Below are 72,089 nucleotides of genomic sequence, written 5' to 3' on the forward strand. Positions count from 1 at the left end.
ACTTAACATTAATTTGATTAAATTAATAAAAATAATAATAAGAACTTAACATTAATTTGATTAAATTAATAAAAATAATAATAAGAAGGTAACATTATTTTGGTTTGAAGGCATTATATGTGTAGCTAGTTATATTTTGGTTTAAAGGTGTCACAGGTTATATTGTTCTTTGTAGCTTAACATTATTTTGGTTAAATTCATCAAAATAGTAATAATAGTAATATTATTTTGGTTTGAAGCTATTATATTGTTCTTTATTTTTATTTTCAATTAGTTTTGAAGCTATTATATTGTTCTTTATTTTTATTTTCAATTAGTTTTGAAATTTTTAAAAACATTTTATAAAGTTTTGAAAAAAATATTAAATTAAATATTTATAATATATATATATATATATATATATATATATATATGTCGTTTTTTTAATTGGTTGATAATTTTTTTTATGTGGTTTTAAATTGAATTTTCAAATATAGAACTATATTAAAAAATAAAAAATCTAAAAAAAAGTCTATTAGATAACCCAATAATTTAGGCCAACTCATTTCAAAATCAAAATATTTTATAAAAATATTATTTAAATTTAATTTTATAACATCTTTTAAATTAAAACTTAATACCCAAAATAATTTATTTAAATTTTATATAGCTCGTAAAATAAGTGTTTTAATACCTATTGGTGTTTTTTGACCATTTAATTTATATGGGCGTTTTCTGACCATTTAATTTATATAATTTTGAATAATAGAGATTTGACTTTTATAAAATATTTAATTAAAACAATTGTCATACAAATAAGTATAATTAAATTTTTATTCCTTATAATTAAATTTTTATTCCTTATTATAATACTAATTTATTATAATACTAATTTACTGAAAAAGAAAAGTTCAATTAACAATTATCCTATTCTGTAAATCATAAAATTTAAAGTTCAAATACACTAGATCAAACTAACCATAAGTATCATGAAAATAATAATATAAAAAAATATCATAAAATAAGTATCTTAATATTTATTATAGATAAGTAAATTTACATTATGATTTATTTACTTTTAAATTTTGAATCTAATTTATCGATAATCATGATAATTTATCATTATAGCTCAAAAATAAATCCAATAGGATAAATATATTAATATTTTTTTGCATGCAATTTGCAGAATTCCAGAGAGGAAAGCAAAATCAAGCCTGAAATTCCGATGAAATAATAAAACAATGTGAATAAACTGTCATGTGAATCCACTAGGGGATAGAGATCCCCAATATTGACCCCGTCAGGGGATCAAATAATGTTTGAAATATTGACCCCATTCGTGACCAGAGACGATCACAATTGTTGTTAACACTTGCGTGGATATTGCATACTCATCAACCATATGACCAAAGGTTAAGTTTGGCAACTATTGACATTCGGATGAGAAAATGCAGTGCTTGAGATTCACATACGATGGGGACTTGAAAATAGTGATATCGATCACGTGATACTTTCAAACTCGGTAGCAATTTCCAAAGTTACCAGTCTATCCGAACACTGTCCCCGTCGCAGAATTGCCCAAACCTTTTGAAGGAGCCGATATGAACCTGTCACACAGAAAATCTGTTCCGGTACACCAACAAAATCCCAGATACCTACACAGCAAAAAAAATTCAACGTACGCTTTATCAACAGAGATTGGGACGGGTTTAAATGGACGAATTAAATCCAGGGTAGGAAGAAAGAGTGTATATATCATGACTGTATATATCACTGGCGTGATAGATGCAACCACTGTATATATGTTGGACTGGACTTATCGTTGCTATCCCATTACCATCTCAATGATTTTTTTCATTGTATGTGGACTTTGGAAAAAGAGAATCAAGATGCGACGTCGGCCGCATCGCTGAAGATAAGGCTACTGAAACCGCTTTACACATCAGAAAAAGGTCATCAATTTTCTGCTGTCTAACTCCAAAACCTGATTCCTTCCATATAAAGAATGCCATCACTCCTTTTTCTTCTTTGTTTTACCTTTAAATGGCAGCGCACAGGAAGAACGAGGGAGGTGCAGCAAGAAGGAATCTGTAATCTGTTCCACGATTTCAAGGTGATCTTCATAATTTCAAAAATCAGGTTCAAAATTTTTTCAAGGAATGCATTATAAAAAAGCGGAGGAAGGAAGACCTAAGCAGCAAGTAAGGTATAAATTTTTTATTCATCATGAAGATGTGAATAACTTGCTAAATTTGTGGATATTTTAAAACATTATCAAACATATAAATGTAAGTTTACTGTAAATGGAAACATTGTTAAACTTTTGCAATTGTGCAATACAATGGACGTTAAATTGAGATTTCTCTTGTGGACATCGTGAATCATTCAAGTATTGGAAAAGTAAAATGAAAATAAAAAAATCTTAAATCCACTGAAGGAGATTTTTTTGCTTATATAAATTAATTATTTTGGTTTTAATGGTTCTATTATTTACATCATAATTTTAATAATAGCAAAGATTTATTTTATCAAGTCTTATAAAACCCTTGAAGAAGAAAAATAAGCTGATGATGGAATTTTTTTGAAAAAAATAATTAACTCACTTTATTCATTTTTTAAACATAAAACAATGTACACATTTTTTATTTCTAATTTGTTTGCGCAGCCTAAAATAATGAACTTCATTTTTTGATTTCATGTTCCCTTAAAGAAAGTAACTGTAAAAATATGCTCAGATTTTGTGTCTCAAACTTTTTGAGGTAAACTAATTGTAATGGTTTGCGGAAATATTTTGTATGAAATTTTTTAGATATGTGTTTTTTCTAAGAGATTACATGTTCAAGATTAGAGATATAATATGTATATTTTTGTAGATTTAATTGGGCAAGGTGAATTCCTTGTCCCACAAACAAAAAAATCTTATATACTAATTTGATATCTGACTTGGTCATTACTTTAAAATAAATAATAATAATAATAAAATAAGACTCCTTATTCTAAAAAAAATTAAAAAAATATTACAAAATCTCCCTCAGTATAAAAAGTAATCCAAATTTGATAAAGCATTCATATCAATTGGAAAAGGAAAAGAAAAATTGCAGTCACAAATACCATGATTTGCCCCCACAAAAAAAATATCGAGGTGTAACCCTAACATTATGATAATTTAAATCAAATTACAATGAAAATGTTATTTATTGTGTTTAATAATGAATGGTTCGTTGGCTTTTAGCTTTCCCATGCATTCGGTGGATGAGCACCTAGGGTTTACCAGGTACCAGGGAAGAAAAGAGGAAAGAGATTCCCGGGTCATGATAAAACCATTTTAAAAAGCTAAACCTCTGAACATCAGAAATGCGTGAAAACACAAACAACGTACACGTAATAAATGCTTCTTCCAACGAGAGGCGTGCAGCGAGCTAGATTTATGTCAAAGGAGTGCACAGTCTTTGGATGATGAGCTATAATATATTTATATATTATTATTATTGAAATTCGGAGACCCTAGCATTGCAAAGTCCACAGCCCAGTTGTTTATATTCTGCTATTTTTAAAGTGTGAGTTAATAATAACTCATAGCTATTCAGATGAATCTGCTCTATTTTTATAATACAACTTTTCATATGAATCTAATGTTTTCAGAGGGAAATTTTTGGCTTTGAATTTGTTATGTGCTCTGGATTTTGAAAAATTGATTATTCTAACGTCGATATATATTTTGTTATTTTTTCGAAATATTCGAAATTTGATTATTCGGAAGTGTAAACCAAATTTTGATGTCAGAGTTTTCATGGATAAAGTAATAGTAATAGGTTTTCTTGTAACTGCACAAATATACCTTATTAATTCCCAAAGGTTTTCTTGTAACTGCACAAGATGCAAAAAAAAAAAAAAAAAAAATTGTTTAAATGTGTACTTACAGCATAAAAAATTGCAAAATCTCATATCGCCTTTCTCGTAAAAAAAAATGTTTTATTTATTTATTTTAATAATTTTAAAACTTGTAGTTTAAGTAATTGAGTTGAGAGACTTATTGAGTGCAAAAGCACATTTTGCAAACCAGTAGCAGGAGATGTGTAAGTTTGTCACTCTGTTCGTGCCGGTTTAAAATAAAAATAAAAAATAAAAAAAATATGTTTTAAATAGAAAATAATGTTAGCTATAATTTAAAAAAAATGAATATGCTGTAAAATAATTATTAGTAAGAAAATGTGTGAATCAGATGTTCAAATCTTATACTTTTCAAAAATATTTCAACAAGATATCTAAATAAACTATTTGAAGATCTATATTAATTAATTTATGTTGATATCAACTTCCTATATATCTAAATATAGAAAAAAAGAATTATGGTTAAAATTTTTATTTGGACCTATATAGATGATGTTGAATCCATTTCCACCATCAAAAACATGATTCAAACACTGCTTTTACAAAAAAACTTGAAAACATTTTACTTAGATTCCCACCACTTTTGGCCGTCCGGGCAATTCCTCCCCCTAAGTAGATGACTCCATATATGATATATCATTTTTTCTAACATTTTTTTTAATATTTATTTTTACAAAATTTGATGAATTTTTTAAGATATTAAATTTAGAAATTTTAAGTAGGCAAAAAATTTTAGAATGATAAATCTATTTATGCATTATAAAATACATTTTAAACCAAAAAAATCACAATAATTATAAAAATGAAATTAATTAGAATGCACCATTTTTAATATTCTTTATTAAATTTGGAAATAGTAACTGGTTTTTCAAACGTAATGGTTTATCCCATTCACATTAGCACTTCCTCATCCACATGACGTGTTCCTCCCAGAGAAAATTAATTAATTAATTAATTAGACTACTGCCATGAGGTTAGGTTCTTGAGAGTCAACTGTCTCATTTCTGTACAGTCTAGATTTCCATAATTTAGTAATAAGATTCGTTTGAAAATGGGTATATTTCCTTTCTTAATTGCTCACCATTACTCGATTTCTGTGTGCTCTCCTGTCCAGGTTTATGGAACTGGTGGGCAATTAGCACCTCACGAGTCTCGATCCCTATCTCCATTTTTCAATATAAATATTAGACTTTCCAACTTCCAGGGCAAGTGCCCAGTGGGACCCTTTGAAAAAACAATGTCACAAACACGTCATATACAAACTTTTATTTATTATGCTCAACTCACACATATGCACAGTCCGGAACCAACCTGGATTCCTATTCTCTTTTCTTGAAAATCAAGAACTTCAAACCGTTTCTCCACGGGGCGTTGACGCATTCATCGGCTATCTCCCCCAAAGTTTCTCAATTACGAAGGTTTTGTTCAATTCCCAAAGCTTTTTTATTTGTTTTTTTTTGTTTTTGAAGGCCTGAGATTTAGGCGCGGTTGCAGCAGCGTGTAGCCCAGCACAATCCCAGAGTAGGTTTGCACAAATAAATCAGGACTAGAATAGCACCTAACACGTCTTATTAAGAGTCAAATCTCACTACAGACGTGGGCAGATAGGAAAGAGCACTCACCAGATCTCACCAAAACCGAGAAAATTGTGGAACAGATGCGCTAAGCAAGCTTGTCCGATGCAGGAGCAGGCGTCCATCGAGGTGCATGCCTTCCCTTCTTTTCTCCATTTTTATCGGTGGAACCAAAAAAAGCCCCCCTGATCTTCACAGTCTTAAAAGGACCTTCCGATTTATACACAGGCTTAATGAAAATCACAGTTCAAGAATTAGTATGCTTGGTTTTGCCAGAGCTCTGAACATCTTGAAATTGCTTCTATATTATAAAATCTTCTCAATTCGCAATCTGATAATACAGAAATGCGATCTCGCCCTTTTTACAGATCAGTCGTATTGGTTTAATCCGAAAAAGAAGCTACCAGTACCCGGCAGAACTTTAATCCCATTTAGAAAGATAAATAAATTTATATGATGATTATTGTAGAAATCTGTTTTAATGAGTTGAATATCTTTATGCAGATTCCACAAATATCCCAAAATTATTTCTCAAAATCCTATGGCGGGTTAGCCATATTATCTAGCAAACCCTAAAATCGAATAGCATTCACTGATTAATGCTGCTGGGCTTCTCATAAATCTGTTTTCACTCCTTTTACTGATTACTTGCTATTCTCTAGGATGACTGTGATCATCAGGAATTAGTTTCACTTCTGCCCCTTTTGAGAAAGGGTTTCTATTTTGTCCCTTTTAAGAAAGTGTTTCAGAGACTGAATTTGATGGATTCAGAGACTGAATTTGATGGATATTGTGGTTGTCATAGAGTTTTGAATTGATGATGAATGAGTGCACTGTTAAAATTATTTTTATAATAAATTATTAATTTAAATTTCATGATTCAAACCAATAATAAAAATAATTTAAGTATCTTATTTATTTTATGACAAAAAAGATGAATGTCAATAGGGTACACAGAATTTATGGTGGTAGTTACAGGTTGCCATGAAAGAACAACATCAAGGCTTAACACAGTTCTTTGGGGTCCTAGACTTTCAGTACTAATGAAGCATTGGTGCATACAACATGCTCGAACAACATCAAGGCTTAACACAGTTCTTTGGGGTCCTAGACTTTCTGTACTAATGAAGGACTGGTGCATACAACATGCTCAAACGCGGGTACCATTAAGGAAACTCGCTTGCCTGTGGACGGAAGTTAATGTAGCATTTAGTTTAGGGTTGAGAGATTAATGATCCATAAGTCGGCTACAAGCCCCTCTGAAATGCCTTCATTTTCAAGAAGATTAATCATTCTTTGCATATTTTTAGATTGTAATAGCTCAATTCATGATCAATCGTACTGATTATCGAAACGGTGGTAACATGTTTGTGCTGACAGGATCAGGGAAAATTTCCTTCAGGGCTCTTTCAGGAGTGACCCGAATGTCCAAAGAAAGGTATGCCTTTGTAGGAGATTTCACCTAATAATAATATTTTCATGTGAAGATATTCAATAGTTTTGGCCAATAGTATTGGGTATTTGGCCAGAGTTCTTACTAATCCACGGAGGGTTTTTTTTTTTTAATCCAAACATAAGTTTTCATAGCTAGCAATTTCGAGATGAATCAATAGATTGTTTGTTATGCTTCAGGAAATGAATCAATAGATTGTTTGTTATGCTTCATAAAATGAATCAATAGATTTTTTTGTTTGTTATGCTTCAATATGATTTTTTGCAATGAATTTCAGGGAGAAAGGTGAAGGGTTCAATTCCGTTAACAGGAAATTGAAACGGAGCGAGAGCGAGAGAGTCCGGCGAACCATGATGGGAGCGCAAAGCTCTTCCAATACATCAACGCCATGTGCTGCTTGTAAGCTGCTTCGTCGCCGGTGCGCTCAGGAGTGCCCGTTCTCGCCGTATTTCTCACCCCACGAACCTCAGAAGTTTGCTTCCGTCCACAAGGTTTTCGGGGCCAGTAACGTCTCCAAAATGCTTCTGGTGCGTTTTATGTTCTGAACTCAAATCTATCATTCACATTCAGCAGAAACATATGCAAGGAAGATGACCAATGTTTCTGAAAATATGTTAATATGGCTGCCATTTTGTACTAGTACGAACATATCAATGTGTTAATGTTAATATGGTTACGAGCCTGTAACTGAAATCAATATGACTGCTAACCTGTAATACACCTACCTTATAATCTGCAATCAACATAAAGATGCTCTGTTAATATTACCGCCCTCATATATCTAGTAAATAGCTGGAAACAAATACACATGTAACTAGTAAATAGTTTGAAACAAATACACATACAAATAGATGAAACAAATACACATGTAACTAGTAAATAGTTTGAAACAAATACACATACAAATAGATGTGAAGAAAAAAAATAAGAAATATAGAAACTATAAATTCAGGAGATTCATTAGAACCATATAAGGGGAATTTTTTTAAATTATACTATTTCTTATTTTATAGTTAGTGTATAATTATTATTTTATATAATGAAAGTATTTTTATGTTAATTACATATTCTAAAAATATCTCAAAATCTGATGATTTTTCTTTTCATTTCATCCCATTCCAAAAATATCTCTGATAACTTTTCTTTTCATCTCATCGTCGGAATCTCAAAATCTGCTATCAACTTAGCAATATGACCATAAATAATAGTAACAATTATGCCAACCCTAATTATTCTATTTTAACCCAATGCAACTGTTAAAAAGCAACTATAAACTATGGTAACAATTATATCAAACTCAGTTATTCTGTTTTAACGAAATAGATAATAGTTCATCCCAACCATTCATCTCTAACTTGCTTTCTCGCATGACAAGTAAGAGTTAATCCAACAACTAACACCAACATCTGAATATGTTCTATATATCTATCCAAACATATAAATATGTCCTATATATCTACCCAAATATATGAATATTAAAGCCAAAAATGCGCCTGATATAAACCCATATAGACCTATCCAGCTACATGGATACATTAATATGTTTTTGATAATAATACAACCTCTTGTCACAAACGAACATTATGCCAAAGAAAACCCAGAGAAATATCTGCCCACAGTATTCATGGCAGGCCTGCTATGCTGATCTCAAGTATGTCACTCTCTACCTTATCATCTATCCAAAACTATAATATGGGTTAAGGTTTATAAGTAATTGTTCATGAGATTAAATATAATATGGATTAAGCTTTACAAGAAATTGTTCATGAGATTAAAGCCACTTCAGACTGCCTAACATTTTTACAGTGAGTGAAATCCTTGTTCATGAAGTCATGAATTAGGTTTAAATGTTCCACAGTCTCAGATATCTCACAGGGATTTTGATTTTATTTATTTATTATTATTTATATGTTCTAATCTTTGCTGTCTTTTTTAACATTAGAGAAGGGCAGGGTAAAATCAATAAGAGTCCAGCTACATTTGTGATTTAATCCCAATAGAGATACTTCAGATTTACCCTTAAGCCCATGGCTGCTGTTAGGTTCTGAAACTATTGGAAGATGTACCCTTAAGCCGATGCCTGCTGTTGGTTTCTGAAACTATTTCCAAAATCTCTAATGATACAGATTCTCTTTTGATCTCCGAGTCATCAACTTCTTCGTATAGAATCTTGTCACTTCCAAGTTAACACGGCTCGAACTCTCCGAATCTTGAACTTTAAGCTCCACCTCATGTCAAAAAACCGGTTCTGTTAAATCTTCGGTCAGAAAAACAGCCCGGCCCAAATTTGATTTAGGTAGTTCCGTAATTTTGAATAATGAAACTAAACCAAACTTCGGTAACTTTTTAAGAGAATCATGCATTTGTCAAATCTAGTCTTTTTTTAAATAGTAATTTCATAAAAACCCAACCAATAAAATCATCCTTGGAATTTTATAATGTTGTGGAGGTAGACGGAATCAAGTTTCAAATTATTCGGTACTTTATTTGTTTTCTTCTCTTCATTTCTCATAACAAAATATAATATATTTTTATTATTTAAAACCGTAAATTTATCCAATAATGTATTAATTATTTTAAATAATTATATATATTGTAATTAGAGGAATTGGTAATTGCACTGAATCGTATTTACATGATAAGGATTGATTCCAATCACTACCACTATTACTTCTAGGTCAAGCTTGTACTCTTGTAACATGAGGTTGATTTTGACTGCTACCACTATAACCTCTAAGCCGGGCCAATACTCACGTGACATGGGGTTGAGTTCAACTGCTACCACTATAACCTCTAGGCCAAGTAGTACTCGCATGACATGCTGTCGATTTTGACAGTTACCGCTATAACTTCTAGGTTGTGTTCATCCCTGCATGACAAAAAGTCGATTCTGACCGCTACCACTGTAACCTCTAGGTGAACCCATGCACACTCCGGCTGCAAATCACAGGGGATTTGAACCTTCTTAGAGACTTTATATCATGCTACCACTATAACCCTTTAACCTCTAGGTTGGGTTCATCCTTGCATGACAGAAAGTCGATTCCGACCTCTACCACTGTAACCTCTAGGTGAACCCATGCACACTCCGGCTGCAAATCACAGGGGATTTGAACCTTCTCAGAGACTTTATATCATGCTACCACTTAACCCTTTAACCTCTACGTTGGGTTCATCCTTGCATGACAGAAGGTCGATTCCGACCTCTACCACTGTAACCTCTAGGTGAACCCATGCACACTCCGGCTGCAAATCACATGGGATTTGAACCTTCTCAGAGACTTTATATCATGCTACCACTATAACCCTTAGGATGAGCTCGTACTCATATGACACAGGGCCGATTTTGATCACTACCATTATAACCTCTAAGTTGGGCTCATACTCGCATGAGATAAGGTCGATTCCAACTACTACCAGTATAAACTCATTGCGAACTCATATATGCTCCCATGGTAAATAATGGGGGATTTGAACCTTCACAAAGACTTCATATCTCTTCGGATGCAAACACACATTGACCACTATCTCAAGGTGCCACCATGACTTCAAATTAACCCCTCATGGGAATTGAACCTTGCCCAACAGTGAAAAAACTCCTTTCTTTCCATCATTGGATCCAATCCCTTTGGGCTATAATTATTTTATATTATTTTAGTAAAAGAAATTTGTTAATTATATATATAATTTGTTATATATACTTTAAAGTCATTGTTAAGGAAAATACCAAATTGATGTAAGGGACCCCCTTGTTTATTGGATAAGGGTCCATCTTCACAACAATTTGACTTTTAATATTAAGGAGGTGTACGTACTCTACCACTTTAGATTTCAAATTGTAACCTCTTACTCTTACAAGGAAAAGGTATTCTTCACCATTAAATCCACTTAAACATATAAAATTATTAAATATTTATGTTTAAATTAAATTTATCAAGAAAAATACAAATTTGTAATGTATCAACTTTCAATGCCATGTATTAATTCATTAAAATTTAAAACAAAAATCATACATTAACAAATTTGATAGCTCCCAATACTTATAACTCCAAATTTAAAATGGATTTATTTTGATTTAATTCTTGATTATGTGGAAGTGTACATCTAGCTAAATTTGGAGTTTGAGTGCATCTTCTTTTATGTCTTCATTTATGGGTTCTCGAATACATAAACTGTTACCATATTTCAAACTTTTGTGGGAATTTTAGCATGTTATCATAGTCATGATATGTTTTTAAAGGATACATTTTGTCCACATACTATTGTATTTTTTTTAATTTTTTTGTGCAATGGAGAGTTTAAGTTAGAGGAAATAATTCCTTGTAACTTGGTAATTATTGTGATGGTTACTATGGAGATCATAGCAAATATTTTTTTAAAGCAATACGTATCTTTAGTGGATAAAGGTTTTCCATGTGGAGAAGGAAAATGAACATGGTATTGAAAGGGGAAGTAGTATTCAATCTAGTTGAAGTTCATTTAGTAAAACATCTACAAAATATCCCTTACTTTTATAATTTATAGCATCATCCTCTTATTCTCTAATCCTAATAATATATTTATAGTTATCTTAAAAGATAACTTCTTGACTATTAATGAAATCAATATGTATAAAGAAAAATAAAAATAAAAATAAAATAGTGGGCTACATGAGCGACCTCTAGTGAAGCAAAATATGTCATGAATGTGGATTAGAAAGAGCAAAGACACAAGTTTTAGAGTTAAAAAAAGAGTTAGCTTGTGTGAAAACACCTATAGAGTGAAAAGGTACTCAACCTCTACAAGAAAAAAAGCATAGTATCATAAGATAACAACATTAAGCATAACCCTAGCCACTTATCGTGGGAGGGGAAGGTAGATAGTCCATGACTAGTCATGATCATCCAAGTTGGGCCCATCTAGTAATTAACATACTAACCTCCATGGGTTATAAAATGTCCCACCATTTAGTAACTTTTATAGGTTTATGCCCCTCTAAAACTGAAAAATCCATGGTTGGAAAGGCTTTTTCATAGGTTGAGATAAGCTAATGGAAAGGAAATGCATGCACTCATAATCTCTTATACCTACCTAGTAGACCAATGCTAAGGTTTTCCCTTTGAATAACATAAAGAGGTAGGTTGGGAAAGGGCATGATCAGGTGTAAGCTTTAGGCTAGGATGCACATGGCTCATGATGTGAAGGGACCCGTGCCAATAGTCCAAAAGATGTAGTTTCTCCATTTCCAAGTGCATTATGTGATTACACCATAATATGAAAGGTTAAGTTGAAATTGTTTAAACTATCATAAAACCAAAGAAGTATAATGTGATAGAACATTTAAATATATCAGCATTCCTCCTTTTCCACAACTAAAATAAAACTCCAACTGTAACAAGGCACTAAAAAGAATGGAAATCTAGAGCCCAAGTTAGTTGGTGACAAGGTAGCCCATTAAGATAAAGAGGTAGGTGGGTATTGTTCATAAAGGCACTCTACATATACCCATGTAATTTTTACTCGTGGGCGGAACCAAAACAAATGTGTCAAGATTAAATAATATATAATGAAGTAGTAAGACATGAGGTAGGTAAGGAATTATTTTTAGGTTATAACATAGGCTTCTAGACACTGTAAAGGATATAAACCTAGGTTTCTTTATTTATACTTAAATATCAAAATCATATTTATTCAACCCTTTGGGAATGGAATTGAATAGAGTCACTTGTAAGTGTGTGGATGATTTATATTCCATTAAAGGCATGCCCCTGCCCCAATTCCAATCTCACCACCAAGATCTTAGCATAGGGAATCCAAGCTTTAAATCCTAATGGTTAGTATTCAAACATTGCATGTGATGCACATCAATATTATATGAGTTGGATAGGTGGAACAGGAGTTCCAATCTTATCTAGGGAATTGAAATTTGAGCATGAACAACCACTATCATTCACTACCATATACATTAGAATTTTCATGAAAGGCCCATTTTAATATGGATTCCTTCCAAGTTAGTAAGGACTTGATGGCCTCTTTAAATTTTGACTAGTAAGTTAGTAAGAACCACAAAAGTACCTTAAATTTTGACTAAAGTAAGAGTGACTAGTAACGTTTCCAAAGGAATTTCCTACAAGGAAACTTTACCATAGGAGCACCATTGGCTATCTTGAAATCTAAGAAGAACCTTACAAGCCACTTTACCATCAATATATATAATGATCCATTTGGCACATAAGGATTAATAGGATTGAAACCAAGTTTTAATAATGTCTAGGATACCATACTCACTTAGACTATAATACAACTCCCAAGTAATGCAATGAAAATCCTTACTTTGATCTATCTAAACCCAAAGAAATAAGTGAATGGATTTTTCCAAATTGGAATAATTTTCAATGAAAGGTACCTAATAATAGGAGTAATATACATGGGTGGCACTTAGGATTTTGGTGTAGCTTTGGAATTTGGAAATCAATTCCAATTGCCTTGTAATATTTCTCAATTTTTTTCAACTTGTTGGACTTCAAGTTCCCACAAATCCTTAAGACGGGCTTTAAAGGAAAAGAAGGCTCCTAAGGACTTGGGTATTTTCCCCTATTCAATGTAGTTTCAAGTTTAATCAAAGAGAAAATAGGTAATGATCTCTAATTTTTCATTGATACTAGAATTATGTCCAACCCATTGAATATTCAACCTTGAAGGTAAGAAAAAGGTGCATGGAGAATCCACATTGTTGACCTAGGAGGTTTGATATTTTAGGCATGGTCACAAATAAATCATTAATAGAGTGTTGATTAACTAGCTAGTGAATGTTAGGCTCTTAGCGAGGAATCCCATAAATGATCTCCATACTAAATTTATGCTTTATTAGATAATATATAGATTCAACAAATAACACAGAGGATTGGAGACAAATGAACACCGTGCTTAATACAACAAAATAGGCTAGTTTCTTTAGATTTTCCATGACTCATAAAGAGACAAGTTGAAGCATCGGAAAAAAAGAGTTTCCAATTTGCACATAAATTAAGGTTGAAAGCCAAGTTGTTTCAATATGGGAATAATAAAATTCCACTCCAACCCATCACATTTTTTCTTATAGTCAAATTTGATAAATAGTCTATCAAGGATAAACGATGTATCCCAACTCCATAGCCTCCCACTCAACAATGATGTTTTCTAGGATGTAACGTCCTTTAATAAATCCCATTTGTTCCAACTAAATGATATTTGATACCTATGCTTGACCCTCAAAGCCAATGCCTTGGCTAGAATTTTGTCTTACTTGTCAAACAAGATTTAGATAATGTGTCTCCCACTAGTAATGAGCTCTATGTCACTGTTTTGGAGATGAATTTGATGAGATATTAATATAAAGTGGTTCACAAGGACTGTAATATAGAAACTTCCTAGTATACTTTTAATTAGTCTATCCCCACAAATGCCTAAGCAACTTTGTAACATTCACATAGAAACTTATCTAATCTTAAGGCCTTGTCATATACTATTTCATGTAGGGTGGATTTAAGCTCATTAGCGACAATGCCACATCACAATATTGTTTTTAACCTTCTCATACTTTGTAGGGCATAAGTTATAGGCACTTATATATTGATATCCATCTCTCTTTAGTAGGGTTTTGACACAGTTTTAGCTTGAAATACCATTCTATAATGCTCAACAAACTTGGATTCACTGAACTTAGTGTTGGTGATATTACCATGGGTCATTTTGAGTGTTAAAATGTGTTTAGTCACCTGTTTGAAGGATAAATCTTTGAATAATTCATTAATGGGCAATGCAATTGTGTTGATCCAATAGATCCATACATAAAAATGAGTACCTTTAGCTTGGTGGAAATCATCCAAAAAATAAATAAAATTCATCAACAGATTCATTATATTCATCAAAAGGGGACCAAAGAAGCTCATTTTATATCCCTTCTAGTTCCTCTCAAATGGTCTTGTAACATTGCCTTTAAAATCTAGATATTTAACAATGTAAGCCTTAAGATAGGGAAACAAACATGAAATGGAATATTCTCGCCAAGGATCTAATGTTTGTCTCCACATGTTTGAGGGACCAAGTTATGTGCAATAAAAATATGTGCAAGGAAGTCGAGACCATGGAAAAATTTTTGGTTAATAGTTGTAGGTGGGCTAATTTTCCATAATTTTTCCAAAAAAAAGGTTTGCCGATTCCCATTTTTTATAAAAATGATTCACCCAAATTTTACAATATAAAATTATTTTACCTTAAAAATCGCCAGCATTATATAGATAGTATCTATAAAATCATCATAAATTTGAATAATTTTATAAATACATCAATAAACATTTTATAGTTTACATATTAGGGGCTACTGATATTCGCCAATGTTTTTAAACTTGAATCTAATTTTCCATCCTTAAAATGTTCCCTATTCGAGACTTAGATACGAGATATGTTAATCATATAACGAATTCTTGGTAGTTACACTTTTTATATATCCAATAAGGAAAGAACCAAAATGGTGGATGGTTAGAAAGCATAGGCATGGAAACTATGTGCTTCAATAATCCAACATTTGCAAAAAAATATAAATAATTATGCTTAAATAAAAGGGTTCTATGCTGACAATAATAATGCATTTGCAAAAGTTGGTCCAAGTAAGCCAAGTTTCCTCAAATTCATATCAACTATTGAAATTGTGATCATATGACCTCAGATGAGATTTGAAACCCATCTAGAATTATTTCACACTAGAAGGAAGAAGAAACATCAAAACTCCCTCTTTATATTCAAATTATTCCACCATATTAAAACCTACGCATAGAATTCATAATAGGTCAAGAAGATCCTTGGCTAATGAGAGGTAGAATTTTTCACTTTATTTATAGTTATTTAAGGCATATGGATTGGGAAACCTATGGAGATGGCCATCCAAATTAGACATAATCTAGACAAGATGTTGGGAAGGATCAACACCCTAGTCACAATCACATCAACAAATTTAGGAGAGACCAAAATAGAAACCCACATTTTCCATTATGATTAGAAGAAAATACTTAGCTCATAGTTAGACAAGGCCATATGCAAGATAAATCCTATGAATTTGATTTCTTACAAATATAGTACATCTATCCCATTGAAGGAAGTCAACAATTGGTGGATAGTGTATGCTCTTCAATGGTTGTTTAAGCCCCAAATATTCCATGAAGTCACTTGTATCTAAACCTAGCCCATCCTCCATCTCCACCTCACTACCTCATCGAGCACACTCAAATATATAACACCATTAAATAAGTTACCAATAATTATTTTCTTTTGACTTTTCACACCATTTACACTAATGAAGAAATGTTAGTATGGAGATTTAGAGGGGAAAATGTGAAAGCACCTAACCCTACTATTCAACTAAGATGAAATAAGTCAGTTATTCCTAAGGCTAGGCACCATAAGCTATGACAAGATAGGTGTTGTGGATTGTGATAAGCCACTTGGTTTAAGACCTTGAGGATTGGATTTTATGAAGTCGAGGCCTACTAGTTCGAGGTTGTGGCCACCAACAAAGATTTACATAATGGAGAATTATTAGATATTTTTTTTGTTTACACTTATGTCCATGCACTTTTGTCTGCATTGTCTTTTAGAGGCCCTTGGGAGTAAAGTGATTAGTGAGCAAGTTGGGTAGTGGCATGAGCAAAAAGTCATTAATGTAATTGTTAGGGATTTGATAGCTAATGTAGGTATTGGGTAGGTCGACATAATGGACATCGTGTTGAAATAATATGAATACAACCCAAGGAAAAATTGAGGCCTTAGGATATGTTAACCTTAACACAAACTTGGGGTTATGGCCTAGGGATGAAAAACCTCTTTAATTCTAGGTAGATAATATTACCTAAAAAAGTAGGAATATGTTGAAACTTGGGCTAGAAATATGTATAGAGTCTACAAATTTAATTCATATAGAATAAGTTATTCTAGCATCTTTATCAATTGAGAAATATAGAGTCCAAACTTCTATAAACACAAGGGTATTACAGAACTAGAGCCCATTATGTAACTCACTTCTATCATTAAATAGAAAATAAGTATCAAAATCTTAATAAATTCTGAAATCACTTTTTCTACTCATTTACATTAATATTATTTATTCTCCCTCTTGAAAAATATTTCATTTATATAAAAATAAATAAATATATATATATATATATATATATATAATTTTAAATTACCTACCTCTATTTATTTGTACATATATCAATATAAATATTAAAATAACAAATATATATTTTTCATGGTCAATTTCATCATACTCACATACTAACCATGATTAAAAATGATAAAACAATGTTCATTTAAAGTTAACATTTTTGGAACGTATTTTAGTGAACATTATCAATCATAAGAGAAAGGCACAAAAGTGAAAATATAGAGATCAAAATCGTAGAAAGTAAATAAAGTGGGGGAATACAGCTCGATCCCAAAAAAGCTTTGTGAATAAGATATGTGTTGGGAACTAATATAAATGATCTAAGTATTTCATTTTTAATTTAATTTTAGTATAAAGTTCAAATTCTAAATGGATTGTAGGATAATTTTATATTATAAAAATAATTATGTAAGATAAATTTTTAATTGGTTATAAATATGGTATATTATAAAATATTTTAAATTTAATACAAAATTTAAAAATGTGAATAATATTATAATGTTATATTTTAAAAATAATTATATTAAGTAATAAAATAAATTTTAAATTAATTATATATAAGTTTGGTTGGACTATATTTTTATTATGTCTAATATGTTAATTTGATTAGATTGAGGAATTGATTTGGTAATGTTACATCAAGGAAGGGAATTAAACTAATAACGTACATTAAGGAAAGAGTATCTACTAGATAGGAAAGAGTGTCTTAACAAGGCACTGAGAGGATTGAACCAATAACATATATATAAAAAATATACCTACCAGATAATCGTCTATCCAAAATCCCATAGAAATTAAAAATATTTATATTATAAATCTAAATTAAATAATATATTATTTTTATATATAATATATATATAGATATATATTTTGTTTTAAAAATAAATTATACATAAATTTTTAAAATGTTTAATATTTTTCAAGATTAAGATAATCTTAAAAAGACAAACTTTTATATTGAAATTTAAAAAATAAAATTAACAAGTTTTATTTATGAATAATAAAAACTGATTAAAAATAAATAAAAATTAAACTTAACAAATAAACATATACAATAACAAAACTATTTTAAAAATATAAAATACAATAACTACCATGTGATAGAGCATATCGGTGTCTTCAAAGAGATTATTGAATGTTGAAAAATTATAAAATACAATCACTTCATTAGGGCACATTGAAAGCCATCGTTGAGAGTGGGAGGTTGCGTGTTTGGATTTCGACACTAATGTTGAGATTAAAGAGTAATAATTGGAATATAAATTTTTAATGTTGCAATATTATAAGAGTTGAGTTGGGTATATTAATTTAAAATTGGAAATAAAAAATATTATAAACAAATATTAGTTCGAAAAATATAATAAATTATAATAGAAAAATAATTGAGTTATAATAAGTTTTTACATCATTAAAAAAATTCAAAATAAACCATAAAAATGTAAATAAAAAGAATATAAATAGATAATGGAAAGATTTTTTTTTTTTTTTTTAATACATTGCGATGGACTGAAACTTTGTAACTTAGAATACAATCCCATTTTAAAAAGAATATAGTGTGACTCATCCTCTCCCTCCGTGGCTAGGGTTCCTAGTCCTATCCCACGCCATGCCTGTAATTTGAACCAACGAGCATGGTGATTGAGAAGTGCAACTCCTTGCCAGCGTGAGCATGGTGATTGGGAAGTGCAGTTCCTTATCAACATATTTCTAAGTTCTTCCCAATGGATTTTGTGAACCACCTTGCATGCAAGAATTTTGAGCACCAATGACTAAACGCTATTGATCAGATTTTGACCCTGCTTGAAAGTTTGACCACCGACCTGATAGCTACTCAAATGACATGTGGTTCAAGCTTAGAAACTGAAAAGGCCACCTTTCTAGAACCAGTAGTTTCCTTTGTAAAAGGGTCAATATCACCAATCACTTTATCCAAATTTATAGAGAAATTGGAGAGATTCTCTAAGGTCAACATCTATTAGGCAGTACCGAAGCGATAACCCCTCAGATTTGTGGATCAAATATTGATAGGGAAGTTTATGAGTATCAATTATTAACAGGGAAGTTTATGGGAGCTTTGAGTTTTGTGAATTTGCTAGAATCATGGTTTAAAGTCAATGGGTTTCCAGAATAAAGGTTGGCATCCACTCTTACTTTTATGGTGAGGGTTTCTATTTTCATTTCGAGGAAGATCAGAGATCTATTTTTCCATGGTGGATTATAGTCTAAACATTTTAAAAGAAATTATATTAATCATTGGTCTCTTGATAAAAAAGATTTGATTCTTATCTGTTGGTCCAGGTTGGGTGAGATTACCCTTTCCCACTCAACCTATGGAATACAGAAATCATTGAAGCGATAGATAATAAAATTGGGTAATATGTAGACAATTTGGTTAATATGTAGACAAATCGGATTCAAAGGATAACCTATACTTGCGTGCACGTATCTACCTAAATATAAATACTGAGGGACATTTCAAAGAAATTGAGATCATTTTGGACAAATGTTCTTTTGTGCAATAATGCTGTCATCTCAGGTGCAATCACCTTCTATTACTTCAAATTTGTATATAAAAGAATCTTCAAACCCTCGTACAACTAAAAAGAGACACTTTCAAAATCGGAGGAAAAAGCATTTCAAAAGAGTGTTTCCATCCTTATCATACTTACTTATTTTACAAAAGCACTTTAAAGTTCTATGTTTGTTGATTATAGAAGCCAAACCATAACCAATGGGAATATATCTGTTCTAAGCATGGTGATGGAATATTTTTCAAATTTTTAAAGTTCTATGTTTGTTGATTATAGAAGCCAACCATAACCAATGGGAATATATCTGTTCTAAGCATGGTGATGGAATATTTTTCAACTTTTTTTTTCTTTTTCTTTTTATTGGGCCTCTTTTGAATGTACAAATTGAATTGGTTAATGAGTTAGTTAGGGTAAATTTTATTTCGTTATATAATCAATTTATTATTAATGGTTTATGAGAAATCTATGGTTTTGTCCATAATATTATTATAGGCTATTTAAAATTATGATGAATCTATTGTAAGATGTTTTTTTGGCCATTGTGATATTGTGGCTTTCATGCATAGAGGATAAAGGATCAAATTTGTTGATTGATGTAGTGGTGAAGAAACCTCATGGATGAAAGATGAAGCCTTGAATATGCTAAATAGGAAGGTCATTGCTTCAACCTATCAATACTTAACAAAGAATATAAACTTCAATATGGCTAGTGAGAAAACAACTGAAATAACATGGAAAAAATACATGATTTGCATGAGAATAATATGACCATTAAACAAAGTTTTCTCGATAAAGAAGCTATATAAAGTGAATATGGAGGAGGGTGCTTCATTTGCAATGAATTTAAATGAATTTTAATATAATTACAAGTGAGCTTGCATTCAAAATTATTGTAGATAAAAAAATTAGAGTCATCCTACTCATGCATTCCATGCCACATAGTTGGTAGAATTTGATAGTAGCTATGAGTACTTGGAAACTACAATTTTGATGAATGAGTAGTTGTTTAATGAATGAAGAGTTGCAACATGAATCCATAATGAAAAACTAGGGAGGAGAAGCTCTAGCCTTAGTTGATCATGGAAGAAAATTGGACATAATAGTTAGGGGATTCCAAGATCAAGAGGAGATTTCAAGATGAAGAGACTAATCTAAATCAGTTATAGGTAGAATAGGAAGACTTACTTGTTTTCACTATGTAAAAATAGAAAACAAGATGAAAGATTATGGAAAAAATTGACTGCCACATAAAAATCAAGTATGAGAGGAGTAGCATACCTTTAATTTCATCATCAAGAACAATTTTGATAGAGGCAAGTTAGTAATTATATTAAATTCATTTAAATGTTGTGTAAATGAAGCATCCTCCTTAATATTAAGGTTATATAGCTTCTCATCAACCAAAAAATTATTTGATGCATTGTTTTTCTCATATTGAAGTAAACATTCTTTGTTAGGTACTTCTAAATTCATCCCTTATTGTATGGATCCTTTATCGTATGGATGAAGGATTTGTTGCCTCTCTATTAATGAGAAAATACTCATATCTCAAAATCAATATATCCACCTACGATTTCCATAAGAGAAAACTAGCCCCTTTAACTTCTCCATAAGAATCATTGTAATTATCTCCATAATAGATGAAGAATTTGTTGCCACTCTATTAATGAGAGAATACTCATCTTTCAAAACCAATATATCCACCTACGATTTCCATAAAAGAAAACTCCAGAATGCTTAATGCAATTGCTACTCTAATATAATTGTTAATAATAAAGAGGAAACAAGTAAACCAACAAAGAAAGTAAACCAACAAAGTAAACTTAAAATAAAACAAAGTAAATTGTTAAAAGCGAGTAATAAGAAATAAAACTAGTTGGAATCTTTGGATATTGTCATCTTCTGCATGAGAAGAGTTTGAGATGAGTTGCGAATCATCCAGTAATGGCTTTGCGACCCCGAAGGGAATCCAGGGATAATTGGTCAGACGCAAAAAAGTTCTGATGGGCGAAATTATGATGGTAGTACTTCATGGAAGGGCAGTACTACTACAACTCATCAAATTCAGGACTTTTCAACCCAATCTCCAATCTGTGTTTTTACCGAATTCCATACCTCTTTAGCCGACAATGATTCCAATTTTCCTCAGTTTGAAGGTGGAACGCAGACTTAGTTTCGATATCCGTGCCATGTTAAGCATCGTCGTCCCTTCCCGCCCTCGGTTTCGTCTTGCTCTCCCCTCCACGTTTTTCTGTCCTCATATTAAATATTTAATTAATTTACAGTATTTTTTATTATATTTTAAATTGTTAAATTATATAACTAGCGTACTGATATAAATAAATTTTTAATCATATATTATATACCAGATTTTTTAAGATAGAGTTTCATTGCATTTTATTATGAAAACATAAGAATTTGTCATAATAATATGAGTTTATATTATGGTTTATTAATATTATATATTAAAAAAATTATAACTCATATTTATATGATATTTTTTTAATTAATTAATTTAATTAAAAAGATTAAAAAAACATAACTATTTTGGAGATAAATTTTAATATTTGATCTCTATATACTACTAAAAATATTTTAGAATATTCCGTGGAGATTAAATCCCTACCATCTACTTAATAATTATTGATAATTCACTAAATAAAAAAGAAGTTAGGAAGAAGAGTATAAATCTCAAACAAGTTCATACAATACACTATAAGATATCATCCAAATATAAAAGTATTTTTTCCCCTGGGAAAATCAGTAACTTTCATTTATATTTGAAAATTACATAAGCAGATGCCATGGCATTACTGTCTTGTTCATACAATATCCACCCTATCAGGTGATTTTCAGTGTGTATCAAAAAGAGCTAATTACATTTCTTTGTTCGGCTCTATCGCCTATTCGCATACAAAAAGATTCTGTGCTACAATTATAACAGCAGTATTTTCAAAAAATCTCCATTCTCGATCAGCTGTTGGGACTATTGTCCCTCTGTTGCCTCTGATCTATATATGGTCGGTGGTAAAACTGATGTTCTTCTGTCCCATTCTGCTCCACTATTTGCCCATCGCCTCGGGGAAGTGTCGAGGCCTCTTTGGAAAGTTTGTCAGCCTCGCTATTGTGTTCTCTGTAGATATGCACACAAGTGAAATGTTCAAAAGCAGCTTTGAGAGTGAGAGTGTTATGTAATAAATTGCTGAGTGTGTGAGAGTGGCATGTAGTGACATTATTGATCCAGTTTACAACCACCAACGAATCCCCAAATATATTGATCTGTGTGTGCTGATGTGATAAAGCAAAGTGAAGGAGATTATGTAATGCAGAGAGCTCAGCGAAATTGTTTGATCCATTTCCTAAACCCAGTTTAGCAAGATATCTATGCTGATCGTTTATGTGAAGGACAAATCCTCCACCGCACCCGGCTTGGTTCGCTGCCCCGTCGAAAAATGCCCAAGGGATGGATCTGTCAATCTCGGGCATAGGCTGAATGGTTCTGAGCCTGTGAGGTGGCGGATCTGGTAGAGCCTGATAAGCAGCAATAACATCAATTTCAATCCGGCTGCCCATAATCGGACGATCCTCGAATATAGCCCTATTCCGGGCGAGCCAGATGTACCAGGTGGCCACAGGGGGGAGGTTGATTGATTTTGAATCCGGGTGGTTTTGAGACCAGCTACCCCAAGCACTCTGTAAATCAGTTCCGCTCCAAAGTCCCGAAATTCCCAAATGCTGACAAATATTTCTCCATAAGGTTTGAACAGTCGGGCATAGAAGAAAGATGTGGTCTGTGAGTTCCGCCGCATTTTTGCAGAAGGTGCACCAAGTGGGGCCGTGAATGGCCCTGTGGGTCAGCTGTTCTCCCGTGGGAACGATACCATGGAGAGCACACCAGAAAAAAAGCTTTGATCGGTGAGAGGCCTTGATCTTCCAAATGGTATGCCACCACGGGTGGATCTGTTCCGGAGCTCTGTGAGTTATGAGAGCACTGTAACCATGCTTTGGTGCATATATACCATGGTCTGCTGGGCACCAAATAAGTTCATCGGGCCCTTGTTTGATGCGAATGTGAGATTCAGTTAAAGCCATAGTATATTGATCCCATTCCTGATGCCATTGTATAGGGAGATCCAAAGATTGGGCAGATTTCCAAGCTTGTGCAAGGATGTCTGTTCGTTGTGGATCGGCAATCTGTGCAAAATGCCGAATCCCCCGGGACTGTAGGTAATTGATAAGCTCTTGATTTAATACATGTCTGCCCCCGCTGTTGTTCCATGGGTCCATACCTATCCTGCCCGTCATGCCATCATTTATGCGCCAAGCCAAGTTGTCCCGAATGAGAGGGAGGGAATCAATCAAGGCCTTCCATACAGAAGAGCAACCTTTCGAAGACCATGTTGGTAGCCGAGCCCAATCCAAAATATTATGAGGCCAAATGTATTTGTGATAAGTAACATGAGTCCACAGATTTTGACTAGTGAGCAATGTCCATCCCATCTTGGCAGCAAGTGCTTTGGCGAAATCTGAGAGGTCTTTGAGTCCCCAGCCACCCCATTTTTTGGGCAAAGAGATTTTCTTCCAGCTGATCCAAGCAAAAATTCTTTTCTCCTGGCTCCCATTCCATAGATAGCGATTGCACAGCTGCTGCAGCCTCCCCAGGATGTTCCTTGGAATCCATGCTAGTGCCATCCAGAAGACCGGGGTGGCCTCTAGCACGGATTTGATTAACACCAATCTGCCAGCCCTAGAGAGATATCTATGGCTCCAACCCATAAGCCTCTTTTCCATTTTGGCCACCAACCAGACCCAATCATCTATCCTCTGGCAGGTGGGCTTCAGATTGAAACCCAGGTATTTGAGACCTCTATCCAGAGAATGCACCAAGTAAGGAAAAGCCTGAAGGGCCGTCCGAGTCTCCTGAACAGATGTGCGAGCGCAGGTGATGGTGGATTTCGTCTGATTTGGCAGCATACCAGTAGCTGCAGAGAATCTTTGCAAAATTTTCAAGAAGGTCCGGGAATCTCTGACACTGCCATCAAGTAGGATAAGGGCATCGTCCACAAATAGAAGATGTGTAAGGTAGCACAAATCTGATATGCCAAGACCTCCAATGTCTCCATTCCTCTTTGCAGCTTCCATGAGGCGACTGAGGCCTTCCATGACCAAGAGAAAGAGAAGGGGAGATAGGGGGCATCCCTGTCGCAGACCTCTTTCTGAGTGGAAAAATGTAGAGGCCGAGCCATTGATGAGGATACTGAAAGAGGGAGAGGTGATGCAAGCCATGATCCAAGTGATATAAGCATGTGGGAACCCCAAGTGTATGAGAATCATTTTCAGATAGAGCCAGCTGACACGATCGAAAGCTTTGGAGAGGTCAATTTTGAGGAGGATAGCTTTTAGATTCTTAGACCAGATGGAGTGAAGGGCTTCTTGTGCAAGTCCAATGGCCTCATGAATTTGTCTGGAATCTAGAAAAGCAAATTGCTGCGGGGCAATGGACCTGGAGAGGATAGGTCTAAGCCTGTTAGCAATGATCTTTGAGATGATCTTATATAGGCAGTTACACAAAGAAATGGGACGATAGTCATCAAAGGATGTCGGGGAATCCGATTTGGGTATGAGGGCAATGAATGTGGAGTTGATAGCATGATAAATGGATCCAGTAGATCTTCTTTCCTCAACCACCCTCAGCAGATCCTGCCCCAGATCTTCATAAAAGGCAAGGTAGAATTCGATGGTCCATCCATCTAGACCTGGACTTTTATCTTTCTTGAACCACAAAAATAATATAAAAGTATTACTAGTATATGCCACTCCTATGTAAGAGGCCAAAGATGTTAGGAAAATATCGAGGAAGAAAAAGTTGATGTAAATAGTGCATTAAGAACATAAGTTACATTGAATTTACCTAGATTAGATTATCAAGAATAAATCTCTAAAAAAATTTATCATTCAATTTCCCATAGAAATCTAACAAGAAAATTATCTTCCCTCTTAATTTCTCACTAGTTTGCATAGACAAAAACCTTCACTCCAAATCTCACCATCACTTTGTTCAAGAGATGCTTCTATTAAAGTTCTTATTTCTTGAGCAATTCAAATTTCTAACCCCCAACCTCTGCTTAAAGAATGAATAAATCTTATTAAAATCCTCCAAAGTAATGGCTATTATATTTCCCAAATAAACAATATCTTTCATTATATTCTCCACTTCAAAAAGAAAACCAAAATTATTCTATTTGATCCTCTCACTAAAACTCAAATTCAATTATTTATATTCATGGCATTGCAAACTTAATCTCTAATATTATAACAAACACTAATCTCAAAAGATTTATTAAATATTAGATTATTCCCAAACAACTATTCAAAGGGGTCAAAACATAAGCTAAACCCACTCTCTTATTAAGTTGTTTATCAAATTTCTAGTTAACCAAATCATCTTAACATATTCAAAAACCAAGCTTAGAAAATATGTCAATACTAAATTACAAAACACTCTAAAAATACTAAACATCAAATACAAAATTCAATTACAAAGCACTCTGAAAATACTAAACATCTTATTTATTTTGATGTTGCGAAGGTCATAAAATCAACATCTCATTATATAATTTACATTATTTATTAAAAAATATATATTTTAATAATTGTATTAATAAAAACATATATAAATCTACATAATTTTAATAACCCATAATATCTTTATTCTTAATCTATTTTTAATACTTTCTTACTTTTCTCCCACATAAATAAACAAATAAATAAATAAATATCTCCATATGTAATAATGAGTTATTTCCATTATCTCTATTATTTACTTTCATATTTTAATTATGTTATTGGTTTCATTTCATTTCTCTTTAATTCTTTCATCTTTATTTTTCAATATTTTCTTTCTTCTCTATTGAATTGTTTAGATTTTTATTTTTTATAATTAAATTTATACATTCTATAAAATCGTTTTAATTCTAAATTAAACTCTTTTAATAATAGAAATTAAATTTTTATTTTTATATTATATATATTTTTATCATTAAACTTTTCATTTAACTATTTGCCCACTATATAATTCATTTAACTATTTACCCACTATATAATCAATTTTCATTACATAAATATAATATTTTAAATTTGGATTTTAAAATATTTATCTATTTATTTATTATATTTCTCAATCTAATTTATTTTACTTTTATAATTTTTTAAATATTAATTATTAAACTTTAACTAATAAACAAATTAGTTAGGACTCTTTTAACTTCCATTCCAGTTTTACCCATTTATCTTCCAATTCAACACTATTCTATTGTTAATAAAAATTAATATATAATTTATGGATATTGATACTAGTATTAATTTTTTTTAACTAAATGCTTGGATTAACTCCTCAAATTTGGATTTATTATAAATTCACAGAATTACTTTAATTTAATACTTATTCAATGTGACAATTATTTAATCTTATCTATAATTATACCATATTAAAGCTTTTCCAAGGGACTTTCTTACCTAATTAATTATTATATTCCTTATAATATATTAGGATTTATATAATATTAATAATAATACATTCATGATGTTGATGATGGCTCCATCTTCCTAACCAGATATTATATTAATTCTATATTTTATTAATTAGATATACAATTATATATATTCATTGTATATATCAATTATATATAAAATTTCTCTTTCGCACCAAGAAAACGATAACTTGTCTTATTCCGAGAGAATCCAACCTAAACTAAGAATCTTTTGAAGTCAAAGTACGATTAAATAATGTAGTATTAGATTCGCCTTTAAGAAATTTCTACTCACTTGATTCGAGAACGTATTGGTCGTAGTCCACATTGAGAGGCGTGTGCCAATTAACGATCTGTTTCTCACGTTAGCATCTTATGTCTGTCACCACCGACAAATAAGGATTTGGTTCTCACGTTAGCATCTTCTGTATACAAAATTAATAGGAATTAGGTTTTCTTCTTAAAGAGATTTTAATTTTATGAGAAAGATTGAGTAATCCAGCTGGGCTTACCTCTTTTTATAATTAAGTCAAAGTAACCCGTAAAAGAAAAAAAAAAATGCATACCATCCGGTAATAATATTCAATACTATTAGCGTTTTAAATATTAAGAAAATATTAAGAAAACAGATCAGATTTCTGACCAAATTTCTTGTGAATTTAATAATAAGCCACAATAAAGTTCCGTTATTTAATAACATTTAAAGAAAGTCAACCCTAATATAATTACGCATTCCGATACAAAATATAGCGTCATTTTCTCCTTTTATTTATTTTCACCTACTTACTAAATTATTGTGAAATTATTATATTTTCGATTGATAATTATTTTGAGATTATTTATTTTCCAATGATATTAATAATGTTATTAATTTTGATATAAAATATAGAATTTGATTTTTGTTGGATTGGAATTAAGTAATTTTAAACAAAAATATATATGTCAACGGATTTTAATTCTTTAATTATGTAGGTACTTATATTTATTTTGGATTTTAATTCTTTAATTATGTAGGTAATTGTATTTATTTTGGAATATAGTTTATGGAAATTTAATTTAGTTATAATATTTATTAAGTAGGTGTGGATTTAATTTCTATAGAATATTTTAGGATATTTTTAATAGTATTCACAGATGAAAGATTGAGATTCAAAGGTAATTATGTTTTTTTTCTTTTTTAATTAAATTGATTAATTTTAAAATATGCATATAAATATGTGTCATATGAACATGACTTATTGTCTTTTTTTGGGCATGTGGTAATAGAAAACCATGGTATTGTAACAAAATCTATTTATAAATTAAAAATCTCCATGGTTAAGAATTTTATTACATATTTTTTAAAATCTATATATACTTAACTCATATATTAATTATTTTTATAATAAATACTAATAATTTAAAATAAATTTATAATTTAATTAATTTTTTTTTGTTAAAATGAATTTTAGTCTCTATTAATATTTACTACTCACTTAATATTAATATTTACTACTCACTTAATTTAAATAACTATAGTAATCATAATTATATCAATTTTCATACTATATATTTTCATTAGTGAATTAAATTATCTATAAATATTAGAATTTTTTTTTTCATTTAAATATATTCTTATATTATGTATTTCCACTGATTTTTTTAGGATGAAAAATCACTTATGCATATGTTTAAACAAAATCCATTATATTCTTAATCTAAAATTTATTTCTAAATACAATTAATCACTCTACACAAACCAATAAGATCTAATTTTAAGAATAATATGTAAAAATGAATAAAAAAAATCTATTTTTAAGAGTAATATGTAAAAATGAAACCAAAAATACCAACTTTGTCCATAAATCGAGGGCCTTTATTGACATGTCATGATTGATTAATTCCCAAACTAAGAAATCTTTGAAACTCGAATGGGACAAGCTTGTTACCTCTAGGAAAGAATGCCCAGGATTATAAATCCATGTCTAGAGATTTTTCGATGGTCTTTGCTATTAAATTCATAAATCATATCACGTTTTAAAAACAATATTCTTTATTCTTGATCCCATAGGATCAATTCTCAAAATCAAATTGAGTTTAACTTTTACATTTCCATGCAGAAGGATGGGATAAGAATATCATCGAGAGAAAGAAAGATTTATTAGAAATTGAAACAACAAGAACATTATCTCTTGTTTCTTCAACAACATTGTTATTACTCACTTGTTTAAACATTATTACTATATTGACCAACATGTTAAAAAAAAAAATTAAAATTACTTAATTATTTAATTAAAATTACTTAACCATTTAAATTAATTAGATAAATTAACAATTTGATTGATTGATTAAATAAATAAATAAATATATCTATATCTATATATATAACGTTGCACAACATCACCAAAAGAGAGTTGTTTAATGTTGCGAACAAAGAGACCAACCCACAATTGTGAAATCGACCACCATGATGCAGACAACGTAGATTCATACCTCCAACAATCAATCTATATGCACAATTTTAGATTGTTTTTGGATTTTGTTAGTAAATATCGATGTATTTTTTTAACATAAAAATATTAAATTAACCAATTGGTGGAAATATCATCAACCATGCTTGGTTTGATGATGTTTTAGAACTTATCTCATGGAAAACCATGGATATACAATTCTCTCTCCTTTTAGTGTATAGGTCAATTTTTCCCATGGTTAAGAAAGGTTGGAGAAGGTTTGACTGAATCTCCAACCTCTGTATATAAATGTCTTCCTCCTTCAACCCACCCTAAGATATTTACCAATTATTGGACATCTTTATTATCTATCCATCCTCGAGGAAGATGCCAAGATTCTCTTAGGTGTAAAAGAAGGTTTTCCTATACTAAGAACAAACACTAGTATAAAAAGGAGGTTTTCTAGACTAAGAACAAACACCAATGTATTAATCATACATGGGTTACATAAATATTGGAGTCCGGTGGTGGGAAAGACCTTTTGAGTAGTTCACTAGATTGCAGATTGCAGATTCATGTTGGGGGAGTTTTCTAATATTGTTTGTATTTTCTACATTGTTAATGTAAGTGATCACCTAGAAAAATAAAAAAATCAAAATGTGTTCTTATTCTTAATAAGGATGTCCTTTATTTATTTTGCAATTATTTTAAAAGTGTAGTCTGTTTTATTTATTTAGTTGTTTATTTATTTAATATAGTTTTTAAAATTGAGAGAGAGAGAGAGAGAGAGATCAACAAAAACTTAGCCTTGAGGGTTATCTCAATTGATTAGAGAGAGAGAGAGAGAGAGATCTCAATTGATTAGAGAGAGAGAGAGATCTCAATTGATTAGAGAGAGAGAGAGAGAGAGAGAGAGAGAGAGAGATCAACAAAAACTTAGCCTTGAGGGTTATCTCAATTGATTTGACTTGTCATGCTTGATTTGACTTATCATGCCAGATCCATATTGGTGAAAGAAATGAGTAGCTCCTATGAAGCTTTCCTTTTTTGTATATATATAAGGAATGCTTAATTATATACACAAACAAAGTCTAGTTGGTTTTATTAATCACTTTAAATTAATCATTTGAAGGCATGTTGTTTATAGGCCACATGTTCAAATATAAGGGATTCTCACTAGGTCACAAGTTTCCCTTGTGGTTGGTATCCAATATGCTATCCTTTCAAAAAAATTATGATGAAAGAGTTATCCCTATGAAACTTTCAATGATCTTAGTTTCATTGATAACTTTAAGTGGACCACAAAATTTTCCTTACATCAAGATGGAGGATGGTTCAATTGTTAGCCACAATAATAGCTAGTAACACCAAGGGATTTTGTCAGATTTGAACTAAAGACTTAAAACCTCCCTATTATCAACATGCTTTGGGAAAATGATTTAACCGATTGAGCTAACCCTTACACACACACACACACACAATATTATTCCTGAGGCTTACCTCAAATTGTTTGACATACCATTTTTAGGTTTTATTGGTGAAAAAGGGCATAAGGTAAAATCCAAATGGACTTGGGGCTTGGTGTACATTTTTTATGCTAGTGACATTACCCTCAACACCATTTATAGAATGTGAGGAAGTTCTTGCAAGGTTTCCATAAGGATGTTTTTACCCAAGGAATGTTTCCAATAAGGGGAACATAAGTCATAGATTCATATTCAATTGAGTCCCTTGGGGTTGCCAACCACTATTATGGTTAATATTTGAGTCAACCTCCTTTTAGATATTCTAGAAAAGGGTGGTGTATCTCTCAAGTTTTTCCATGGAGAATTCCTTCGAGAACACACACACACACAAATCCATCAGTCCATGGGTTTATATCAACTAATTTCCACTAATGTTATTGTGCACTTCGTTGGCTCCACGCTAGTAGGTTCCTAGTTCTAATCCCCTAGAGTGACGTCCACTAGTGTGCTTTGATGAGTTTACTAGGGATGTAATCCACAAATGTGGGAAGCATCCTTGAGCTTTCCCATACATACATACATACATACATACATACATACATACATACATACATACATACATATATATATATATATATATATATATATATATATATATATATATATATATATATATATATATAACCCTCAACCTAATAGCTTAATCAGTTCAATCATCCACTCAAGTCGTTTTGTTGATGGAGAGGCCATAACTCATTGTTTCATACCTCGGTGAGTTCCTAGGGATCACAAGCTACTATTATAGTTTTTAATTCAACCATCATTCCATCTATACATTCCGAAAAGAATGGTGGGTTCCCATGAGGTTTTCCTTAGGTAGAAAAACCCTAATGGTTAGCTCAATAAGTAAAACCATCCACACAAGGCATGATTTTGAATGGGAGGTCACAATTCACATGTTTGAATCTATTCAAGTACCTCAAGTCACTAGCTACTATATTTTTTGATAGTTAAGTCATTTTCCATCTAAATATTCCAAGGAAAAGTGGGGTATCTTATGAGATTCTTGATGAACCTACCTTCCATTCAAAAACTTTGGGAAGAAGGGGTAGTGATTTGCAAGGGATGTTTCACTGGTATTAGTGTCATTGATAACCTTCAAGCTGACTAAGCTTGAACTTTCTTTCCTGGTTGTGTGTGTAAGGAAAAAAATCCATAAGGGTTAGTTTAATTAATTGACAAATTTACACAAGACATGTTATTGGATATAATGTGTTAGGTTACAAGTTGATCTATAAATTACACTAGATAGTTTGTCACAACATATCTCATAAAATTATACTTAAAACTCAACATCTATAATATGATAGATATTTCCTTAGACTTCTAGATTTATGAAGTTACTATTGACATGGATGGAATATATAAAATGTGGAAAATAGAGAAAAAAAACAATCACTAACAACCACAGTAACACAAGATATGATTTGAAACAAACTTTCAGGAGAAAACCTAGCTAGAAGGTGAGGATGTTCTTCTTTCTCTTTCTCTGTATGAAAATGGATGCAAGTACAAAGGTGTGAGACACATGGCTTGTGGTTGCTACAAAAAACAAACTCTCGCTCTCTCGACTCCTATCTCCTATGTTAATTTATGGAACTAAAATCACTTGAATAGAATGAAACCCCTTTTCCTCCTAGTGGCATAATTATAACACAACCCCGTAATGTACTAGTGGTTAAGTTTGACTCCTTCAACTCTTATCTAGAGTTACAATATCAAATATTCCAGAGTATTATTCATCATGCTCATGTGAATATCACGTTTTCCATGGATAATGGTGGCTGGCATGGCATCCTCTCAAATCATGGTGGTTAAAACATGAAGATCAACTTTTTGATGGCATAACTTTTGCATACAAGCTCTATTTTCCATGATTCTTATGCCATTGGATGGGTATTTTTGTGTGGAATAATTATATGGGTGTGGCACTTAACAGAAAAACCTTCCACCCTAAAAATGCCATATAATTCCTCAAATTACTTCCAAAAGGTTTTAGACCATAATTTACCAAACTGGGACCTACTAGTAAAACTGGTCTTATGAGCCGATTCCTCCACTTTTTCCATTATGAAAGCATTATATATGGATTTAAAATACTATAATGATATAATCCAGATAATACCCCCTCATTTTAGAAGGCTTTTGGTGTCCAATAGCTTCTACTGAATTAGGTGAGAAATATTTTCCTCCACCTTCTCTTAGGTGTACCATTTAGCCTTGCTTGGAAGTTATCCATTCGTTCCAATCTACCAAAGGTGAAGCTGCCTTTGTCTTGCATTTATTTACCTCTTCTACAAAATTGTATTCTTTATCTACTATGCCTCAACATTTGGTTCTAAGTCCTCCATTAAATAGATGTCATGTTCCTCTTCTTCATCGAGCATGGAAGGCTCATAGAGTTTTAAATTTTCTACATTCATCACTAAGTAAATGTCCATATACAAGGGCACAACGAGTCTATAGGTGTTATCTCCCACCTTATCAATATCTCAAAGGGAGCATATTGTAAAGGTTTGATTTTATTACAAGGACCATGTAGCCTCTCTTTGGTCAACTGCAACCATACTTTGTCTCCCACTTTGAATGAATTATTTGTTCTGTGTTGATCATGCCAAGCCTTATATTTTTCCTGTAAATTTTCCAGTGTATCTTATACAGGTAGATGGATTTTTCTAATCTACTTAACAAATTATTGTTCCCTTAAGGAATCCCCTATAATATCCTCCCTCACTCCTCCTTGCTACACATATCCAATATCTAAAGTTAAAGGTGGTGATTATACAAAACGAGTTTAAAATGGTGACTTATTAGTAGAAGTGTGTGCTAATTTGTTATAAGTGTGTTGCATATATTATATTTTCATCCAAATACCTCGAATGCTTATAATTGTAACCCCTCAAAATATGTACCACAGTCCTATTGACTACTTATGTTTGTTAATAATTTTGTCAATGGAATGTTGTAGACCTCTTCAAATTTGTGTCCATCTTGTTCCACAATGAAGTCTAAAATGCAATAATAAATATTGTGTCACTTTCGGAAATGATGCTCCTTGATATCCTAAATTGCACCCAAAGTTGCCCAAATAACAAATTTGTTATTTCTTTCCTATTGATGATATTTTAAGAAGGAATTATAACACACATATTAATAGATTTGAGGCTTTTGCAATCTGCATTGTGTGTGGTGATGTCTTTCGGAGTCATCACATTCATGTTTTTATGATACAAAAAACATGAATGCGATGACTTCGAAAGACATCACCACACAAAACACACATCTTGATGAACCTATCAACTACACCAAACAAGCAGTCATATATCTTCTTGGTTTTTGGTAAACCTCCCATAAAGTCCATGGAAATGGTTTCCCAAGTATGAGTGGGTACAAACAAGGGATTATATAGACTGCATTTCATGTTACTGGGTGTTTTTCTATGACAAATAATGCATCCTCTTATGAACCTATCTACCTCTTCTTGCATCCTAGGCTGATACACATATCTTTCCAAGTTAATCATTATCTTCCTTACACCAAAATCTCTTAGAACCTTGGAGTCGTGATCCTCTTTGATTAACTGTAGTCACTTACCTTTAGGAGCATATAACTTATGTAACCAATAGAGTAACCCATTTTGGAGATTGTAGTCAATTGCGTTGTCACCATTGTGCACATGTCTCTAGCTCTACAACTGCAAAAACACCTCCTTTAAGTACTCATCCTCTGTAGATACCTCTTTTTATTCAACATGGGTGAAAGGATCCATGTGCATAAGAGTTACAAAATTTGTGAAATTTGATGTGGGTGGCCTTGAAAACATGTCCACCAACTTGTTTGTGTTTCCCTTATTATACTTGATCACTAAATGAAACCACTATAAAACCCCATCCACTTGTAATTCCTGGTCTTTTGTAACTTACTCTAAGCTTGCAGATATTGTAGTGGCTAGTGATTTGTGTGGGTTACTATCTCCTTTCCCATTAGATACTGTTTCCACTTCTTAATAGATTATACTATGGTATAGAGCACCTTGTTGTAGGTAGGGTTGTTTGGAAATGCCCCATGAAATACTTTAGAATGGTAGCATACAAGCCTTCCTCCCTACATTAAGATTTCTCCCTTATCATGGCCACTCACATTTGTCTCCACTTTGAAGGGATATTTAAAGTTTGGTAATGATAAAACTAATGTTTGACTAATATTCCTCTTTAACTCATTAAATGTCCCTGATTGTCCCTTTCCCCACTTGAAACTCTTACCATTGGATGTTATGATGTGGAGTGGTGTTTCTACAACTAAAAATGAGGCTATGCATTTCCTCAGGTACTATGCTACCCCAATGAAACTCCTAACCTAAAAAAAATAGTAGGAATTGACCATTTCATGATGGTATCCATCTTGGCGGGATCTATATTTAGCTCCCCTCCACCTATCACATACCCCAAATACACCAAATATTATTGTGCAAGCTCACACTTCCTGATATTTTTCAGCAGCAAGTGCTTCATCAAATATTAGATGTGCTCCTTTAGGTAGCACTGTATACCATTATATCATCCAAATAAGAAATAGTAAATGAATCTATAAAAGGGTAAAACATATCATTCATTAACCTCATAAACATAGCTAGTGCATTGCATAGATCAAATTATATGACTAACCATTTATACCAACCTTGCCCTCTTTTGAAGGTGATATTCCAAGCATCTTCTTCTGTCAAGTAAACATAGTGATATCTTACTTTTATGTCTAGCTTGGTGAATTATTTGTCTAGCTACAATTGATCTAATATATCATTTATCCTAGGCAAGGGGTACTTGTTCTTGAGCATATTTTTTTTAACACCTTGTAATCAATGCACATCCACTTGGTATTAAGCCATGCGCCAACCCACCAAGATGCCGACATACCGAAAGCCATGTTAAACACCCGGATCTAGGAGAGATAGATCTTGTTGCACCAGAAGAGTGAAGTCTTGTTTGAGTTGTGCATCATTAGAACTGCTCAATGGACCAGAGAAGAATGGGAGCTGCTGATTGACGCCTTGATTAGCTAATATGTTTGTTACCTTGTTCGTTGTTCACCGAATGTGCTTGAAGGTGATGCTATGGGGTGCCTTGAGCCAGTCTTCAATTTGCTCCAATTTGCGTAGAAGCCGCCAGCTTGAAGCGATCTTTGCTGCTGAGGTGCCTGAGTGAATTTGAATAGCTGCGTCTATTAAGATTTGAGAATCCCCTTCAACCTCTAGAGGAAAGAAATTTTCTATTTCTACTATACAAATGCCCTTCCATAAGCCTTCAAGTTCGACAACGTTGTTGGTGTTTCTTTCAAGCGAACCATGATATATGTGTAGAGCAGAGCCTACAACATCTCTGAAAATACCTCCATAGCCAGCCAACCCGGGATTGCCCTTTGCAGCTCCGTCGAAGTTCAGTTTGTAGGAGTGGGTAGCAAGGGGAGACCAGAAATGGGCAGAATCAGTATGGATGGAGGATCTGGGCTTGTCTTGAGCTAAAAATGTGAGGTCCAGGTTCCAAGCTTTCAGAATGAGGCATTCCTAGGGTGAAGCTGGCAAATCTGAGTCTTGCTAGTGTCTTAGAGCTAGAGTTTCTTGAAGGTTTTGTTTGAGAAGTAGCCACAGGATGTCAAGAGGCTTACTAAGATTTTTAAGATCCTGTTATTTCTCTCCTTCTAGATGATCCAATAGACAAAAGCCGGTAAGAGGTTCCAGAGGGAATTGAGTAGTCGACTTTGGAAAGGTTGCCGAGGCTAGTTCATGATGGTGTTTAAAATATCTCCCACATGTCTGCCCGTTCTTCTGTTGCACTGTGCTGTTCTCTCCCAAAGTTGAGTTGCTAATGGGCAGGTATCCAAGAGATGTAAGATGGTCTCTGTATGAAGATTGTAATTGGGACATCTGGAAGGCCCAATAAATCCTCGCTTTTGTATATTGTCCCAATTGAGGATCCGTTGTTTGCTTGGTAGCCAAAGGAAAGTAGAGACCTTATGCCAGATGCTTGGTTGCCAACTCTGATCCCATAGCTGATCATTTATTATCTATGTGGGTTGATAGAGAAGTTGGTATGGTTCCTTGGTAGTGAACATACCTTTGGGAGTATATCCCCATCGCACTTTTTCCTTCTAATCAGAGAGTTTAATTTTCCTGAGTTTGAGCTCTTGATCGATCTCTTCAAAATTTTCCTCCCACCAGGTGCTAGCTGTTCTCCAAAGTTGAAAACTTGGAGGGGATTGCTGCTGCCAAAATTGATGGACATGGATTTGATCGTTGTGCTGCATAGTAGCTTTCCACTTAGGTTTGTGGAAGAGAGAGGCGAGTTTGGGAAGTTTTTGCCAAGAGTCCTCCCAAAATCTTGCTTTGGTACCCGAATGGATTTCCCAGAAGTTGTGCGCTTGAATGAAGGCACTATGTTGCTTGGCTGCATTCCAAATCAACGAGCCAGGGGTGGTCATGCTGATGCAGATGAGATCCTCCAGTGGGCTGCCTAGAGCATATTTGGCCCTGCCAGAGATGTGCCCAAGGAGTGTGCGGTTTGGAGATCTAGTTCCACCAGATGCAGGCGCCCATGGTGTTATTGCTGTGGAGGGGATCCCTTAGACCAAGCCCACCAGCTGACTTCGGAAGACAAACCTCAATCCATTTGACAAGAGCCCATTTTCTGTTGAGGCTTGAGGAACCCCAAAGAAAGTTTCTTTGAAGATTGTGAATTCTTTTAAGAACCCATTTAAAGGATGCCAATATAGAAAATAAGTACAGAGGCATGGCTTGGAGAACAGATTTGATTAGGATAAGCCTGCTAGCCATGTTGAGCGAGCGGTAGGTCCAAGAAGAGAGACTGGTTTCTAAATTGTCAAGGAGGGTTCTCCAGGAAGCATGCTTGATGGCTAAGTCAAACAGGGGAGCTCCAAGATATTTCGAAGGAAGCACAGCTATCGGGAAGCCCAAAATCCTGGTGATATTTCTTTGAGTGAGAATGTGAGTGTGGAAGAAGAAAAGCTGGGATTTGGAGGCATTGATGGTGGTGCCAGAAGCTTCTAAGAAGAGATTGAGCATGGACTTGAAGGCAGAGGCCTCTTGAACTAACAGATGACCAAAAAGCATGTTGTCATCGACAAACTATTGGTGAGAGATGGGGGGTTGACCATGAAGAGAGATGCCCTTTAAGGAGTGTGAAGAGATAACAGAATGAAGTAGGTGACTAAGTCCTTCGGCCATGAGAACAAAAAGGAATGGGGAGAGAGGGTTGCCTTGACGAATCCCCTGGGAGGGATGAAAGGGCGAGGAAGGAGAACCATTAAGAAGGATGGAGAAACAGGGGGAGGAGATAAGATTCATAAGCCAACGTGTCCAAGTAGCACTGAAGCCAAATGCTAATAACATTTGATTAATATAGTTCCAGCTGAGTTTATCGAAAGCTTTAGAAAGATCTAACTTGAGAATCATACCTGGAGTTTTTAGAATCTTGAGTGAATGGATCACTTCATGTGAGAGAATGATACCGTCCAGAATCTGGTGCCCTTCTACATAGCCTGTCTACTCTAGCAAAATGAGGAGAGGAGAAGAGGTTTGAGCTTGTTCGCCGGGACTTTAGATACGAGTTTATAGATAACATTGCAGAGTGCGATGGGCTGATATTTATTAGGTGTGTTGGATTCTTCCACTTTAGGAACTAGCGCTATGAAGGTCGTGTTAAGGGAAGGAAGGATCCTGTGCATTGATCGTGATTCTTCCACGAGCTCCCAGACCTCTGTTTTGATATGCTCCTAGAAGGCATGAAAGAAATTGGCTGTGAAGCCATCGGGGCCAGGTGCTTTGCCATCCTTAAGTTGGGCCATAGCGTCCTCCACTTCTTGCATAGAGATGGGCTGGAAAAGCATATTGTTGTGGTCCACCATGATGATTTTTGGAATATGCTGCGTTATAGATCGAATAACCTGATTTCTGCAACCCGGAGGCTCCCAAAGAATGTCCTAAAACTACTCTTTGAATTCCTGTTCCACTTCTTCATGCTCCTCAAGACACTCCCGTTGCTTATTATTAATGAAGGCGATGTTATTGTGCATTATCCTTTGAATAGTAGACCTATGAAAAAAATTGGTATTTTTCTCCCCATCCTTAAGCCATCTGATCCTGGATTTTTGATGCCATAGGGTCTCTTCTTGTTGCCTTCGTGCTTCAATCTTGGTCAAGAGGGCCTTCTCCTATTTCTCATAGTCTTCTGTTCTTCCCTCAGAGATAATACACTATTGCAATGTATTCATTTGCTGCTCCAGCACTTTCCGATGGTCAAAAATGTTGTCAAACTGAGTGCGGTTCCAAGATTTGAGAACTTGTTTGAGGTGTTTTAACTTTTGTTGAAACTGGAACATCTTGGCTCCTTCAAGGGGGGTGAACGATTTCTAGGCATCGTTAACTACTTCTTTGAAGTTAGGATGTGAAAACCAAAATGATTCGAAGCGAAAAGGTTTATTACACCTAGAGCCCGGACGCGACCACTGTAGCATTATGGGCCAGTGATCAGAGCCCACTTGAGGCATGATGGAGGCATGAAATTCCCCACCCAGGTGAATGGCATTATCCGACATAAGGAATCGATCCAGCCTGGAGGCTATATGTTGTGGTCCCCTTCTTTTATTGGTCCATGTATACATACCATTAGAAGTCTGTAGGTCCATTAACTGATTTATGTGCATGAAGTCTTTGAAGCTGATGTTGTCTCCTTCTAGCCTCGATCCTCCTCTTGATTTTTCCTCCAAAGTTGTGATGATGTTGAAGTCACCACCACAAATCCAAAGGGGAAAGCTCCTGACAGAGTTGAGAGCTGTGAGAGTATCTAGCAGATCCAACTTTTTTTGTAAATCTTGTGGGAAATACACATTAGAGAGATGACCATGGATATTGGTCTCGATTAGGTGGAAAGTTGTCTGAATAAAGAAGTGTGAGGCATGAAAATCATGAAGGGAGAGAACTTGAGGGTTCCATATGATAGCTAGCCTTCCTGAAGCCCCTGAAACATCCACTGAGACTGAACGACATCCCGACCAGGATTTATTTAGAATCTTTTCCAGTATAGTGCTATTGCATTTTGTTTCTTGTAGATAGACTAATGAAGGCTTATCTTGCTGGATCATGTTTTTTAACATTTTGTGTTTTGCAAGGCTATTAAGCCCTCTCAAATTCCATGAGATGAGCTTCATGAGGAATAGTGGGGAAGAGATTTGAAAAACTTGGTCAGCTTGGGGAATCTACTAGATTCCACCAGCATTTCTCCAATAACAATGGTCCTCCGTAGATCCGTTTTACACCTGCGTTTCTTCGTGTCTTTCAGTGTTTTTTTTCCATCCCAAGGACTGCTTGCCTAAATACCAAGACATTTTTTATGTTGTGCTCTGGCTAAAACTACTTCAAGACGTTTGATTTGTCGGGGGGGGTATAGCACTGAATTCTTTCTGTCGACACGCTACTTCTAGGCTACGAATGTCCAGACCTCTCAGATCTACACTCTCTAGTTCCTCATCCATGTGTATCGGTGTGTTCTGTTCTTCCTCGTTTGGCTTTTGATGGATATTGAGAGCTAGAGCTGAATCTATCTCCATGTTGGAAGTTTGAACGGCTGTATCTTGATCTTTATTATCAGAGGAGGTAGAGGCAGGGATGATGGTGAGACCGGAGGTTGAGAGCGGAGCTGAAGATTTTGGGAGAGGGGGGGATGAAGTAGGAGGAGGATCTGAAGAAGGAGGGATAGAAAGGTGATCCTCCAAGTTATTTTGAGAGGTCAGGATTTCAAAGTTGTTTCATGTTTTAGGTTTCTTGAGATTATTTGGGGCGACTGGAGATTTCTTGGCATGCTTTCTTCGACTGGTGAATTTTGTGAATCCCTCAGCATCTTTGCTACTCTTAGTGACAGGGGCTTTAGACTGAAGATTCAATGGGTAATCCCTCAAAAGGTGGCCATGTTCATGGCATTTCCTACAGCGAAAAGTAACATGCTCGTAGTCTATTGTTTGAACCCATTCAAAATTGTCATGAAATAGACCTACTGAGTCCGTGAGTGCTTTGGCAAGATGCATGTGTACACAAATCCTGGCATAGGAGGTGTATCTTTGATGCTTGGTTTCCTCAACGACCTTGATAAAAACCCCTAGGCCATTGCCTATGTCCTTTAAGGTCTCTCGTCCCAGTATTCCAGGGGAAGAGAGTACATTCGGATCCATACTAGAGCCCAGTTGAAATCTTCTTTGTCTAGATTGAATCGCTCTATCCAGTCACTAAGGTATAGGCTTGCAAAGTTGAAGAAGTACAGGCCTCCCTCAAAGATACGAGTTTTGTCCTCCAGACAATTGAAATAGCAGTGAAGAAGCATTTGGGACCAAGCTGCAGGGTAACTTGTCCTTTAGCCTTCCATTTGGAGGCGATCCATCCTTGCAAGGCCTTTTCAGTAGGCCAGAGTCCTAAGAACTTGCCTATGAGTGCATGATCCCTCCTATATTGGATTTGGTTGTTGATTCGTTGACTGGGGAGATCTATTTTGGTTCTTTCTGAAGCCTTGGGATGCATGTAGTAGAGGATGCCTTTGGCTGTGACGTCGAGGCATTCTAGTCTATTCCCTTGTCTTTAGTGGCCACAGAGCCTGTAGCAGAGTTGCCAGCATTGTCGATGGCAGGATCAGTAGCCTGGGCGGCCAGTGGGGTGGAGCCAGGACTGGCATTTGTATCTACACTTGTAAAGTTGTCAGAAGAGGAACCGATCGGGGGAGGTGGGGCCGTGCCCACCCCTCCGGAGGGCAGTTTCATGGAGAAAGAGGTAGCAGAGAGGCAGATTCAAGGATACAGAGTGCTCAGCGGAGTAGGGCAGCAGGGTTTATGCAGGAACCCTAGCAGGAGCATTGCTTGGCCATCGTCTTGGCTCCCTCTGATCAAGCCTTTTGTTGCTGTTGTTGTTGTAACTTCTCAATATATAGTTATTTCAAATATACATATTTTTTAATTAAAAAAGATAATTATTAAAATTAAATCAATTTAAAATGTTATCTAATTTAATGATCAAATGATTTGTTATAGATATTTTGATGTTATCTCAAAGAACATCTACACCCGCTAAAAATCCTTTGGCTTCTATGATCACCAATTTTACATTTCTCTAAAAAGTATTTTTAACTTTGTCAAAACTTCTAGTAAATAACATAAAATTTTTTTAGATATATCATAGATAGATTTTCTTTCATTATTAAAGAATTTAGCATTTTTCTTTATACTTTTAAGTTATAAAATTAATTGTTTATAATTTTTTGGTTTCCATTTCTTTCTGAAATCTTTGATTTAGGGTTGGTTGCTTTACCAAAGTGTGTTTTGTATAAGTTTTTTCTCTTTCTCATCATTCTTGTGAATAACAATTAGGATTAAAAAAAATCATTACAAAGAATATATATATATATATATATATATATATATATATATATATATATATATATATATATATATATATATATATATATATATATATATATATCAAACACATTAAGACTTTTATGAATTTTTAGGGGTTAAGTGTAAAAACTATAATTTCACTAAAAGAAGGGTACATATTCATGGAATTATTTTTAAAAGTTTTTCAATTTAAGATCTAGCTTAATGAAGTACTTTGAACATTTTGACTAGTGACAAATTCATCAATCCTAGTTAATAGGTAGTAATTCTTGAGGGTGATCTTATGGAGAGATCCATGGTTAATGTGCATCCCCAAATTCTCTCATTTCTAAGTATGAAGACAATGGTTGACCCATAAGGTCAAGTGATTGACGTTACGGTTCCCTATTCCAACAATTTCTAAAACTTCTTCTTTACTTCATCAATTTACACTATAAACTGGCATTACAATCCTATGTTTGGTAAAGTAAAATCAAGCAACAATTTATTTAATCTCCACTTAATTCTTAAGTTGAAATCCTCTATTCCCTTAGAACACTTCTTTGTTGAAATCCTTTATTCCCTTAAAACGCTTCTTTGTGACTTACAAAAGCTACTATTATTTATTATCTTTTCTGCATCTCATGAGAAACATATTTGTTTCAATTGATTCACATCTTTGTTAGTTCCATTTCAAAAATTACATAAATAAGGTTTTTAATGTAGCTAACACTTTCTAAAAAATATCTTGGACTTACTATAATTGTTTGCATTAGTGATAAAAAATTTATCATTCTTGATGATGGGGTATTTTCTCTTCTCATAATGATACCACCCATCATGTACATATAAGCTCTCTCTCTCTCTCTCTCTCTCTCTCTCTCTCTCTCTCTCTCTCTCTCTCTCTCTCTGCACTAAATTCTCTGCTATAATGTTGTATTTTGAATTGAAGTCATCTCGAGCATAAGCATTCATCTTTTTAGGTTGAATATTTATATAAAAGAGTATGGAGGCATGTCTTATTCACCTCCTCCTACATTATTATAAATGTAATGTTTTGACATACACCTAAATTATTATTTATTTGATGCATCAAATCCATACCTTGAATGATATTCTCCACTATGAAATAATAAACGGAATTTAGAATTTTACATTCTTGTTCACCCACCCCTTCCAACCTAATACTTTGCACGAAATTCTCTGCTATAATGTTGTATTTTGAATTGAAGTCATCTCGAGCATAAGCATTCATCTTTTTAGGTTGAATATTTATATAAAAGAGTATGGAGGCATGTCTTATTCACCTCCTCCTACATTATGATAAATGTAATGTTTTGATATACACCCAAATTATTATTTATTTGATGCATCAAATCCATACCTTGAATGATATTCTCCACTATGAAATAATAAACTATTACAATAGGACCTTCATGGGGTGGTTTATGAGAAGGGGGAGGAGGGCGGTGGGGGGGGAGGGGGAGGGAGGAGGGGTGGGATACTTTCATTCCACCTAAAAAATGGATTGGGGGACATGAAAGCATGCCCTCGAGAATGTTCTAATGGTGTTGTTCTATGGCATGGGGGAGGCTTTGATGGTATGTCATACTAAAAAAATTATGGTAATGGTGTTGAGTTCTTTCACAATATGTTTGTAAGATAACTAAAGTCTCACACATGTGGTGGTAATGTGTGTTAAGTTCTTAACCATGGTAGTCAACCTGCAACATTTTGTAGCACTAGTTTTGGTAGAGATATTTTCACATGGTTGGATGAGCTTGGAAAGTGTAGGGTATAAGGTAGATTCAGGATGTTGGGATACCTAGCCTGACAAAGGTCATGGTTTTCATAGCTTGTAAATTATCTGCATGGTCAAAATTCCATATTACAAAGGAAGTTGATTCCATCCTTGCATTGTTGCATCAACTCATAATTTGTATTGAAATATTTCTCTGCAACATTTGTTTCCATTTTTGTTTTAATCGCTTGTGTAGGATGGTCACTACATGGATAAATCTAAGGCTTGATCATTCAGTCCTCCTCCATTATTTTTCTATCTTAAGATCTTCTCTCTTGGTCCCTATCCTTTCTATCCTAGTTGGATTTGAATTTCTTTCTTGGCCTTCTACTGTGGCTCCTAGATCAGGCCTCCCATCCTCACAACTATATCACCTTTCTTTCCCTCCACCTAGATTTCTCTACTTCAACAGTTGTTTTCCAGGTGGGAAAGAAGCATATTTCCCTTTTGGTGTCTTTTGGTGGTCATTATGTTTGGGTGTGTTTTTTTTATTGTCTCTTCTCCTATGTGAACCTTCCAACATTACCTAGTAGGAGGTGGTTGTGGATGTGGATTTATTGGGTCTAGCCCTCGACAGACGTGGATCTTCCCCTATCCTCTTGACTTACATAGCTGTCCTAGTTTTTACCTAAAATTTTATGTTGCCCCAACCTATCCCCAATGCAACGCGAGTCTGGATGGGTGTTGCATACTACTATCAGTGGGCCCACAAGGGTAGTGTTAGAAAACCATAAAGGAAAACATATTTTCTTATCTAGATAATTACTTGTGATTTTTTAAGAATCTTATTATCTTATATTATGTCTTATTTTATCTTCTTACCATCAAGAAAATATGAAAAAGGTAAATGCATGAAGATGAAAACAACAAGGAGACAGGATGTAGGCTCTTAGCCATGACAAAACCCCTCTCTTAAGGGAAAACCAAAGGTTCTCTTCTCTTCTTCAAGAACCAAATCAAATGAGAAAACCAAGACCCTTTGACCAAGACAAAGACCTCCTCCAATCCACCAAGTCAGCCTCCTAAGATAGTTAGCCAAACTCTAAAAATCAAGTCAAGTCAAACTTCTCCAAATGACAACACACATCAACTCTTTCAATGGTCTCGACCCTTCTTTGCAACTCTAAAATTTTGGTCTACACCTTTGGCCGTAAAACTCACTTTCTTCACTCTCACATGTGGCAAAAAAATAGAATTTTTGGCTCCTTTTAGCTATAAAAGTGTCTCTATTCCTTCGCTATGATTCACCTTCTCTCGTGATGATGTAAACCTATCTTTCTAGGCTTTTCGCACTCCTTTTCTTGCTTTTGCAACCACATATTAAAAATTTCTTGGATATGGATCAAAATAGGTTGAATGCAGTTCTATATATAGTGGTTAAAGCTCCTTAATGAGGTCGACATGAAGAGAGGGTAGACTAGCTTGGTGGAGGAGGAATATTTGAAAATTTTGACATAGAAATACATTTCTTCTTTGATACAATAATCCCATGAAGCATATAATGCATCATGACAAGGACTATGACTCATGAAACAAACCCTAGAAGCACATAATGGGTGCTTTGACTTAGAAAAAAAATAAATAAAGCATGAAACCCATGCTTATAAATAATTTTTCTTTACGACAATTTTTCTCTTTCTTTTCTTTTCACAAATACATAAAATTTACATCATTTCATCATGATCTAGACAATAATTATGAAGACCAATACCAGTTACATTTTCAACGGGTAGTTCCCTCATGCATCATCGGTTGGATGATTATGCATTGTGCTACCATTAAATCATGCTAGGGCATATTTAGAAAGAACTTACATGTGCCGAAGGAGAATCTTCTACATAGAGACACCCGCTCTCCAACATAGAGGTTCTCATTGAATGGGTAGATTGGATCTAGGACACAAATTACACAATAGGTCTCTTCAATCAATATATGCAAACTTTGGATATTTATTTGTAGGCAAAATTTCTTTTGGGCCACAAGCTCTTGGACAGAAACAAGCTTCGAGTAGATATTATCCATTCCCTTGAACACCTACGCCAAAATTTGAGGGAATTATATCAAAGGATTGAGTGAATTGAACAACTTCTCGATATTCACCCTTTAGGGGGAAAACATCCTAGGTCTCCAAGGAACCCATCTAGTTTGTCATTTCTAATTCATATCACTCTACCTAGTTACTTATCATGTCTATATTTTTTTGTTTCATATGCTATATACTCTTTAATGCAAAGCTATTTTGGCTAGTGTATCTGTCTTTTTGGTTTACTTTTGACTCATTTTTTACTCATTTGGCCCTATCCTCCTAAGGGAGAGCCATTTTTGGAGTTAGTCAACTCTTCCTAGTGAGATACTGGCCTAAGAAGTCTTAGTTTTTGCTTGACATTCCTATTTTGAAGGCAATAAGATTATTACCTTACCAAAAAAATACTTTTACAATAGGAGAAAAACCCCTTTCTACTTTCATTCGTTGTCTCTAGGGTTAAAACTCATCCTTATATCCCTTAGGTTTAGGGATTTAGATCCATTCCTTTAGATTAAGTATTTTTTTGGATCCTCTCACGTTTTCTTGGAAAACCATACCTAAATTGATCCACATATACTCCAAATGGTACTATGATGGACATAGAAATGGTTAACTTATGGAGTATAACTTTAAAGTAGAAACTTTGTTTCAATGGTATGATACACTTTTGGATGTTATTGGAAGGTCTACATCATGAAATAGTAATTTGCCTCTTTTACCATTATCTTAGACCCCTCCAAAAATTTTAAAGATTGAAATGGCCTACAAAATTTAAAAATCCGTAGGTTCCAAATTAAAATGATATCTCAAGATTCCCAACATTTTTCAGTCTATGCATACTGAGAAAAAAATAACATAGGCAGAAAGGAATTGGTAATTTTTGAATTATTGAGCAAGTAATGAACCTCATAATATTATTTGTATTCGATTAATATGTCTACATTTTTAAAAAATGACCTTGTCATGAAAAGGATAAATGTTGTGGGGTTATTGAAATAATGGTTTTTATGTATACATAGAAAAATATGGCTAGGTTTGATAGTTGCTTCTTATTTGAAGGTTTCTATTTCATGTGATTTTGCTCATTTTTCTTTTATACTAACATGACACTTATTGAGAGTGCCTTTTGCAACAAATTTTGAATATTCATTTTGATTAAGAGACTTCTTCACTTTGTTGTTTTTGTGAGGCACCATGTTTGACACTTAACAATAAAATTCCGAATACAAATAGAAGAAATAGACCCATGTAATGTCTATGGAAACTTAAAGAAAAAATAATAGATCCCTATCATGGCTTAAAAAACTTGAAAACCAAAAGAGCAAATCCCTGTAATAATAACAAAAAGGTTAATAAAAAGAAAATGAATCCCTATAATGATTAAAAAAAACCAATCCATTATAATGATATCCAATCTAAAATACCTGAAATATTAAAAACATAATTATATTTCAATTTAATAATCCATACTTTTACATGCAACTGTTTCCTTTATATAGTGTATTAAAATAAAAATATCATGTTCCTATTCCTTCCTCTCTATCACCCATACCATTCCTGGTGAAATACTCGGCTATACCATACCAGCTAATGATCTATGAAAGACTTTGCCATACTATACCTCTGCATGCAAAATGCACTATTTCTCAATAAAATTTCAGTATTGTTGATGGAGGTCTTTTAGTGGCATGGGACTTAAATTATTTTCTGTGGAGTGTGCAGGAAGTACCTGAAAGCCAGCGCGCGGACGCTGCCAATAGCCTAGTGTACGAAGCAAACGCAAGGATCCGAGACCCAGTTTACGGATGCATGGGTGTCATTTCTACACTTCAGCAACAAGCTCAGAGCCTTCAAGCGGAGCTTAATGCGGTTCGCTCAGAAATCATGAGATACAGATGCCATGAAAATGCCATGGCTGCAGCCATGGCTGTGGGATATCCCTCCATCCAGGTTTCTGATAGAGGCGCAGCATCATCGGCAATTTCTTCTCAGACTTCGGATTCTGCAGATTTTGCTGCGGTTTCTCCACGGCCACCAATGACTGCTTCTGATACTAAGGAAAATTATTTATTTCATTCATTTGTTTTTTCTGCGGCCAGAATTTGAACTTTGAATTGAATCTCATAATTTATAGGATACTTCATACAAGTGACAATTACTAATTAAACTATGCCATGAACTATTCCGTTAATTACTAATTATATTACTTTCCTCAAAATTTCATCTCAATCATTGCATCTTCATACTTGCAGGTAGCAGTACGACCATGGCATTCTCATCTCCATTGATGGGCGCAGACCAGTTGAATTTTGAAAATTTTTATATTGGCGACCGCCCATTCTTCGAAACAATATATAACTACAAGAAGCAGTGTGGTCAGATTATACGCTTCCCAATTTTTGTAGCCGTGGATAAATTGACACCATATACTGTTGTGTTAAATAATTGCTTAATTCTATTTGATTTCTGCATTTTTCTTTTCTGCTTGGGTCCCTTTTATCAGCCTATCAAGCCGTAAATATGACATAAATTTAACAGGCTTCAGTAATTCCCTCTCTACCCTGTTTGGGATATAACAAATGGAGTCACTTAAAATGAGATGGTTGCAAAAATGTAACTGCCCTGTTTTATCAGTAAAACTAATGTCCTATTTTATTTTGATAAGTGAGTTTGGCGGTGAGTTCTTCTACTTAAAATTTTGCGAAGAGCTTAATGTATGATACTTGGTTTTCCAATAATAAAAATGGATTTTCAAATCTATAGATTTGCATCATGGAAACATTTGATTTTCACTCAAATCATGAGTTGCTCATGTGTTTTTGGGAGAATCAATTTTTAAATGTATGGATCATTGGGATGAAAATGCAAGTTCATTTTGATTTCATCAAAATTATGAGTGCTTAATGTGTTTTGTGGGGATTTGGAAAGATATTTTATAAAAAGATAAATATTTTAGATCAGTATAATTTTTTTATTTTTTATTTTTTATTTTTTTTGGTGGTATGTAATCACTCATCGGATTTGAACCAGTGACCTATAGCAGAGAGTGCCTTAACAGTGCACCCATTTACCGTCAATCCAAAACCCTATGAGCTAGATGGTAAAATTATTTAAATATATTTTCAAATTTCGATAAATAAAATCAAAAACAAATTCTAATTTATAATTTATTTTTTATAAAAATTAAACTTCAAATATAATAAAAATTAAAACCCATACAAACTAACTAAACTATATTTCATAAATAATATAATTTATTTTTAAAATATATTCATGATATAAAAATAAATCTTAAAACTACATACTATACGGTCCTCTTTTAAAAAATATTTTAATATATTTTTCCTACTATTAAAATTATTATATTTAAAAACAAGTTTGAAATAAGAATAATTTTTTATATTTCATGCACAACTACCAATCAATTGAAATAATTCACTTAGATTTTTATTAAAAACTATTACATAATTTATGAGTAAATAATATATAAAACATAATTTTTATTAATTGATAAATTGAAGTAACTATTTAACATTATATTTAAAATTTAGGTTTTGTTCTCAAATTTCAATAATAAATAAAATATATTAATAAAAAATTATTATTATTTCTCAAAAATATATTAATTAAGAAACAATATTTAAAAAGAGTAAAGTGATAGCTATACTTGCAACTAAAATGTAATGTCGTTAGTGTTGTGGAATTGTTGCCTTAAGTCAACTTGAGACTCAACGAAAGTGCGTTAGCAACATCTAGGCTATGTCACTATAGGTCACTTTGAGAAAAGGTTAAGGTTTTGGCTTTGCACTTTGTTGTTTCATCTATATGTTGGTGCTAAGCATGGCGTGCCAAATTGAAGTTCTAAATAAGTTGTTTTTTTTTTTCAATTTCACCGTACAATTTTATATTTGCGTTTTATAATTCTTTCAATACAATAGTTTCGTAATAATATATTAAACCCAAATATTGAATATTTATGATTTACTAGGAAAGTGTGGTTTGAAGATGAGCTAGTATATATCAGGTATGTTGTTTTTAATCAGGAGATTTATGCAAAATATTTATTAGGTTATTCAACATTGTTAAGGTTGGAATTTAGAAGGGCATAATATATAATATGTGGAAATTTTGGTTACGAATTGAAAAACCCAAAAAATTGGATTTTATTTATGAAAATTGATGTTCAAGAAGGATAAAGAATTTAGGAATTTAGGTATGAAAATTGACATTCGACTGGAAAAAAAGCTAAATAAAAATAAAATTCATAAAAATAAAAAAGAAATTAGAGAGCCTTTAGTTGTGCCTTTGTTATAGATAGGTACGTTGATGGTGAATAGGACTACCGAGACAACAATTGTGAAAGGGAAATGGTGATCATAAATTACATATTAGCCAAAAACGCAACAAAAGCCCCACACCTAACTTGCTCAGTAGGTGGAAATGAGACAGGGATGAATATGACCCAGGCTATTATTAGTTTTCGACTTCGTTGAATTAATTTTATGTTAATCTTAACTGTGTGACACCATTTCTATAAAGAAATGTGTAAAGTTTATTTAAATAAAAATGAAAGATAAATTAAAAAAAATAATAGTAAAAAATAAAAATGTTTAAAGTTTATTTAAATAAAAATGAAAGACAAATTAAAAAAATGATAGTAAGGTCTTTTAGCCATTTTTTATTTTATTTTATGTGATAATTTGTGAAAATAAGGTTATATATATATGATAATCAAATGAGCTTTGATGACCAGAATTCACGCAAACAATGTAATTGGAATAGCATATTGATGGTAGAGAATCATAATTGGAAATGATGTGTGAAGCGATAGTGTGAAGATGATTTCAAATAGAGAGAATATGACTACTTAAGTAAGTAGGGCTATCCAGGTTACGATAGATACAAGATTAAGGTTGTCTTAGTATTTCTAATTTTCTATTTAATCAATCCGTCAATGTATTGATTGCAGCGTTCCACCATATTTCCATGGTTATTCTAACTAATGATATGGCTCTCCATGTTACAAATGAAGTGGATTTTTCAAGCTCTTTATTTTTTTTAAGCTCTCTTCCTATTAAATTTAAATTATTTAATGTAATAATTATTCATAAACAAAAAAGAATAGTACAATTTTTTTTTTTTTTTAATAAGTATATCTTTGGAAACTGTCTAAAAACTTCCCCTACTAAGTTATCCAATCACAATTTTTGCAACTTAATTTAAAAATTAAGTCAAATGAGGCCTAATAATATTTACAAGCAAATAGTTTGAAAATTGAGAATTTAACCTTGTCACCTCTCGCTTTGAATTCACACTCAACCATTCATAGTAACCCACTCAACTAAAGAAGTATATAAATTATTAAAGTGACGCATTAAAAGAATTCACACTGAACCATTTATAGTAACCCACTCAACTAAAGAAATATATAAATTATTAAAGTGATGCCAAATATTTATTATTAAAGAGATGCCAAATATTTATTCTACTTATAGTACTGAATCAACTTACTTTACTAGATTTTTTTTTGCTTAAGCAAGAGACGGTCCTTCTATTGAATTAAAAAAGAAAATAAATTACATAGGTTACAGCAAGCGCTCAAAAGCGCAAACCCCCACAAGGAAGAGGGAGAAATAAACAATGTGCCCTAAAACCAGATAGTCCATAAACAAAACGCGCGGAGCAGTGGCCCGCGAAAACCCCCTAAACTGCTCGACCAATTATGGCCGTCGATCTTCCCCTTCTAATCCAACGACTGGTATACATATCGCACAGCTTAGAAGCAAGATGTATACCGCGCGATGAGGGCGGTATTCCTTCCTCGGTCCCCACCACATGTCGCGCTCTGAAAGGCATCGCTAGCTTTTCCTTAAAACCACCAATGGGTTTGAGGGCGCCCGATAAAGGTGGTAAACCGTTAGTTATTTTTACCTTTCGGTCCCACAAACTTGCATGACCATCTGTGGCCGTTGATCTTCCCCCTCCTGATCCTATGGCCCCAAGCAATATCGCACATCTCATATGCACGAGGAATATCGTGCGATGAGGGCGGTATACATTCTTCTTCCCTGGCCACGCGTCGATTGCTGAGTGGCATCACATGCAATCCATGAAAACCGTTTCTTGGTCAAAGGGTGCCCGATGCAGGTGGTAAATCCCAGGCAGTTTATGACTCTGGTTCGCTACTCTCCTGGTCCCCAAAGTTCTGCTTGAGGAAGTCGTGCCCTGAAGGGTCACCTTTTGTCGATCTTCACGATAGCCTATTTTTTGGGAGCTTTTCCTTTTGCGCAGAGAGCTTCTGGCCCTATGACTTCCTCCGTCCAGACTCCCAATAGCACCCAGGCTAATGTAGACTGAGCTGAAATCCTGAGCAATCCTAAAGTGCTCCTCCACTAAGAATCTGTCTAAAGTGAACTTATTCCTCATTTGCATAAAGTGAAATGGTGTCTCTCGATCTGTTCTGATATTGTTGTCTGTCTATGAGTGCCTGAGATGAGCATTCATTTCTCACTCTGTCATCTGTTACCTCCTCCCACCACCAGCACCTGTCAGTAAGCTTGCTTCGAACCCCTTCATTGGCTAGCTAGTACGCCAATTTATTGGCTTCCCTGTGAACATGCACAAACATGAGAGATTTTAGAATTCTTAGGTGTGATTGAATTCTTTGGTAGACTTGTAGAAGCCGCCAGTGACCTGAGATTTTCTCTGGAGCTGCTCCAACGCTAATCCGTTTGACCGAATTAATTACTAATTCCGAGTCAGCCTCAATGATGACATTATGAATGTTGTGCTTGAACAATATTTCCAAGCAAAGCTCCATCGCCATGAGCTCAGCCATATTGTTGGTTGCCTTCCCTAGATAACTGTTGAAAATGACTTGTATGTTTCCCTCCTCATCTCTCAGGACCCCTCCATAGCCTGCTTCTCCAGGATTTCCTTTAGAGGCTCCATCTATGTTAAATTTTAAAAAACCTTGAGAAGGGGGTTGCCAGAGAGTCTTTCCTTATGAGGCAATCCTATTGATCTACAGAGGAAACTGAGGGGGATAAACCTGAATCTCCAACTTTTCCAAGATTCTGACCTCTCTGTGTCCTATGGGTTTTCCTGAAGAAACACCCCCCACGATGTGAATAGTCTCCTTGAGTTGCTTAAGGATTAGCTTAAGGATGCTACTCACCGGGCTCATCTTATATTTGAAAATCCTGTTATTGTGCTCCTTCCAAACATTCTAGATTACAAACCATGGGGTCAACACCTAGGCGGAGTTTATTGTCTCATTATTTGAGAAATTTTTCTGCCAGTTCTTCAGTGTAGCAATGATGTCATTTACATGTCTGTCTGTCTGCTCGAAGACATCTCCAACCCAGTTCCAAAGTGTTGTAGTGAATGAGCATCTATTCAGGAGATGATTAGTGGTTTCTTCCTATTGACCACACAGATGACATCTTGAGGGGCCAACAAAGCCTCTTTTCCTTAGGTTGTCCCATGTCAGAATCTTGCCCTGTTGCACCAACCACTTGAACAGTTTGACTTTCATCCAATGAGGATTATCCCATAGTTCTTTCCATGTCTTATCAGTGTTTGGAAAGTTGAGCCCTGTGTCTATTCTTTTGGCTTCCTTAAGGGTGAAGCGACCTGCCTTATTCTTTCCCCATCTTAATTGATCATCTAAGGTTGAGGTTAAGATTTGTCTATTTTCCAAAAGACCGTTAAGGGCTATAGCTTGGGTCTTCATCATGCCCATTTCACTGTAATCTAGAAGTTTCCATATTCGCCATTTCCGGTTGTTACTTGATTGATCCCAATAATCACTTACCCTTCTTAATCCTTTGGTGATGGTATCTGTGTGAATGGATGCTAATTCTTCACTACGAAGCTTATCCTTTTGCTACCAATTATCCTCCTAGAACCAGGCCAGATATCCATTTTTGATCTCCCAGAAACTATGTTTTTGGACTAGGGCCTTGTTCTCCCATGCTCTATTCCAAATTGGTGAACCCTTTACTTGTCTTGTCATTCTTATGAGGTTCTTTTCCTGCCAATTGCTTGCATACTTTTGCTTCCATAGTTTAGCCCAGGGGGTTTGTATTTCCTTTAGCCATCTCCACCAGACTTTGGCTCCTAGAACTCTGTTAAGAATTCCTAAGTCATGAAGCCCTAAGTCTCCATGGGATTTTGGTTTGCAAACCTTATCCCATGCCACTAGGGCCCATTTCTTCTTTTCTTCACCTTTACCCCAGAGGAAATCTCTCTGAGTGTTTCTTATTTTAGTAATTACTCCAGTTGGTGCCGGAATAGCTGATAGCATATAGATAGGGATGGTTTGGAGGATAGCCTTAGTTAGAATCAGCCTCCCTGCTAGATTTAGGGCTCTATTTGTCCATTTGCTAATATTATCTTTTAGCTTATTTAGAATAGGCTCCCAGATTTCCTTGTGTAATGGTTTGGCAGTGAGGGGAACTCCCAGGTATTTCGAGGGCAATGACTCTCTTTGAAAGCCCAAAATTTTGGAAAGATTTCTTTGAATCGAAATATCAGTGTTGAAAAAGAAAATCTTTGATTTAGTGAGACTTACCTCTGTGCCAGCTGCCATGGCAAACTCACTCAGAATTTTCTTAAATGCTCTGTCTTCCTTGACTGTGGGTGTGCCTCGAAGCATAGTATCATCCACAAATTGCTGATGTGTTACCGAGTCCCAACCTTGAGTGAGTCGCAGACCCTGAATTCTCCCTTCCTCCTTAGCAGCTCTGATTGCTCTCCCTAACCCTTCCATCATTAGAATGAAAAGGAAAGGAGAAAGAGGATCACCTTGTCTGAGACCTCTAGTAGGCTTGAAGGTTTTGGAGGGAGAGCCATTGAGAAGAATTGAACAGCTGGCAGTGGTAACTAGCGCCATGACCCACTTAATCCAATTGTAATCAAAGCCATATGCTTTGAGAACTGCTCTTATATATGACCAACTAAGTTTATCATAGGCCTTTGCTATGTCCAGCTGAATTATCATCCCTGCCTGTTTATTAGTGTTAAGTGAATGAACCACTTCATGAGCTTGAATTATGTTGTTAAGAATTTGTCTTCCTTCCACATAGCCTGTTTGCTCCTCTGACACAAGGGAAGGGAGGAGTGGTTTGAGATGGTTGGCAATTACTTTGGATATTATTTTGTACACCACATTGCATAATGCTATAGGTCTAAATCTGTCTAGAGAGGTGGCCTTTTCCTGTTTGGGGATTAAGGCTATAAAAGATTCATTGAGAGCCTTCAAGACTGTTTTAAATCTTCGAGAGTCTTCCACTACCTCCAGAATATCCTATTTTACTATCCTCCAACATGTTTTGAAAAAGTCCACATTGAAGCCATCTGGGCCTGGTGCTTTCCCATTGTGCATCTCTGTAATAACTTCCTCAATCTCTTCCTCTGTGACTGGTCTGTTGAGATTGTAATTGTCTTCTCTGGATACCAATTTAGGAATGTACTGAGTGAACCTTTTCATAGACTGATGTCTATCCACCGTGGTTTCCTCAGCAATTCTCTTAAAATGTTGTACTAGGACCTCTTCCATCTCTTCATGAGTGTTTCTTTCTATTCCATGTTGATCTGTAAGTTTCACAATCCTGTTATTGTTTCTATGAGCTATGGTGGATCTGTGAAAGAATTTGGTGTTTCTCTCCCCTTCCTTAATCCATTGTACTCTGGATTTCTGTCTCCAAAATATTTCCTCTTGTAGACATCTGTTTTCCCATTCATGCTGAAGTGACTCTGCCATCTCTTTCCTTTCGTTTGTATAGCCTTCTGTGATAAGAATTTGGTTTAATTCCTTTAGTTTCTTTTCCACTTCTCCTTTAGCTTTGAAGATATTGCCAAATTCCTTTTTATTCCACTCTTTGAGTCTATCTTTAATGTGTTTGAGTCTGTAGTGTAGAAGGAACATCTTTGTACCTTGGAGGTGTAGCTCTTCCTTCCACCATTTTTCAATGTTTGTAAGGAAATCTGAATGTGTGAGCCAAGCGTTTTCAAACCTGAAGGGGTTGTTCCTTGGTTTGCCAAAAAGAGAAGCTTCCAATTGAATGGGCTAGTGGTCTGAACCTCCAAAAGGTAGGATGAGTGCAGTTAGGCTACTTCCCATGAGAAGTAGTTCCTCTGAGATAATAAATCTATCTAATTTTGATGCTACTTAGGAAGAGCCCCCCCTTTTATTATTCCAAGTGAAAATTCCATTGTTGGTTTCCATATCTACCAGTTTCATATTGGTGAGGAAGTGTTGGAAGGCAACTGAATCCCTACCAAGTGTTCTAGTTCCTCCTTTCTTCTCCATGAGTGATTTTAGCATGTTAAAATCGCCTCCTAGAATCCAGGGTATAGCTGGGTGTCTCTTCTTCATATCCTCCAGTGTTGTGAGGAGTCGAAGTTTGTCCTCCACTGGCTGAGGACCATAGACATTGGTGACCATGTAACATTTCCTATTACCCATCAGTTGGATAATCAAGGAAAGGTGGTGTCTGGATGCCTCTGCATCAATCACACCAAATTTCTGTGGATCCCATAGAGTGAGAATTCCTCTAGCAGATTTATTTGCCTTAACCTCAAGGTATTCATATCTGTTTAACCATTTGATATGTTTTTCATTAATCTTCTCTACTAAGCATTTTGTTTCCTAAATGAATACTATGTCAGATTTTTCCTCTCTGATCCTATTACCTAGATTCCTCTATTTTCTTCTACTCCCTAGTCCTCTAATGTTCCAGGTTTTGATTTTCATTGGGGTGGGGTTTTGAAGGAGTAATTGGAAAGGTCTTTCATCCTTCCTGAGTCAATCATGAGTTTTCCACACTCCAGCAACAATTATTTCTATCTTTTCCTTCCCCTCTTCTTGCCTAGATTTTTTATTAATTTTCCTGTTAATAATCCTATAGAGGAAGTCCCTTTATTTTCCTGGTTATCATGACCTCTTCTGACTCCTACAGCTGTTTGATGTGACTTGTTAAGGAATAACTGTTGTACCTTTTCCACATCCTCCTGAGGTATGGAGTTTATTCCTAGGTTTCCTCCTTGTTCAAGAAACTTTTCCAATTCTAGGTTCTCCCTTTCCAGGATCTCCTGTAAGTCTTGGTCCTCTGTGCCACTTTCACTTGGAGTCATGTCATGGTCTTTTTCTATGTCCATGGTACTCAAAGGGTCCATCGTGTGTTCATTCTGTCCCTGTGTGAACTCCATGCTGGTCTCTTTTTCTTTCCCCCTTGCTGCCTGATTCTCTGTGCACTTATGATCATCTCCATCTACTTCTTTTTCTCCTAAGATCTCGAAACTATTGTGACTTCTTGTTTTGTTCTCATTCTCAGTAGGGTTCTTTTGTGACTTCCTTCCCCCTCCTTTTCCTTTTCCTCCTACTTTGGTGAAACCTATCTGATCTTTCCCTTTGCTGGTGTTTAGGTGTTCCTCCCTTTTATTAAGAGAACAGTCTCTAGATAGGTGCCCATGCTCATGACATTTGTGACATCTGAACGGGATATGCTCATAGTCAACTGTTTGTACCCATTCTTCGTCATAGACTTCTAGAATGACCTCATCTGGAAGGGCTCCTGATAGGTCCATCTCCACACATATACGAGCATAGGAGGTATATTTTCCTCGTAGGGTTGCCTCAGAAATCTTTAAGAAATTACCTAATTTATTGCCTATAGCTTTTAAAGACTCTAGCAACCAGTAATCTAAGGGTAAGGAGTAGAGTCTAATCCATACCGGTACTGAAGTGAAGGTTTCTCATTCTCGCACAAAGTTCATCGTCCAAGGCTGCATATAGAGACCAACAACTGTAAAGAAGTATGGTCCTCCTTAAAAAAATGTCTCTGTCCTCCATGCTCGTGAACACCACTGTAAAAAAACCTTTGGATCCTAGATGTATCTTTAACTCTCCCTTTGGTTTCTAGTTGTATTTTATCCAAGTGTACAACGCTTTCTCTGACAGCCATATTCCCATAAACTTGCATATAATGGCATAGTTAGCCATGTGATCCCTGTGCTCTTGCAGAGATGGATCATTCAATAAAACCCACGGTTTAGTTATGGTCTTGGGTTTACAGGGCCCCATTTTGATCTATTCTCTGTTCCCTGACCTCTGTCTTCCGCTTTCTCCTCTTGTCGTTCTTCCTCGTGGATCCCTTGTTCTGCATGGGTTTTGCTGCCTTCTGCCTTTTGATTCTCAGTGTTTTTTGTCTTGTCCTACAAGGAATGTGGAGGCTTGTTCTCATTCCCTACTCTTCCTCTGTTTGAAACCACATTGCTGTAGGAGGGAGTGTAGCTCCCTCCTCCCTGTGCCTCCATGGTTACTTGTTACACTCTATCGCTCTGTTTGTTGAACCCTAGAACCTCAGTCACCTCCGAAAAACTCAGTTTCACCATTTTGGTTCTTCTTTTCACCTAATTTACTAGATTTCTTTATGCTTTACAAGTACATTTAAATACTACTAATTATGAGTTTGGAATAAATATGTTTATACTTTTTTTAATAGATGAATAAAGCAACGTAGTGTTGTATTAGTTAGTTTAGATCTACTTTAATTTTAGTGAAAAGATGTTTGCATTTCAGGATATTTGAGCACTGAGAGGATCAAATTTCTTTTCACTCTAGCGAAAAGAAGTTTGCATCTCAGGATATTTGATCCCTCTTGACACTTGGTAGATATAGAGTTAAGATAGATCTCAGTTGGTTTAATGTCCCCCTTTAAATAAGTTATATTTCATATAGATACCATGAGTTCTTAACACTATGTGTAATTTTTATTTTTATTTTATATGGTTATTTATTATTATTATTATTATTATTATTACCAAATTAAAATATTTATGTTACATTACATTATTTTTTTTTTTTAATTTATATATATATATATAAAATTTGATTTAATGAAAATATTAAACATTATGTTATAACATCTATATCATACTAAACTAAAAATATTTCTCAAAATAATAAACAAATATTTCAACTATAAAATAAACATCATTACACATGAACAGTACTCAAAATTATAAAATTATATAATAATGACAACATTTTGAAATATTAAATTAGATGGGAAGTGTGTAAATTAAGAAACATTAATTGTATTAATACTTTATTAAGATTTTGTTTTCAAAAAATACCAAGTGGAATAAAGTCATTGTAAAATTGTACATGGATTAAGCACATGTAATGGAATTGTTTTACTTTGATTTCATTTTTTCTGAGATAATATGACTACACACTAGCTTATTTAATGGCATCATTAATTTCGTACCAAGCTCATAACAATTTAAAAAATCAAAATTAATTTTGGTTTTCAAACAAAATCAAGAATGTCAAGTCAAGCTACTTTAATGTCATATGGAAAATTAAAATTCTAGCCTATGAGAAGGAAGAGAGTAATAATTTCAAACTTCCAAATATGATATTAATGTTACGTTTTTAATGTATGCATTTACCTTAAATTAAAAAAAATTAAAATTCGAAAATCTTAATACATAGTACTATGGCAATCACTAATTAAATTATTTTTCAAAAATTGAAATATTAATATAATGTTATATTAAAAAATTAATAAACATACATTGAACATATATTTTAAAAAATTGAAATATTAATATAATGTTATATTAAAAAATTAATAACTATATATTGAACATATTTGTAAAGTGAATGTTTTTATTAAAAACATAATTTTTTTTTAGAGTTTGGTCGACTCATAATAATAGATTTCATTATTTTTAACCTGATTTCGTTGGAGTTTTTTTTGTTTTTTTCCTATATGATTTATAGACTCCAAATAACAAAACCGCTATGACCCTCATAATAATAGATTTCATTATTTTTAACATGATTTCGTTGGAATTTTTTTTATTTTTTTTTCTATATGATTTATAGACTCCAAATAACAAAACCGCTATGACCCAAGGGTGTTGAGAGGCTTGAACATCTGGGTGGAATATTAATACAACGTTAACATGTTTGATTATAGAAAGCTGTTGTAGTAAATGGAATTTTATTACTAGTTTATATAATAAAATCAACTTTTGGTTTAGTCGCATTTATGATAAAAAAATTGCTAAAAGTTTTGATAAGAAGTAGAACTGTAAGGATTTTAGAAGCTTACATTAAAGTTTTAAACAATATTTTTGGTGTTCCATCTTAATTTAAATTAGTTTAATAATTTTAATAATTTATTTCAATTTTATATTAATTTAAATGAATAGAATAATTAAAATTTTAAATTAATAAAATATTTTAATTTTATATTATTATTATTTTTTATAAAAAAAAATTATCAACTCGAAATATAGTTTAAATTATATAATTTTTTAGAAAGTAGACGAAATTATTTATATATATATAAAATTGTGAATTTCTTTTATTTTAAGTTGTTGGAGAAGTGTTTGTTATCTTCTTTAAAGAATTTAATAAATATATTAAACTCATTACTTAAATATATTAAACTCATTACTTTGAATTTTATTTGTTGGGATTTTATTTTAGCTATAAAGTGGATAATGAAGCGCTTTGTTTTATTTATATATATATATATAATCATAAATTTTAATAATTTTTTAAAATGTTGTATTTCATAATGTTTATAATCAGTGGTTATGAGGTTTATAAAAATATTCTATAATATAATTTTGTGAATATTAATATTTGATAATTGTTAATGTATTTTTTGTATTTTATTTAATTATTATGATTTATATTTTTAAATTTAAAAAAAATGGTTAAATATAAAATGTTTTGTGTATAGTTTGAGTGAGCTTAATAATTGAGCAATATAATTTTTTTAATTTAAATATTAAATTTCAATAAAAATAATGTACAAATTCATAATATTATATAATGGTTTAGTTTAATTTATACACCAAATATTATTTTTGACTGAAATTTCATAATACATATTCAAGAAAGATTGTGATTTTTTGTTATTTAAAATACTATATTGAATGTATAAACAAATTCAACACCCTAAAAAACCCTGCAGCACTTTAATTCTCCAAATTAAACAACTTAAATTCAAAATTTTAAAAATCAAATCAACATTACAACCACAAATATACAAAAAATACTTTTAATTAATATTTTTGATAAAATTATATATTTTTACATCATTTTACAATTTCAATTTATGTATTAACTGCTAATATAATTTTATATTTATCATTTTCTTAATTAAACAAAAGAATAATTCCTTTTGTTCCATAATCGATACCATAGCCATCCTAAAATATTTTTTAATTATATTTTAATAAAATTAATTTTTTACACTGTTGGGAAATTTCATATAACGTTAACTTGTAATATAATTTTATATTTATTCTTTTGCTAATTAAACGAAACAATAATTCCTTTTGTTCCATAATCGATACCATAGCCATCGTACATGCAACACAAATAATAATAATAAAAAATTAAAATAATTATTAATATGAATATTAATATTATATATATATATATATATATATATATATATATATATAAAATCTTAATGTAAATTTTTGAATATTATATATATATATATATATATTATGATAAATATTAGAAGAATTTGGGTTAGGTTTAAAATAAAATCTGGACAAGTTTGTAAGTTTGTCAAATGAGTGAGCTGACAAATATATTATAATAATAACAATAATTTATTTTTCAAGTTATGGTTAATCTAAAAATTAAATTGGTGTATGAGACCTATTTTTTTGTGGGACTAAAACCCACTTCCATTCAAAAAATTGACTACTAAAGTCCATAAAAGTGTATATAATTTACCCTCTAAATTTTATCCTATAATCTTTTAAGAAGAAATTATCCATAAACATATATCTTTTAAAATTATAATACATTATCCAATCCACAATCCACCATTGTTGAAATTAATTTTTTCTAATAGATTTAGAGTGACAATGTTTTAGTCCTCTACACACTTTGCTATAGGAAAATTTATCAATATGAATAATTGTGGAAATATCCACTCATAATGCTTTAACATTCAAATATTTATTTGGATCTATAGAGATTCATGGCTGAATTTTTCATTTATGTGTTCCTTTCCTTGAAAGTTCCATAAATACCAATTTTGGCAGTATACTACATATTTACAAAAATAGTAATTATTATCACTTATAATTAGAATCCATAGAAAGGTAGAAGCTTATATATTGTAGCAAATGTCTAGAGATAATTTTTTTTGAGGTGTAAACCACTTTGTAGAATGAAAAACTTGAAAGAATTTTGCATCAAGAGATTTGATCCCTTGGAAGTTAATATATCAGTGGTTAAGATGGATCTATAATATATATACATTGTGTGTAGATTTTAATTGTTTAAAGAGACCATTTGAATATATAATTAGATTTAACACCTTGAAACTTGGATTGTGTAGGCTTGCAATTGTTGGTTTTTAGACAAAATTGACCAAAAAATATACTCAGAAATTAGGCAAAAAGTAGAATAGTAAGATTATTTGGAATGTTTTAACCTTATATCTATATCTATATATATATATATATATATATATATATATAGAGAGAGAGAGAGAGAGAGAGAGAGAGAGAGAGAGAGAGATATTAAATCGCCTATATATAATATATGCATAGTTGACATTGAATTCTTTTACTTACTATGGGTATTGAAATATTTTGGACCACATTGTCAACATTAAAATGTTTTTTTCTTATTAATATATTTTTAAATACACTTGAATATATTTTTTTGTATACAAGTAGACAACTTTATATTAGCTAAAATTTGTTACATAAAATACATTCCACAAGGCAAGAAGAGGCTTGAAACCAAATCCAAATTGACAAGAGAAGTGCATGGACCATCTCCTCATGAAGGGGAAACTAGATGGTCCCTCAAATGGAGTAGATTTTTTACAAATTAACATGAACCATACAAAAACAAAACAAATCTTGCAAAATTGGCTTCGGCCATCAAAACAAGAGACATTGATTCTGGCACCATGTAAAGAGCTACAGATAAATGAAACAAAACAAAGAAAGCAACAAATGAAACTTGTTCAGGACACTTGTTTGCCTTTGGAGTTTGATTGAATGTGCTAGAATTTGTTTCTATTGGTTTCATCTTCTCTAACATTTCCCTATAACACATCATTCATCTTTTCCTCAATAATGAGGCTACCATAAGAGTTGGTTTCCTGCTGGGAGCACTTTGATAGTCATCTGGGGTAGACGGGGAGGTTTCTTTGAGTTACATGTTGTTGCTTCAGTATTTGGGCCTGAGGAATCATAGATAGTGGGCCTTGTGATTTGCACTTCACCTATCATGAGGGAAGGTTGAATAGTGGAATGGAGATGGAGGGATGGATTTATATCTTTAGAATTGGTTGGAGAGTTGGAGGATGTCACTGGAGTAGGAAGAAAGTCTATGCATATGGATCTAGAGAGGCAGCGTAATGAGAGACGTGCCCAATTAATTTGGGAATTTGTTTTATCCCTCTGCATTTATGTGTCCCATCTGGCAAGCTCCATAGTCCAGATGTGTCAACACAACAGGTTTCAAACAACCTAGTGTCTATCTCCAATTCTACAATGTTCCTCAGTGTCAAGGCATGCCACTCTATTATGGATATGGGAAGGGATGTTAGGATCAAAGAGCTCCATGTGGTAATTAATCCATGGAATTTGGGGAGGGCATCCCTTTCCTCTACCACCCCTTTGAAATATACCTCTTCCACGTACCATGGTGTTGTGCATAAGAGCAGAATAGCTAAAGTCTCTAACAATGATGAGTTGGAGAGAAGGAAAATGCTTGAGCTTGTCTTTCGATGTGAACCTCTACATAAAAGGAAGCGGAGGGAGACCATATGGTAGTGACATAAGGAAGGAAAAGAGAATTAATGGGTACAACTAAATTGAGGTGAGGTGAATCATAGAGAAGGTGTGAGAAATGTGAGCACACAAGCTATATTTATTTTCATATTGATCGCCTGGAGGGAGTCGACCATGCATGAGTGCCACTTGGTATTTTAAATCATGTTGGGAGTGAAGGATGTCATTCCTAGACTGGAAAGTTGCCACCTTCATAGAAGCACCTGGATCCAGTAAATACACTTGAATATTAATTAGCTCTTTATTTTGAAATATTTTATTTATAACGCTCATTGAATTATTATTATTATTATTATTATTATTAAATTTTGCATATAAATTTTATATTAAAGTATGAATGAATTACACATGTCCCTCTCAATTAATAATTAATTGGTTTTTTTTTTACTTTGAATTACTTCTTTCTATCAATATTATCTAATATATTTCAAAGTACAAAAAATTCAATTACTTATTAATCGAGAGGGATATGTGTAATTCATTCATTCCTTAATATAAAATTGATATATGGAATTTAAAAATAATAATAATAATAATAGTAAAACAATTCAATGTGGGTTCTAAATAAAATATTTCAAGATATAGGGTTAAGTAATATTCAAGTGTATTTCAAAATATATTAATAACAAAAAGACATTTTAATGTGGACAATAAGGTTTGCAATATTTCAATGCACATTATAAGTAAAATATTTCAATGTCAACTATGTATATATTATATATGGGTCACTAAAAAAAATGAAAATGTGTATATATTTGTTGTTGCCCCGACGAGCACCCTCCAAAATTTTGCATACACTTCAATTTTGGAGCCTACTGAGGATCTTGTGATTTGTTGTTCCATGGTCACTTCATGGTCAATTAATTTTTGTGAAGTGTTTAAGTCTTCTTCTTAGGATCTAAGTGTCAAAGTCACTTTCTCACACATGCTCAGTCCTTTATGAATTCATGAGTGCACCTTTATTTTGCAAGCTTAGATAGGCATTGTGCAATTATTGAGAGTGAGGCTTGCGCAATATCTAGAAATAGAGCTTGTGCAATGCTCATTTACAATGATTGCATAGTCATTGTTGACAGTAGATATGAATTCCATAAGGACATTGATTGTGTAATGTTCAACCCATGCCAACAATCAGTGTGCAACGTCATTTGATAATATCTCTCACTTTAGTTGCAATTGTACTTCTATTTCAGTGAGATTTATCTACTGTCGCTTATGTGCACCATTTCTTTCACAAGTGTCACTTTCACTTTCATGATTTTCTTTTTTCTTTCTTTCACTTTAGAAAGTGTTTTTTTTTTATGTTATCTCGATTCTGGCATGTGTCTCTTTCACTTTATTTAGTGTTTGTAAGTGTCATTTTCTTGTTTTCTTATTGTCAAAAGTGTCGCTTCTAACTATTTTCACTCTTGCATGTGTCACACCTTCACACATCACTAGAGGTAGCTCTAGCACACTGTTCCTCATTATATGGCCCTTTATGCCATATGAATATGTGCTAGACACATTCCTACAACTTAGTGCACTTTTTAGTCATAGTGGACACTTGTGTCACAACTTGTGTTCTAAGTGTCACAATGCTACATTTCAATCGTCACACATAGAAATAAGTGACGATTTTCTATCGTTTCAAGTTGTGATTGATGATCATGAGTTATGTGAATTCTCGTGGCTTGTATTAATGGCATTCATGTGTGTAATTTTTGTTTGAGTCTTGCTTAAATGTCTCTTTCTTCTCATACTCCATTGGTCCCACACAGTCATTTTGGAGCACTTCTTGGTCCTCCTTACCAGTGCAAGTTATGAAAGATTCAATCCTTCACTGGCTGATGGGCACAACTTATTCATGGGCCTCATTGATGAAATCTATTCCTCCCAAAATTATGCACTGATGATTTCTTAAGGTCATCTCCTATGATTACACATTGAGAACCTTCAAAGCATGGCCACTAACCCTTGTTGCTTGTATTAACTCACTGCATTGAGATTTGATCACTTATTCCTTGCATGGTGCATGGAGCACTTATAGCTAAAAAAAAGGACCCCCTTCATCCCCTTGCAAAATAAAATTGTGTAATGCAATGGTTTTCCTCCCTTCACAATGCAGTGCACACCCTCCTAGCAAAGTGACTTGACATTTTACTACTTGCCTCAACCAAATGCACAATCTTCATTCCTAGTGAGCCTCCCTTAGTGGATGTCACATTTCTAGTGGAAATTCATCCACTTCAGCCCTCAACTATGCTAGCATAGCGACCTGCCCCTCAGGCACTGTGCATGTTGCAGTTGTAGTACCTAGTTTTTGCTTCTCTATTGACTGGAACCGCTCACTGTGCCATGACTTGTTCTGCTTGTCTTCATATTGCATGTAATAGTTCTAATGGATAATGCATCCTCTCATAAATCACTTATGAAGAAGACTACACTCTTCCTAAATTCCACCTCTCATACATAGCGCATGTCATAGTTTTAGTGAGTAAGCCATCAAGCCTTGTCCACTAGACTCCCTCACTGTGCAGTCACTGAGTCTTTCTTTGCCTCCCTGGTGAATGTTGCAATTATAGTCCATAGTGAGGGCCTCCATTAGTCACTGTGAAGCTCAAATACATTGTATTATGTCCTTATCCATTGAGTTCTGAGAACTGCGTAGTTTCAGTTAGCAAGCTCGTCACATTGTCTCTTACACTTTCTCACTACGTTGGACCCTAAAGAGCCCCTCCTCATAGTGCATGACACAATTCTAGTGAGTAGTGGTGTATTCCCCAACCATTTTTGAGCTCAATTGCGCTACCCCCAACAGGCCTCTTCCTTCTCAGTCCTTTCATAGGCCAAGAAAAAGTATCTTCTTCCTTGAGTAAATTATGGATAGACTAGATGATTTCAACATTGATCTTTCCTTGTCATGAGTGAAATTCATTGGAAAGTTTACCATCTCAGCATGAAAAGTTGATGCTCAAGAAATATGCTAAGGAGAAGAATTGAAGAGTCACTTACAAAGAAGAAGAAAAAAGAAGAACCATCGAGGAGACATGGAGAGATCCTGGACCAAGACAGAATGAAGACATTTCATGATGACTTGGAAGATTCCAATATTGATCCAATATTATTTGGAGGGTGAAGATGAAGAACGAAAAATATATTTCATGAATATTGAAAAAAAATTAGCAAGACGAGTATCTTGACATTGCCACATCATCATGAAGTTCCATGTCATCAATTCCAAGTTATGGCTTGCACAAATGTCATCACAATGTCATATGTGTCAATGTGTATTTCCATTATGTGGAATTAAATTATGTATTATCAAAAGGAAAATGACAAAATGTAAATATGTGAAAGTCTAAGAGTCACATGTGGAATATGAAAAGTAACATGTGGACCAAAGAGTCAATAGAATTTCAAAGTTCATTTAAGAGTGCAAGAGTCATGGGGGTAGCTCAAGAGTCATAGAGGATATGAGAGGTAATTCCTCTTGTTATAAAATAAACCTCATAACTCAAGAAAAGGTGTTTTTGGAGTCGAATACTTTGGAGAGTTAGCCTTGGCTTATCTAGCTTGGCATAGGAGAGAATAACATTTCTTGGAGAATAAAGAAGTGACTTAATGTTCCATTACTGGAACTAGTGTCTCATCATTATGACTATGTACTTGTATCTTTCACTTAATAATCATAAGCTCATTGAGACAACACATTTTCATACATGTATTGTGTCAATATTGTAATATTTTTCTTTGGATGTTTGTGGTATATGTTATGTTCATTTATATTAAAGAAACTGAGCTATTTCATTAGCTTTGGTGCTCATCTTGTTGAATGTGTGTTGTATTTTCTAAATGGTTGTTGTTTCTATGTGAACTATTTCAAAAGATAACAAATGAATCTTTCCTTTCTCTCATGTGCCTCTCTTAAAATAGTACTATTACTTTATTTCTAGAGACCCACTCTTATCTTCCCTCTTGTCAAAACCTCCTTTTACACATTACAATTGGTGTTTCACAGTGTCAACTTACTTTTTAATTTCAAAGGTTATGTGCATACTCTCTTATGTTATTCAGTACAGCTAAGGAAAACCATTGAGTTATGGTGGATGAGCTGATACTCTAGATGGGGCTCCTACTCTAAATGGTGTGAGGCCTAATTGGGACTTCACATCTGGGGGTTTCTAGTATCCAACACTATCAACATTTTGGCACTAGAAGGAGGGCCAGATGAAAAAGTGTTCCTGTTGAGTCTATTTTGATTCTCTCATCTTAAATGGCTCATCCCCAAATCATACTCCCGAGATGATTTAATAATAAGTCCAATTTTAAACCTCTAATCCCTAAGGAACCTTTTAATAACTTGTCTCAATTAAATTTCGATGGTGAGGGTGAAACTTTCATAGCCAAGGATATATCTCATTTTCTCAAGTTTTGTGAATCTTACAAAATCGATTGTGAATATGTTACTTGTGTACTTTTTGTTCTCACACTTGAAGGTCGATTTAAGCGATGGTGTCATACCCTACCACCCGCTTCCATCCATTCATTTGAATAATCCATTAAGGAGCTTCACTAAACCTTTGATAGGTATGATTACCGAGGTGTTTACAAATACATTATTCAACTTAGAATGAAGCCCAATGAATCAATAGAGTATTTTGATAATAGGTTTCTTCACCTATGTTACGAGTTTCCTAAAGAATATATGGATTGGGATTTATTTCAAGAAAAATTTTAACGCTTGGTTCAAATCTCCTTGAAAAAATTTGAAAATGAATCCTTGGTTAATAGTGCTCCCACAAATTTCATTAATAATGACACATCTCTAGTTTCAAAGGAGGAATATAGCACTCCTCTTATTCCTTCTCCTCCTCCTTTTGATATTGGCATTGGGAAATATGTAAATCATATTGTTTACATAACACATTCCTCCCACATTTTCCCAAGTTAACCGGTCCGCTGGGGTAAACATGTGATGAGAGGATGCTATGATGTGATTCAACTCCCCATGTACATTTAAGGAAGTGGAACCAAAAAAACAAAACCATTCTAACCTTCCACACACACTACAGAACCTTCAGGAGCCAACCAACCCTTCCAAGTGACCAACCCTGAGACAACTTGATGTTTCATTGATCTGGACCCTCATTCACTCCCAAGATAAGCCATGCATGCAACTGATTCCTTCTAGTTTCTCCCACAGAAAGGCATGCCAGCGACTATGGACTTTTTCAGCAAGTTCTGAGCCAACGACCTTGGATTTTTGTGCCACTTTTTCTGGTCCAACGCTTAGGCCACTACCCAAAACTTCATGAAACTTTATGAAATGTTAAATAACAATGCAATAAGGCTACTAATCCATCATTAGTACAAGTAATTGATCTGACCCCTACTAGCCATGACAGGCATTTAATCAAACATGTCACAAATATTTAAACTACAAGTCATAACAACAAATCTAAGCATATGGGTCTCATACTTATCTAAAATTCGTAAGGAAGCATTGATGCCTTATCAAAATAGATGCATTATCATCTATTAGGTCATATATTCATTTTTCATTCATTTCCTAATCAAAACATGTTGAGAGCCATACATCAAGTCTGCCATAAAACATCCTCATAACCATAATATACTCAATAGAGATAAAAAATATATATAACAACCATAAAAAACACATGTGAACAAGTATATTTACCCATCAAATACAAGAGGAAAGGAGTTCTTATTAACATATGCAAAATGTAACCAGGTCTGGGACTTCCACATACCACTCGATCATAGATTGGCTAAACTAAATCCTTCTTTCAGCTAATCATCCTTGTGCCATATTCTAAGCATGAATGTGGGATCTTGTGAAACCATTCAAACAAAACCAAACCAAGGCTACCAAAGGCCAAGCCACCTCGACCCTCAACCAATGATTCTACCTCAGTAGAAACATAAATCATATTCATGATGTTAACTTTAAATCATATAAATTAATGACTAATTATACATCAATATAAGGTTCATAAATGAATTACAATATAATTTGATGCATAAACACATATCATATTAGAAATAGAACAACATTCCTTTTATTGAAGCAAGTTATAAATGAGGTGGAGAAATACGACCTAAGTCCTTCTCTGGCTCCAAGCGGAACCATCATCCAAATCCATCCTTTCCTGGCCTTCAGCAATCTTCCTCCATCACTAATACAAGGATATCTCAAGCAATATGGGGGATATCTATAATCAAGGAAACAAGGGTTTCCTGAAGCTTTGGGGAGTGCAGGAGGCACAGGGATTCTTCAGACTCGATCAGGGATAATCTCACTATAGTATCAATATCTCATCCTTTCTCCTTTAAGGCCTTCCCATGGAGGTTTATTTATACTTCTCCAAATTAGTTTTTTCAGTTGGGAAACAGTTGGGCCATGAGCAATAGGAGGTGAGTAACAGGTAAAACCCATGAACTCCGCCCGAAATTAAGGAAATTTAATTTTTTTAAGTGTTTTAACATATGTACGTGGGTTGGATATATTATGACCTGCATGTACACGCTTTTATCACAGGGAAAAGTAGCGTATAGGGAATAAAACATTGTTTTTTAGATTTTGGACCAAGTCTAGAAGGAAGGGTTGCCCTAGGCCATAATCAGAGCATTAGATCTACCAAGAGTGGTAAATGGTGCTATAACAAGGACCTCCAATTTTATTGGGGGTGGGTGGGGGGGGGGGGCAAGTCGGCACTAAGATACGATTTCTTATCTAGATTCTCAAATATCGTTGCATGTCATGATCACTGAGCTTCTATACTCTTTGCATAATTACTATTAGCATACATTTTGAATCATGCTATTTGTAGCTGCAAAATTACGTCATGTTGAATAGTTAACAATGGGTGGCCATTCGTTCCGATATAAAATTACTCAATTACAGGCTTTGGAGAAGGTGCACGACATTTTGATCCAAGCTAGATGGATGGAATTGTAAGAGCCCTCATGAAAAGTTCCTGTAATAAAAGTTAATAAAGGAAAAATAAGACCACAGTTAAGGGACACTTATTTCAAGCTAAATATTGGGCAAATATCTCCTAGTGGGCATCACTAGATGTGTGTTTTGGCTAAGGAAAATTGGCAAAGGATAAGGCAAAGGAATTAAAAGGCAAAAAAGGCATTTTTGGCACATTTACTTATGAAAATAAAGGAAATTAGGAGAAAAGTAAGGTGAAAGGTCACAGGTTCCATGTGAGGATGAAAATAATGGAAAATGAAGAAATTAGAGGCCTCATTAATGAAAAGGCTTTTGAGGATCAATTGGTAACCTTTTGTCAGTTCATGTTTGGAGCTCTCTCATTATTCTGTCTCTCTCTCTCACTTGCTCACTTAGAATTTTCTTGGAGCACTCTAGCTTTGGATCAAGGAAGGGAAAGCAGGAAAAGGAAAGGAAAGGAAAGAAAAGATCAAGGAAGAAAAGCAGGATCAAGCAACTTCATCAGGGATACTTGTAGGTAACCTTTCACATGTATGATTTCCTAGATGGTTTGGACATGCATGGATTTTCATGTTGGTGTAGGTTCTCTTACTGTCAGTGGCATGGTTTTGTTGGGTTATGACAGTGGTTTTCAGCCTAGCCTTGCATTTTTCTAGATTTCATGTTGTTGGGATGTTTACTTTGGTGTTTGAGTTTTGGTTTCTCAGATGGATTTACTTTGGTGTTTGAGTTTTACGGGATCATGGTAAATCCTAAGGGAGAAGTCATTCATGCTCTATCTTGTATCCTAAACCTATAGGTTGCATTGATGCCAAGTGTTTGACATAATGTCAGTACCAGTTGGGGATGCTCAGGCCTAGTCCTGAGGTTGATTTTTTATTTGTTTATATTTGTATCATGTCTTTGATTGCTTCTGGAGG

General features: G+C 33.7%; 1 protein-coding gene across 5 annotated transcripts; it reads left to right on the forward strand.

Moving 5' to 3' along the window:
* The first annotated feature begins 1,984 nt into the window (after positions 1 to 1,984).
* On the forward strand, positions 1,985 to 49,103 carry LOC149167153 (LOB domain-containing protein 15-like). Of its 5 annotated transcripts, none has more exons than XM_089431469.1 (4): positions 1,985 to 2,185; positions 6,825 to 6,882; positions 7,175 to 7,424; positions 48,066 to 49,103. In XM_089431469.1, the coding sequence occupies exons 2-4, from the start codon at positions 6,869 to 6,871 to the stop codon at positions 48,447 to 48,449; spliced, it is 648 nt and encodes a 215-aa protein (XP_089287595.1). In that variant the 5' UTR covers positions 1,985 to 2,185; positions 6,825 to 6,868; the 3' UTR covers positions 48,450 to 49,103. The 5 variants fall into 5 exon arrangements, with proteins under 5 accessions (XP_089287595.1, XP_089287596.1, XP_089287597.1 ...); XM_089431470.1 differs by having other exon boundaries at positions 2,009 to 2,092; XM_089431471.1 differs by lacking the exon at positions 1,985 to 2,185 and adding an exon at positions 5,178 to 5,288.
* The last annotated feature ends 22,986 nt before the right edge of the window (positions 49,104 to 72,089 follow it).

The sequence above is a fragment of the Pinus tabuliformis genome, chromosome 5_1 (assembly GCF_031772625.1).
Source record: "Pinus tabuliformis cultivar Carrire ecotype Pingquan chromosome 5_1, CPIR1, whole genome shotgun sequence".
In the NCBI taxonomy this organism is placed as follows: domain Eukaryota; kingdom Viridiplantae; phylum Streptophyta; class Pinopsida; order Pinales; family Pinaceae; genus Pinus; species Pinus tabuliformis.

Excerpts from the sequence above, each read along its gene's own strand:
- LOC149167153 (XM_089431469.1), top strand. Across the intron at positions 7,425-48,065 it reads ACGTCTCCAAAATGCTTCTG|GAAGTACCTGAAAGCCAGCG; the intron begins GTGCGTTTTATG and ends TGGAGTGTGCAG.